Genomic DNA, 68735 nt, shown 5'->3' on the forward strand with positions numbered 1-68735 from the left:
GATTCCTCCGTCCATTGAACACATACTTAGGTATGCCTACTGTGCCCGGCCGTGTTCCAAGCACTGGGGCCGCAAGGGTGACCGTCGGGGACTAATGGGGGAGGCCGACGCAAACATAAAATCAAAGCGTGCAACGAAGTTACAAGCGGAGCCGCAGCTCAGCTTGCTTCCCTCACTGAGACCCGAGGGGAGCGGACCGAGGTGTCCATCGGCCCGAGCAGCGCCGGCCCGCTGGCCCGGGTCACACCCCCGCCCGCAAGCTGCCGACATCCGGTTCCATAGCTCATTTCCATTCTTAGGCTCGAGGGGTGGGGTTAGGGGCGCGGCGCCGCAGGGGGAGGGTGTGTATGACGCCACATCCGGCGCGCGGCGGAACTGGTCCCCCTTTGCTTCCGCGGCGGGGCCGGAAGTAGAAGCGGCGGTGGCGGCGGCCCAAAGCGTAGGGAAGGAGGAAGGCAGGGAGCTCGGGAGCGGTAGCCGGAGTCTCGGCGGCGGTAATAGTCTGAGACCCCTCTAGGCCACCGTCCCGAGCGCGGGACCGCGGGGTTCGACGGGAGTTAGCGGGGAGCGGCCAGGGCCGTGGGACTCTGGGGGTCCCGGGGCCGATGTGACGGGAGGCGAGGGTGGGGGGGCCGGGCCAGCTCCAGGATGGAGTTGCCTCCCTACGTCCACCCCCGGCGCCCCCTACGGACAGTGTGATCCACGGGCTCGTCTTCGCCTTTCTCAGGAGACCCCTGTGCGGTGCGGAGGGGGCGACGGCCCCGGCTCTGACCCGCGCCGGGGGGGTGGGCCATGGCGGAGATCAGCGACCTGGACCGGCAGATCGAGCAACTGCGGCGCTGCGAGCTCATCAAAGAGAGCGAAGTCAAGGCCCTGTGCGCTAAGGCCAGGTGAGCCGGGTGGCCCCGCTGCCCAGGGGTTCCGACCTGGGGCAGACCCCGCTGAGAACTTGGGGCCTGGCTTATCCTGGAATCTTTCCCAGAGGGAAGCAGACTAGGGCCACTTCCCTCGAGGAGCAACCAGCCTGTTGGGAGAAGACAGACCTGGAGAAAGATACTTAGAAGTATTAGGTGATGTGTTTTCAGTGGCGTTAGAGAGTTATAAAAAGTACTTAGGAAGCTCAGGGAGACCACCCTGCTTGTCGGCGGAACAGAGGTTTCTTGGAGGAACTGAACTTTGGGGATAGGCCTTGAAGAATAAGATGATAAAAGGGAGTGTCCACAGAAGTTCAAGGCAGAAAAGCTAAAGACTCTGTAGTTTATGCAATTCTTTTTAATTCTAAGAACAACCCCTAAAGGCGGGTGGTGGTGTCCCCATTTTGCAGGTGAGGACTCTTATGTTCAGAGTCAACCAGCAAGTAAGGGTTGGAGTCTGAAGCGAGCGCTCCATGTCCTGTCTCTTTTCAGGCCTTAATGCAAGATGGTGGAGTTGGATCACCTCGTGTTCAGTGTGAAATGGTAGCAAATAAGCCAGGGTAGAATTAAATCTGACTGAAGGGAGGCCCGTGGGTAGTAGGATGATGTGGTGGTTAAGAGCTCAGGCTTTGGAATGTGATGATTCGAGGTTGGAATGTGAGCCCTGCCACTCACTGGCTGTGTTGGTGATCTGGAGGTCTCTGCACGGTGTCTTCATTTGTAAAGTGGGAATAATAGTTTTTAAGAAGATGGTGGTGAAGAACCAGTAAGTTGGTGCTCGGGATGAGCTTAGCATAGCGCCTTGGTACAACGTAAGTGCTCAGCAGTCTTTAGGTGTTACTGTTAGGACTGTGTAGGAAGAGGGCATTGCCGATAAGGACTGATGTCACCGGAGAAGGCTTCTAAGAGAAGGTGGCCTTGAAAGATGGAACTAACTTGGAGAGCTGATGGGAGCAGGGCCAGGGAGGAAGGACATTCCCAGTAGGATGAGAGCAGGAGTAGAGGCTCTGAGATGTGTGGGCACCGGTGAGGAGACCACTTACCTGCCTCCCCCGAGGTACTGTTTGCGGCTTGCACCACGCTGGAGATGATGAGGAAAGAGCCAACAGAACGACCATACATTTGCTGAACAACAGGCCCACTATTATACAACAGGCCTCGTCCTGACAAGCAACTTCTGTCTTCTCCACAGCAATCTTGTGAGGTTGGAACTATTTGCTCCCTTTAGCATGACTCCTAGAGGCCTCTTGAGTTGACTGAGGTCACCCGGAGAGAAAGTGGCAGAGCTGGGTTCTGAACTTGTGGCTTTCAGCCTCTTGCTTGGCTTTACCTCAGACAGACCCACAGCGGCCAGACCAGGCCTGTTTGACGAACAGGCAAGGCCTCGTTTTAAATGCGTGTCTGTGACTCTGTGTTTTGCCAGCTAAAGAAAATTTCCCTGACTGGACCAGCCCCAAGGTGTTTTTAGTCATCCCTGTTCTCTCGGTTTTGAGTGGCATTTTTAGGAACTTAAACCAATTGTTGCTTGGCACCGTTTTTTTTCCTGTAAGACTCATCCTGCCCCGAGGGCCTGAATTGATTTGGTGGTGATGGTAGCTAATGCTTGCATCTAGAGAGCTGGTCGCCGCTCTCTCTATATATATCAGTATAGTAAGAGAACAGAGGGTTTGTTTTTTGTTTTTTTTTTTAAAAGATTTTATTTATTTATTTGAGAGAGTGAAACAGAACACGAGCAGGGGGAGAGGGAGAAGCAGACTCCCCGCTGAGCAGGGAGCCCGATGCGGGGCTCGATCCCAGGACCCTGAGATCATGACTTGAGCTGAAGGCACACGCTTAACCAACTGAGCCACCCAGGCACCTCAGAGCGGGGGGTTTGAATCAGGTGGTCTTCACTATGAATTCTATCTTTGTCACCTATAAACAATGTAACCCTGGTCAAGTCACTTTACCTCTCCAAGACTTTGATGTCATTATGGAGCTCAAATGGGATTCTGCATATGTAGGGACAGGGACTGGGACTTTGGCAGGCACTTCCTAAAGGTGGCATTTGTTGGCGGAAGTAAAGGTGGGCAGGTGTGAGCCCTGAGAGTGCGGATGATGTGCTGGGAGTGACAGAGCTGGGGTCGGAGGCTGGCCCTTGTTCCCAGACCCTGCTGGGCCCTGCCAGCACTGGGTGGGGAGCGTTAGACCCGGAATCTGTGGGTGAGGCCGGCACGAATTCTTAGGGGATTGGGCTCCTGAGTTCCACTTCTTTCACTCTCCAGCTTTGTGACCTTGATCCTGCCCTTTTTTTCTCTAAGCTTCGGTTTCTCTGTCAGATGAGGATGAAAAGAACCTCCCTGGGTCAGCTGGGAAGGTCGTCACAAGCAGTTGATGTGGAAGGATGTTGGACACAAGAGGCAGTCCCTATGGGAGGGCCTGGTTGCCGGTGGTCCCTCAGACCCCGCCAGGGCCTCTTCCCATTCCCACAAAGCCAAGCAAGCACACTTCCCTCCAGCCTTTGTCAGAGAGAGTACTCTAAGGGACATAGGTAAAACCACGAGTTCTCTGAGCTCAGGGAGCTCCTAGTCTCCAAGCAGGAGGCTGGCAGAAAAAGGTAGGCGAGTGCCCAGGGCCCTCCCACACCAGAGCAGCTTGATAAAGGCGCCAGACCCCGGAGCCAGGCCTCCCGGTTCAAGTCCCCCCGGTAGGACTGCGGCCAGTTTATTCATCTGAGCAGTGGGCGGCGTCACAGTGGCTGCCTTTGGGGTTGGCTCTTCAGTTGTGTCATCGATGCAAAGCTCTTACTACGGTCCCGGGGCACGGCGTGAACTGGAGTGGTCACTGCTGCTGTCATCAAGGTCGAAATCTGGAAGCGTGGCACCTCTTCCATTGACTGTAATTGACCAAGTGGTTTTATGTCACGTACCCTCAAGTAGTAATAGACTCCGCTGCAGGGAGAAATGAAAGAACAAAGTTGTCACTCCCTCTAAATAAGGAAAAAGCACAGTGCATCACTTTGACGGTGTGTCTGATGACTGGGTGCCTTTGGACGGTCTGGGCGAGGCCTCCGTGATGGGCAGAGGGACTGTAAGCTCAACGGGGGACACAGTCTCAGAGCGCTCCAGGCCGAGGGAGCAGCATGAGCCAAGGGCTCTGTGTGGAGAGGAGGTCTGTTTTCTGGAATGAGCCCTGGATGTGTGACAGAGGGCAGCAGGGAGGGTCAAGGCTTGGAAGGCCACTGCCTCCTTGGAAGGGCTTTGAATGCAGTTAGAGTTGGGGCTCTGGCCTGTTGGCCTTGGGGAAGCCCCGTCAGCCCATCCTGGGGATCTTGCACACCTCACTCTTGCCCCCTAGAGGTTCAAGGGCTACCTCATATCCTCCCCTCAAAAAGATGTGGAATTGGGCTGGGCTGGCCTGGCTGTGGTGACCCTGGTCTTCTCCTGTCTCCAGAGAGATCTTGGTAGAGGAGAGCAACGTACAGAGAGTGGACTCGCCGGTCACAGTGAGTACTGTGTGTCCTTTCAGAGCCTAGCTTGGGCTTTTAGGCACGTGGGCATTCCCCTTAATCTTGGGGGCTGCCAAGGTCTCCCCCTCATCCCTGAGAGCCCAGAAAGCCCCGTGTATCTGCTCCCTCTCCCAGCTTCAAGGGAGCCTTGCTATATGAAATGGATGTTATGGGAAGGCTCTTTTGATTTGTTGGGGGGATGCTCTTGGCCAGAGCAGAAGGCCTCTTAATATGGTGAGTGATTCTACTCCACATGTTCCTGTGTATTCTGTTATTAGTAGCTTTCTTCTGGGTTCTTTGAGGGGAACAGGGAGAGGAGGGGCCAGGTCCTCCAGAAGCTACAGGTCTAGCTGGAAAGACCTGGCTCTAGCTCACCCCCCCCCAGAATAGTTGGCACTCTGTGTGGGATGGGGTGTGATTCCAGACCAGGCGAAGTCGGGGTAGGAGAGTAGATTTTTGGCCCTGAGAAGTAGAGACTCAGCCAGGAGTGGTAAGGAGCTCCTGAAGCAGTGGGTGTTGTGAAGGCTGGTCCCTGGGAGCAGAGCTCTCAGACTGCGTGAGTTCCGACCCACCTCTCCTCACTTCCCAGGTGTGCGGCGATATCCATGGGCAATTCTATGATCTCAAGGAGCTGTTCAGAGTAAGTGTGCGGAGACTCGGGGACAGGGGACCTGGGGGCCGACTGGAAGGCCCCTCTCATTGAGAATGGGAGCTTTGAACTTGGTGCGTGGAGTGTGGGTGAGAGGCCCGTAGTTAGGCGGGCCCTCCGAAAGAAGGGCCGCCACTTGACTGGCAAACGGGCTGCCATGGTAAGGGACATTTTGGGACCAAGCAGAATCTTCTTCCCCTGCCGCAGGTGGGTGGCGACGTCCCTGAGACCAACTACCTCTTCATGGGGGACTTTGTGGATCGCGGTTTCTACAGCGTCGAAACGTTCCTTCTGCTGCTGGCACTTAAGGTGGGAACCCGGCTCCGGGTGCCCACAGCTGGGCCATCAGACCTGACCTGTCTGTGTCCTTTCTGCCCGCTCTCCTGCCCCATCCGTCTCCAGCTCCGAACTGTGCGGCTGGGGTGCAACTTGTCAGGGGGCAGGCAGAGCCGCTCTCCTCGGCTCAGGGGCGTCTGATGGGCCCCCTGTGCGTTGGAGGGGAGGGAAGAAAGCCCCCCGCCCCATGTTCAGAAAGTGGCAGGGCATTGAGTTCGCCTAGGTCCAGTATCCATTGGTGGGCGAGATGACAAGGCGCCTGGGGGTCTGGGGAAGGACTTGGTGGTGAAAGAGGAGTCAGTAAGTTTGTGGTTGATGGAGAGGGGTCAGCCTCAAATCCCCCGGAGGAGGGGCTTGGTCCCGCGCGCTGGATGCAGCAGGATTCGGGGCGGGGGTGGGGCTGACACCTGTGAGGAGGTCTGGGAGGGGTGGGTGAGGTGACGAGAGAGGGACAGAGCGCAGAGCCCAGCCCCGCGTGGGGGGCTGCCCGCAGGTCCGCTATCCTGACCGCATCACCCTGATTCGGGGCAACCACGAGAGCCGCCAGATCACCCAGGTCTACGGCTTCTATGACGAGTGTCTGCGCAAGTATGGCTCGGTGACTGTGTGGCGTTACTGCACTGAGATCTTTGACTACCTCAGCCTGTCGGCCATCATCGATGGCAAGGTAGGCCAGCCGCCGGGCCCGCGGGGACGGGACGCGTGGCAGAGGCGCGGCGCCCAGCTTGCCTTTGCTCCTTTCTCGTCTCCCTGTAGATCTTCTGCGTGCACGGGGGCCTCTCCCCCTCTATCCAGACCCTGGACCAGATCCGGACGATTGACCGAAAGCAAGAGGTGCCCCATGATGGGCCCATGTGTGACCTGCTCTGGTCTGACCCCGAAGGTGAGGGCGGGAGGGCGGGCAGGGGCAGGCGGGCTCTCCCCTTCATTTGGCAGGACACTGAGGGGCTTCTGTGGTAAAAGGGACAGTTAAAGGTTAAAGTGTGGAAGGGACAGTCGGGCCAGGCGGTGGGGAAGAGCAGAGCGGGGCTGGTCTCCGCCGGCACCCTCGGTGAGGAGGTGCTTTGAGCTCGGAGAGGGGTTGGGCGTGTGTATCATCGCTCAGAGGCTTGTTTGGGACGAAACCATCTGTGCCCTCAATGTGAAGGGCCTTCTGCAGAGGGTAGACTCCCAGAATGCTGGCCCCATGAGGATCCCTCCTTTTGTGGGGTTCCCCAGCTCGTCTGGAGCAGAGCCGGGATTGAAAGCCAAGTCTCCCAAATACCCGTCCAGAGCTCCTTCCGTGATAACACAGCCTCTGCTCGGTCACTGCCCTGCCCGGCTGCCTGGCCGCCCCTCCCAGGGTGGCCGGGACAGCCCTCTTCACACCTGCTGGACCCACGGGGTCATGATCAGCGCCTCCTTTCGCTTTCGGGTACACCTGTTTGGCCAGTAAATCACATGGTCACTCTGATGACGAGGCAGCTCCAGCTCTCAGAAAATGCTTCCTCCCTTGGAGCTTCTCTGCTCCAGCATCTGTTGTCCTGTCTCCAGGATCCCCCAGAACACACTCAGGCCCTGGGCTCTTGCCCCATGTTCTTCCCTTCCCTCCCCGATCCCTACCTTCCTTTGCCTCAGACACAACAGGCTGGGGCGTGAGCCCCCGCGGGGCTGGCTACCTGTTCGGCAGTGACGTGGTGGCCCAGTTCAATGCGGCCAACGACATTGACATGATCTGCCGCGCCCACCAGCTGGTGATGGAAGGTTACAAGTGGCACTTCAATGAGACTGTGCTCACTGTGTGGTCGGCACCCAACTATTGCTACCGGTGAGCTGCCCGGGCCAGGAGGTCGAGGTGGGGGCGGGGAGCCCTGCTGACCCACTCCTCTGACGCTGCCGCCCTCCCGCTCGCAGCTGTGGGAACGTGGCAGCCATCTTGGAGCTGGATGAGCATCTCCAGAAAGATTTCATCATCTTCGAGGCTGCTCCCCAGGAGACCCGGGGCATCCCCTCCAAGAAGCCCGTGGCCGATTACTTCCTGTGATCCCTCCAGCCCCTGCCCCTCCAGCCTCTCTGGCCCTCGGACCACTGTGACTCTGCTCTCGTCTCCCTGCGGAGGCTGGGCATCCGGGGTGGGGGGCTGTCTCGGCTCTGCTCTCCCCCCAGAGACGGCACTGCGAGGGTGAGGACTTTCTCTGGAGAGGCTCGGAGCGTCAGCTCCATGCTCCTCTCCTTTCTCCCCACTTGAACCATGGAGTTTCCAGTAATTTTTTGGTTTTCTTTTTTCCTTTTTTTTTTTTTTTGTTTGTTTTTAGATAAAAAATTTTGAGAGAAAAAAAAAATTCTAATAAAAGGAGAAAAATGGTCTTTGGGTTTGTGTCAGACTTGATTGGTAACGAGCAGCGACGCTGGCCTGGCACGTGGGGGTGCGCAGAGCGCCTTGACTGCCCTGGAGCCTCCCGGTCTATATCCGGTGACAGTGACTTCCCAGAAGGCTTGCCACAGGCTAGCTAGAGGGCTGGGTTCTCAGAAGCAGCCTTATTTAATTCTCAAAACAAGTGAGTGTCAGGACATTCGGATTTCCCCATTTCCCTGAAAAGGAAGTAGCCCCAGAGCCGTTAGATTTACCTGCACGAGGTCAAGCAGTTGGAAAGTGGCAAGTCGAAATCAGGGCCCAGGTCTCCCCACAAAACCTTCGCTGGCCCAGCCCCGCCCAGGGCTAAGCAGCATTAACCGACGTTTCTAGAGGACTGAGATCTTTTTGAGTTTTATTAACAAAAATACTCTGGTCCTGAGAACAGACTGGTGTGGCCTGCACTGGGGCGAGGGGGTAGAACTTGCGGAGCCGGAGGGTGAGGCCCAGGAGGTGGGAGTGCTGGGCAGTGGCCCCATTTGGCCAGGCAGAGCCTCCCTGCATTCACACGGAGGTGAGAGCCTGGAAGGGGAAGCTGGCCCCAGCGGGACTCCCAGCAGCTTAGCCAGGGCTTTGAAGCCAGGGTGGGTGGGAGTGAAATCAAAGTGTGAAGTGGGGTGGTGGGGGAGGCCCCAGGCAGCCATTTGGTGTGGGGGATGGGGCCAGTGGAAGTGATGGGGCCGCAGGCCTGGGGGAAGGGCAGCGGAGGCCTGTGATGGAAGCCAGGGGGGGAGGCAGAGGGGCCCAGTGAGAGCTCAGTACATTGGTTTGGAGCCCACATCCAGGTAAGCCCCAGGGCCGGGGTAGGCAAGGGGGAAGGGGCCCCCCTGGAGGAAGTGCGAGGCGAAGGGTGCTGCGGGTGCAGCTGCTGGGTATCCTGAGCCCCCCGGCCCAGGCTGCAGCTCCAGGAATGCAGCCGAGTAGGGGGCTGGACGCCCCGAGTCTGGAGCCTCAGGGAAGCTGGGGTTCCTGAAGTAGAGAGAGGTGTCAGAACAGGGGAGAGGGACCCCCAACCTTGAACAGCCCAGCTCTGTGCCTTTGTCCCACTCGCCTGGTTGGAAGGTGACTGGGGGCCCCATGAAAAGCCGCCGGGTGCAGAAGGTAGGCTTGGGCGCTGGAGCCACCACATGGAGGAGCTGGGGCTGGGGCAGCTTCGCGGGGGGCCGGGGCCTGCTCCGCATCCGGCTCGCGGACATCCCCACCCAGCGTGGAATCGCAGGGACCGCCTGGCGCATCTGGGGAGACGGAGGGGACGGGCTGGGCTAAGGAGGACTGGCACCTGAGGACTGGCCCCCGTCACTACTGAGACTACGCTCACCTCCACTCCCATAGGCCTCTGCGGCTACTGGCTCTGGGCCCCGCAGTTTCCTCTTCACACGGGCATCTCGCTCCCTGGAGAACAGTGACAATGATGATGATGGTGACGGTGATGATGATGGTGATGATGATGGTAATAATAGCACTTGCCAGCTGCCAGGCATTTCACCCTCCCAGGGACCCTGTCGGGTAGGTGCCATTATTATACCCATTTTACAGAAGAAGGAACTGAAGGCCAGAGAATTAAGTGACTAGAAAGCAGCGGAGTTGGGCTCAATTTCCCCCTTAAAACTTTCCAGTGCTTTCCTATTGCATGTATTGCATTTGGGAAAGTGCTTCCCACGCTAGAAGGCCAGGGCATGCTCTGCACCCAGCTCACCCCACCTGGCTTGCCGAGCCATCATCAGCCACCTTGCCGCCGGACTCAGGAATCCTCTTCTGTCTGCCCCTGCTCCCCTGTTTAGCTCATCCTCGTCTCAGTTCCCATTCTTGTCTCACTTCCTCAAGGAAGTCCTCCCGACCTCCCACAGCACGACACAACCTCCCTCATGACATCTGTCCACAGTTTACATTTGTTCGGGTGACCCTTTGATTAATGGCTGCCTGGCTGTACACACCTTGAGGGAGCCGGAGTCCCCAATAAACCTTTACTGTCCAACATGACGTGGCTTCCTTTCGCCTCTGACTTGCCCAAGCTTGCCCTCCAGGCACACCACAGGCGCCATCCTCCCTCAGGGCCCTCGCATAGGCTGTTCCGGCTTCTTTGCCCCGCTTTTCCTCAGATACCCACTATACGTCCTTCAGGACTTGTCCAGGCCTCTAATCTAATACATACCTCACTCCGATCCTTCCTATCGTCCTTCCTTCCTTTATTTCTTTTCTCTTCAGAACTTATCCCTAACATACTATATTTTACTTATTTCTCTCTGTCTACTTGCCTACTCTGTCCCCTTGACTATCAGTCCCGTCAGGGCAGGGGCTTTGGTTTTGTTCACTGATGGATCTCCGGCGCCTAGAACTGGGCCTGGCACCCAGCAGTGCCAAAGAGGAAGGAGCGAGTGAATAAATGTCTTTACTTACCACTGTGTTCCTGGCACACCGTGGTCAGCTCACAAACATTTGCTGAATGAACGAGGGAATGAATGAACAATGCCCACCTCTTACAGTTTCTGCCATTCTCCCGGAAGCCCTTGGCAAAGGGATTGGCTGCGATCTTCAATTGTGTGATCTGGGGACACACACATCCAGGGTCAAAGCTCCCGTGGCCCCGGGGGCAGGGCCCACCGCCGCCCCCAAGCGGGGTCACTTACCCGCGGGTTCTGGTAGGCTGTCACGGAGATGAATGTGGTCTCAGGGAAGCGGAAGGAGGCGACGCCGCCCCAGTGCTGGCTGCAGAGCTGGGCTGCCCGCACCAGGTGTATGCGGGGCTGGTACTTGTGCATGGAGTGCAAGATCAGCTGGGAGAGAAGGATGGAGCTGACTCCCTGCCTGGGGCCCCACCCCCACCCCTCAGCCTGTCCTCCCTGCCGGCCGGGGCCTCACATGGCCGTGGGGGTCCAGGGTGCTGTTGGTGAGCTTGACACGGTGGAAAGACACAGGCTGCCGCATCCAGTGGGCGCCCGTGGCGGGAGAGTCGGGGTGAATGTAGACGCGGTCAGGCAGGCGGGGCTCCGCCTTGCCGCTGGGCTCCCAGCGCCGGCCCTGCCAACGGTAGCGAGCCCCATCCACTGGGACCACATCCAGAAGAAACAGGTAGCGGGCCTCGGGGTCCAGGCCAGTGACTGATACTCGACAAGCAGGGAACATGCGCCTGGACAGGGGAGGGGATGGGAGAGGCCTGGCGCTACCCACTGGCCAGGAGCGGGCACAGCGCCGGCAGGGGCCACGGCCACCGCGGGCTCACCCAGCTTTGTCAGAGAAACATCCAGGGAGGTGGAATTAGAATTCAGAGGGCAGGGTCTTCGAGCTGGAGGCTTGTCTCATCCCATTTTACACACGGGAAACAGGACAGACAGGAGATCTGACCAGGGTCACACAGCAGATTAGGAGCAGAGCCCGGACCCCTGACTCCTCAGCCCCTCCAACCCCACCGCAGAATCGGTGGCGACACACTTCTGTCCCTAAAATCTTGCCAGGAGTCTGCTGCTCCCCACTCTGGTCTCCTCACCTAATCTCGAGCACCAGAGTCTACACCGCTGGTGAAACCTGCTTCGGGAAAAAAATGTCCTGCCTGCAGTGAGGCAGAGGACTTAGCGTGCTCGGGCCCGAGCTCCCGGCCTAGAAAGACACGGGCCACACACTGGCCGCATCCCTGCCTCCAGCGTGACTCCAGACCTAGTCACATACTGACCCTGATCCCGGCCAGATTTCCCTGAATGCTGGTCACTGGCTGGCCCTTGACCCTAGGCATAGTCTGAACGCTGGCTCCAGCCGCAGGCTGACCCCCGGTCTGGGCCACAAATGAACCTATAACCCAGCCAGACTTTCTGACCCAGACCCAGAATGACCTAGGACCCTTGCTATAGGTTGGTCCTTAAACCAGCCACAGATTCCACAGACTGACCCTTGGCCCTTGCCACCGAATGGCCCCTGATCCAGCCTTAGAGTAGCCCTTGACCCAGGCCACACTCGCACCCTGAACTTAGGCAGAGCTCTAGACCCTCTAGCTACCCCCAAACCTAGCCCCATCACCAGGAACTCTGCCTTTCCCAAAAGACCCCCACCAGGAACACACTGGGCCCTTTGACCCTGGCCCAGCCCCTCACCTCCCAGCTTTGGTGATGATCATCTCTGTTCCCACAGAGTTGAACTCTTTCCACAGCTCCCGGTTCTCCAGGCTCAGGCTGACTCCGGGGAGCGAGTGAAGGGCCTCTGGGGCTGGGGGGGGCCGGCTCAGTGCCCAGGGCTGGGGGCAGCGGGGGCAGGGGTGGGGGAGCGGCCAGGGTGCAGGGAGCAGCCTCAATCCCGGAGAGGAAGCAATCCAACTTGGGAGTGTCCAGATCTGAAGATGGGGGCAGAATGAGGAGCCAGCAGAGGGCCACAGCCCCCCACGGTCCCTACACAGGAGCTGGTCCCCATGCTCACCAGGGTAGCGGTAGCCCTCTGCCAGGGCAGGCGGGAAGCTGGAATCTGTCCCCGGCTGGGGGGGCCCAAGGCGGTAGCCTGTCCCCAGGGAGGAGTACAACTCTCGTGGATGGTACATGGATGGAGTAGTCCTGTCTGGCCTCAGGTCACGCTGCCTAGAGTCAGTCCCCCGGTGCTGAGAGATGCCCCCTTTATAGCTCACAGCTCAGCCCCTTCCAGACCCAGGATCACAGCCCCTCCCCTATTTGGGGCCCTGGAGTTGGGCTGGGGTGGAGACCCCTGGGGCCTGGAAGGGGTCCAAGAGGGGGCCGGATACCTGGGTACCCTCCCCTTCTCTCCCCCCCCCCCCCCCCGCCTTCTTTAGCCCCGCCCCCCTGCCCCCCCATTACATAATTAACTCCTCGGCCTGATTGATCCCCGGGGGCTCGACAGGGACGCAGTTTGGCGCTTCCGGCCAGCTGGTCCCCGTTCCCACGGGGGGAGCCCCGGCTAGGGATAAGCTACTCAGGGGCGGGGCCTAGACCCTGGGATGGAGCCTAGAGTTCTGGGGCAGACCTTGGCGCCCCAGACTTTTCTAGCAGGTACCCCCACCCCCCCTTCACTTGGAGGCCAGGGCTTGGAGGGATGAAGCATGACTGGAGGGAAAGAGCAGGGCTGGAGGGACTCGGCCTGAGCTTATTGTTACGCGGGGCACTGGGGACCTCGAGGAGTCCGCAGCCGAGGCCCGAACCCTGAAGTCCTTCCTTCCTGCTTCCCATTCTGCAAAACCTCCACCCTCCGCAGAGTCTCCAAAGTGCAGAAGCACGCACAGTTCAGACAAGTCTCTGACGGCCGGCGCCGGAGTTTCCCAGAAGGTCCCGCGCTGGGGAACCCTCGGAACTACATTTCCCAGCAGGCCCAGCGCCGAGACTCGGGGTGAAGGAGACTGACAGCTGCCGCTGGGGCCGCTGGAAATTGTAGTCGCGACGAGAGGGGCGGTGAAACCGGCGGCGCGGAGAGCTTGCCTCTAGGCGGCGGCAAAACGCTAAAGCTGAGACGGCGCAGATCAGCGGAGGTCAAGGCCTAGGCGGGCAGAGTGGGGTCGGGAAGCTCCATGGGCAGTGAGATCGGTCCTGGGTCTCAGGGCTGAGCCCCCGGCGCGCAGACTCCCGGCTTTGACCGCAGTGCCTACCCCATGCCCTGTGGGGCCCAGAAAAGAACAGGTCTACAGAGGCAGGAATCTGCATTTGAGTCCCCCTTTCCCGGATTCCACGTGAGCCTGGGGCTGTCTCCACTCCATTGTTTTATTATGTACAAACGCTACAGAACGAGGGGAGCAGACACGCGTGGGGTAAGAGGGGCCCGGTGGGAGGAGTTCACAGGGCAGACGGTGCACCGGGGCCAGGGGAGCAGCACACGGGCCATATCTATAGGGCAGGCGGGGCAGGAAGGGGTTAAAAACGAGATCCAAGCCAGCCAGATCGCAGGGAGGTGCGGGGGTGTCGTCCACCTTCTGATCTCCCCCCAAGGTCACAGTGCATGCAATAAAATATATGTACAGGAGCTGGATCCTTCCTCTGCAGGGGCCCTGAGGGTCCAGAGCTCCCTTCTCGTGGAGGGAAGCCAGTGGCGCCCCCTGGCGGCCAGGCCGGGCTCGAGCCACATGCGGCAGGAGCAGGGGTCAGTCCCAGCCGTTGTCTTTGATCATGTGGTTGAGTTCAATGATGTACTTCCCCTCTTTGTACTTCTGGCTGCTCTCGAAGGCCTGTTCCTGAAAAGAGGGGAGAAGACATCATCCCTGGAGCAAAGGCTTTACCAAAAGGGATCGGGGTTGGGGAGCAGGTATGACTGGCCCCCTTTTACATATAACGAAACTGGGCAGAGAAGCCCGACCACCTGGCCACAAGACACAGAGCTGGTAAATGACAGAGCCAAGTTTCTCACTAATGGGACAGACCGAACTCTCTGAATTACTGGTACTTTTTAAGTACTAATGTTGGCTCCAACAGAGAGGGTATGGAAGTTTCTAAAAGATCCAGGGATTACAGACTGGTAGCTAAAGACCAGCTTTGACCTATGCAATGTGTTTTGTTTGGCCAGCAGAGAGTTTAGTAAAAATAACTTTAAAATACCAAAATATAGGTGGGCCAGGCTCATTCCAGTTTGCCACAGACTGCCCCCTCCCTCCCCAGGGCTATGTTGCCCCTTTTGCAGACCCACAGGATCTTGGCCCTGCAAGCACTTGAGTTTTTGACCTCTGGATCAGGCCATCTCTTTATTTGACAGAGGTCCAGAGAGGTTGAGCCACCCATCTGCGGACACAGAGCAAATCTGTGGCAAGGCCAAGGGTGAACTCGGGTTAGGGCAGCCTGCCTGGGGCATCCACCCCACAGAGGCACCACAGTTCCAAGTGATGCCCGAGGAGTCCTGGCCCTTGCCGTTTCCCAAGAGCATCTCCTCTTGTCGCATCTAATCTGATCCCTGTAACAATTCTGGGTGCTGGGTGGTGGCTTTCTCCTCCACTGCCTGATAAGGAAATGAGACTCAGGGTAGTGAAATCAGACCCTGGACAGCAGCTGTGGCAATGAGGGCAGTGAAAAGGAGGCTCATGGACCCAAGCTCCATGTTGCTGTGGGGTCTTTGGCAACTTCTCTGAACCTCTGAATGGCAGTGGAAGCTGGCCGTCAAGGATGTGGAGTTAAAAACAAACAAAACACACAACCAGGATTCTGGTCCCTATGCTGTTCCTTACAGTTGTGTGACCTTGGGAAAGCTACCTAACATCTCTGGGCCTTCTTTTCTTTTGTGAAGTGGAGTTAATAATAGATTCTACCCACAGGATTGTTGTAACGACGGAATGAGATAATGTGTGCCAAGCACACACAACAGTGCGTGGCCCATAAGCCCTCAATAAATGGTCATTCTGATGGTGGCCTCATCTCTAAGATGGGGATGCATGTGTCTGTGAGGAGAGCGATGGGTGGAGAGAAAAGTTCTGGAAGCCCTTGCAGGATGTGACAGAAGACAGCATGGCCAGGGGATGAAAAGACAGTCTGACTTGTGGGAGCTGGGCCTGTGCACTCTGAAAGATGACCACATGACTCCTTGTGAGGAGGAGGTGATGTGAGGTTGGGTCAAAGGGTAGCCTGGGTCAGAGGTCACAGACTCACATATTTCCAGCCCAAAGTCGTCTTGCAGTTCTCGCAGTGGATGTCAGCGACAGCATGGAGGCCTGTCAGCAGCACCCGCTCCTCGGCTGGCCCGCAGCCCACGTTCACCCTGCGGGGACATGGGGGCAGTCCCAGGGAGGGTCCTGCCATCACAAAGCCCCCCTCTAGCTTGTATCCAACTGTGTCTGTCCTTAGCATCCAAGAGAAGGGCCATCACATCTTCCAACGTGAATCAGGGGACTCTGGGAGTCTCATCATGAAGCCAGGGGTCACAGGTCACCACGGAGGTCAGGGAAAGAAAGAAGGGGGACCGAATACTCACACAGAGTTGAAGAGGTAGGCACGCCCCTGACTGCCCTGGAAGGACTAAAGGGTGGAAGGGACAAAGGAAGGGAGTCAGGGCTGTTGGTGGAGAGTTGCCAGGCAGCCCTTCCAGCCTCTCATTCCAGCCCCACCATGACCTGGTTACCTTGGAGATGAGGTCGTCGTGGTTGGCCAGGTGAGCGCGGCAGTGGGCACAGCTGTACCTCCGGTGACAGTCATCCAAGTAGGCCTGGAACGTCTTGGGCTTTGAAATCCGCACCATGGCGGGGGCCGGGGGCAGTGGCCCCACGCGGGGAGCAGCCCACGGGGAGCAGAGGGAGCCCAGTGCCTGCCAGGGAGGGAGGGAGTGGGCTGTCAGGCCCCGGGCCACATACATGCGGGCACACCCAGGGCCATGGGGACTCGGTCACACTTGGCTGCTGTCTCTTCTCCCCAGAGCCAGCAGCTTCTCCAGGGGCCAAAGCCAGCTCAGTTTTGACTCACTGAGGAGGCCTCAAGTTGCATCATGGGGAAACTGAGGCTTGGAGGAGCCTGAGGTGAGTCACCCATCCACTTCCGGCCTCACCCCTGCTGACCTGGCTCCTGAAGCTGGAGGAAGGGGTTTTAGAGTGGTTGAGCTGTCAGTTCTGGTTTAGGGGGAAGTATGGAGGGATTGGGAACTGGATGGTCCTCAGGTCCTTAGGACCTCACCTGAACTGCCAAGGGCGGGGGTGGGGGGAACGCGGCTCCACTTGAGGTACAGGGAGTTCACCTGGGGAGAGGGTTCCTCACCTGGAGAAGGCAGAGGCCCTCATGCCTCTGGTCACCTAGGAGGGGAGGGGCTCTTACCTGGGGGGGCGCCGAGGCCTTGTCTGTGCAGAGGGGCTCTTACCTGCATCGCGGAGCCTTACCTGAGACCCCGGGGCTCACCTGGGGCGCGGGGGTGGGGGGCGGGCGCCGGGGGAAGGGGGCAGTCCTCGCTGGCGGGGCGGGGGCGCGGGGCGACGCGCAGCCCTGACGATGCGGGCCTCACCTCGCCTGGGCGCGCGGGGGCCCGGTCCGCCGGGGTGGCCTGGCCTGGGAGTGGGGGGCGCTCCTGGTGGGCGCCGTCCCCCCCGGCCCGCGTTCGCAGCCGCCGCGACTTGTTTACACCGAGACCAGCTGCTGCCGCCGCTGCGGCGGGAGGGGGAGGGGGCCGGCCTCCGGTCCCGGCGGTCGCCGTGGCCAATCGGCGCGCCGCATGCAAATGAGGGGGCGCGTCACACAGCGGCCAGCGCAGGCCCGGGCTGCCCTTCCCCCTGCTCCCCGCTCCGGCCGGCCCGGAAATGCGGCTGCGGCCGCAACCCAGCCCGCCGGCCCCGCGGGCCCGGGGCCCGTCGCGCGTCTGGCCTCCCGCCGTCCCCGAAGGGGCCCGGCTCCGCGGTGCCAGAGCTGGCGCGGGGTTAGGAGGGGGATGGTGTCTGGACGCACGCTCCCGGGGAAATAAGAGTCATGATTATCGCGTTCAACCGCCGCCCGTGCCCCACTCTTAATCCCCCCGCAGCAATCCTATGAGGCGGCTTTTGCTATTGTTCCCATTTTACGGGGGAGCAGAGGTCAAAGAGGTCCAGCAGCTCTCCCGAGGTTATCCAGCTGGGAAGAGGCAAAGTCGGGATTCCCTTTGGTCGGGTTCCACGGTCTTTGCACCGGCAAAAGGCACCAGGGAAAGGCTCTTGGCACAGAAGAGCTAACGGTACCCATCCGCGTTAGGCCTCTGGGAGCCGAAGCCTCGAACAAGCTGGTTCCTACTGTTGAGCATCACTTCAAAGGCAGCCTCCTTTGATGCCCTTGCCTCTGCAGGCACGGTTGGTTTACACCGGCTTCTACCCTGCTAGGCTCGTCTTATTGTCTGCAGTGCCCGCAGGATGCAGCCTGGCCTAGAGTGGTCAGCAAATGTTGGTGAAATGCGATTTGGTCAGCGAGTAAGGTACTAGGTCTGGAGAGGGCTGAGGAGTTTGGGGGAGCTTCTGGCTTAGATCTGGGGCAGCAGATGGGCACCGAGGACTCAGCCTCTGCAGCCCACGGGGCCAGATGAAGTCCCTTGCTGTGTGCCTGGCGCTCTTCATGGCCTCAGGAGAATGGAACCTGTGGCTCTGAAGGGGCAGGAGGCCTTGCTCCTTGCTGCAAGGGACATTCCTGAGGAGAGTGGAGGCCAGGATGGCATGGGGTGTGGCACTACTCTGGGTCTGGAATGTAGTGGAACCAGTGGGTCAGGCTGCTTAGGGCCCCAAACTCTGGCCCCAGGCTGGCCTCTTCTGCCCTCAGTTGCCATCTTTGCAGTAGGCTAGGATCTCCTCCCACCCGTGTCCCCCAGACACCAAGATGTGACTCAAAAGAAGATATTTATTGGGGAAGAGACATAGAGGAGAGGGTGAGGGCCTCTGGGCTTTCAGAAGACCCGAGCAGCTCCTCCGCGGTTGTCCAGGTAGCGCCTCAGGATTGTAGGGTAATCAGTTATGACGCCGGTGGCCCCCAGGCCGTAGGCTGCTTCAAAATCCGACTCTTCGTTGAGGCACCAAAAGATCACCTGAGTGGGGACGGAGGGGCTCATAGTTTCACACAATTTACCTGGGACTGCCCCTTGCATCTCGATGGTGGGAGCTCTCCTCCCCTGTGGAGACCTCCCAGCAGTGGGATGCTGGGGCGGATCGTCAGGAATTTTGCGAGCTGGTTATTAAACACAGCCATTATGAAATACTAAATTATATAAACTTGTAATTCAGTAAATGATCTTAAAAACAACGGTAATAAATACTCAAAACTCTTTCTGTTCCTCATTATTTTACTACCTGTTACTATTACCCACGCTCTGGAGGTTAGTCACATCTGTTGAATGTGTCAGGTGGAAATACTACCCAAACTCTGTGCTCAATGACTTCGAGTTAGCTGCCTGAAATCGGACAAGGTGAGAGTACATACACCAGGGAAATCATCTGCTGCTCAGACCCAAGCCCCTTTTGCTCTCCTCTGCAAAGCTGGCTGAGGAGCATCTCCCAGCCTGCCCGAGTCTGCTGCTTCTCTGGGTCTTCCCTGTTGCTGGAGCCTCTCTTGTGGGCATGGCGGTGGGGAGAGATGGTATTGGTACCCTGGGCAAGTCACCGGACCTCCCGGTTTCTTAATGTGACAAATGGGAATGATGGTCCAAAGCTGAGTGGTGGTGAAGACCCTCGGAGTCGGGGGGCTAATCTGAAGGAGGCGTGTCATCCGCGTGCCTCACTCACCCCCACGTCCAGGCCGTGGAGTCCCAGCCTGTCCGCTAACTCCTCCACCCATCCCCCTGCTTGCCCCCTACGCCCGACACCTGGCAGTGACAGCACATGGTGGCCAGAGTGACCCTTAATGAGGTCACCCAACTGGATCAGGCCTCTCCCCTGCTTCAGAACCTCGAAAGCTTCCCTTCCTCTAGGCTGAAGTCCGGGCTCCTTGCTGACACTCACAGGCTGCCTGCCTCAGCCTCCGCTGCCTTCTCCAGTGCCAGCCCCCCCAGCCACTTCCTCCACACTGCAGCCTGCTGGAACCCCGCTCAGTGCCTCCGCTCAGGGCCTGCCCTGGCCTCTGGCTCCTCCCGGCCCTCCCACACGCTGAGCCTCCTGCCGGAGATGCTCTCCCTTTCCTCTCCTCACTTCTTCCAGAAGGCCTCCTCTGACCCTGCAGACCACGGCGCTGTTTCCTTTCTGTCCACTGGGTGCCCCGTGATTGTCTGCCTCACTTCCTGCCTCTGCCCCTGATTTGATAGTAAGCTCCCTGGTACCGCGGGGCCTGCAACGCAGTGTGTTCTCAACAAAGCTCTGCGAACTAAATGACCTGGTCAAAGTGGGTGTCCAGGGGAGGGCCGGGGAGTAGACTGGGCTGGTTTTTCCCTCCGCTGGTCCTTCCCCAGCCTCGTTAACCCTCTCATCAGGAAATAAGTAGGTTCAATACATCATCATCATAACGGCTAGGACTCATCAAACCGTTAGGAAGTACTAGTCAAATATACCATTACCCCCACTTCACAGATCGAGAGACTGAGACTCTCAGGTGATCTGCCAGGTGACCCGGTTAGCTGGTGGCAGAGCTGTGACCGGGACGCTGTGCTAGGCCCGCACTGCGAACCACCACTTGCTGAGGGGGTGGCGGTCAAGCCTCACCTGCACTCCTCGCTGTTCCAGGTGTTGGATCAGACTCTTCCTCATGATTAACCTGGTGCGGAGGGGGTTGGCAGAGGCCATGATGAGAGGGGAGGAAGCAGGGCAGTGGGAAGTCTCCATGGGGACACGCCACCCAGCAATCTTGCCCGCTCACCATTTAGAAACCACAGCTGCCAGCTTGTTCAGCCCAGAGCAGGAAAATGGGAAGTAGGTCCTGCAGAGAGGTGGTGGCATGGTCAGTCCCCTGCGTCTCACTCTGTCGCAGGGGTGGGGTGGTAGTGACTCCTGATCAGTGTCATCCTGGCCCCTCTAGAAGAATCTTTGCAGTTGCCCAGATGAACAAGTCCCCTGTCTTTCCGTGAGAGTCTACTCCCACATCCGTGCCTCCATACTCGGAGTGGGGCCCCCCCCCGCCATTTTACAGAAGAGGAAACTCAGTTTGGGAGAGCCGAAGTGACCTGCCCAAGGTGTCACAGCACATCTGTGGTGGGGCCAGGGCCGAGATCAGAACCCAGCTTGATTGTCAAGCTGGACGCACAATCTGAAGGTCCCGTGGTTGGGCCCGACCGGCCTCCTGCGGCCGGACAAGGCTCAACGGGTCTGCTACTTGCCCTGATTGGCCCACTTCAGGGATGGCTTTGGAGGCCCTTTATAATGTCCCAGCGCAGGCTCTGGAGTCAGACCCAGGCAAACTTGGGCCTGCACTTCTAGCTGTGTGGCCTGGGGCAAATTCCAGGGCCTCTCTGAGCCTCAGATTCTCCATGGGTACTGTGGGGGTCACGATTCCTGTAACTTCTGGGTTGCTGCAAGGTAAAGCCCTAATCAACTAAAGGATGTGAAGACACTTTGCAAACCCTGTATAAAAAGTTATGTACAGGGGCGCCTGGGTGGCTCAGACGGTTAGGCGTCTGCCTTCGGCTCAGGTCATGATCCTGGGGTCCTGGGATCGAGCCACGCATCGGGCTCCCTGCTCAGCGGGGAGTCTGCTTCTCCCTCTCCCTCTGCCTGCCACTCCCCCTGCTTGTACTCACTCTCTCTCTAATTAAAAAAAAGAAAAAGTTATGTATGCAAAGTTCTGTAGTCTAATGATATCTTTGTAGCAAGGGATTGTGGGGGCTGGCTGGGAGCCTCCCTCGGGACAACAGGGGGGGAGAAGAAAGCGCTGGAGCTGCCACAGAGTTCTCAGAAAGCGAAGGGAGGGGCCGGGCTTAAGAGCTGGCGAAGTATCCAGATTCCTGATACTTTACCCAGCTGTTACTTTGTTAATCCTGGTCTCCCAGCAGGAGAAAGCTTGCTTTTCCTTTTGAGAATCAGAGAATGATACTATAATTGATTAATATTTGTCTCCCAGCCAGACTGTGAACTCACGGGGGCCTTACCCCACCCACATCTTATTTACTAGTGTAACTGCACCTGGAACAGAGTAGTCACTCAATAAATGTTTGTTGGATGAATGGATGAATAAATGAATAAAATGAATACTTTGTCCTAAAACTCATCCACCTCAACACACATCTGCATAGAGTTTCAAGGGGTTTGTGGCCCCCCCATGGTATTCATGAATGCTCGCTGAGAACCAGTGTCTTCAGAGGACCCTGGGGGTTGTCCTTGAGGATGGCCAGGGAGCTGGGGACCCTGCATCATGGGGCTTGAGGTGGGGTGGGGTCTTTATCTGAGGACAGAAGCATCTGGGGGACTGGGGGAGGATGCAGAAGGGAAACAGGGACGCTGTGAGTACCTATTGATGGTGGTGGGCAGGAAGCAGATGAAAAACCTCTCGGGGATGTGGACGAAGGGCAGCAACCCCACATAATAGAGCAGCACCAACCACAATCCTCGGCTTATCGTGAAGGCGAACGGCATCTCGGGGTTCTGGGAGGCAAGGGGAAGTGAGAAGGGGGTCAGTCTGCTTCTGGGAAAGCAGAGAGGAGCCTCAGGCTGCAGGGGGAATAGTGCTGGACATAGAGGAAGCGCTACCACCGCAGGATCAGAGCTGTGATCTTGGCCCAGTGTTTAGGCCTAACTGCACCCCCTTCCCCGCCGCCCAGTTCCCACCAGCACGCCTTTGCTCACACTTTCCCCGGTTCCCATCAGCACACCTTTGCTCACACTTTCCCCAGCACCTCTCCTCTCCAAATCCTCCCCTTTGAGACCCTGCTCGGGGCCAGTTCCTCCACGACCCCCCAGACCTGTCCAGCCTCGGCCCCTAGAGCCTCCAGCTCCTGGGAGGAGGGGCCGCTGGACCAGGGAAGGCACCCGGACTCACGGCAGCCCTGCACTTCTTCATGATTGAGCTCTTCTCTGAGGCCCAGATGGTGATTTCATTGCGGTCAAAGTGCCTCACCAGGCCTGCTACCTGGAGGAGGAGGAGGGGGAGGAGATGAAGGGGGGCGTCAGGCCTCTCTCCAGCCCCAGGCCCCCGGCCACCCCTGCCCGTAGTCCCACCTTGTTAATGAGCTCTTCGTTTACTGATTTGACCTCCACACTCACGGGCATCCGAGGGAACCTCCGGAACACGTCCTCCAGGCTCACCATGCGCCGGTCTGTCCCGTGTGCAAAGTGGCCTGGGTGGGTTGTGCAAGAGGGATCAGAGGGGTATGGATGGGGTGGGGTGGGAACCCAGCGGGGGGAGGGGGGAACAGAGTCCCAGAGGAGAAGAGAGGGCAGGAGGCTGAGGCCATGACCCCACTCGGTGAGGTCACGCTCTCACCTGGTGAGAAGTAAACCTCCAGCTCCTCTTTGCAGAGGGGCAGCTCCTGGGGAGAAAGGGGGCACGTCACCAGGAGGCACGCGTGGAGGCACGGTGGCTCTCTGGGTACGGTGGGGGGCCCAGGGCAAGGCCCACCTCAAAGTCCAGGCTGCTCACGTCCCTGTTCACGCCTGACAGGCGAGACAGGTTCTCGTCGTGGGACACCACCACCACGCCATCCCGGGTCAGCCGGCAGTCGAGCTCCAGGAAGTCGGATCGCTGGGCCACGGAGCTATGGGAGTGAAGGTCAGTGCGGGGTCGGGGGGGGGGGGGGGGAAAGGGGCAGGCCAGACCACAGGGCGGGGGGGGGGTTGAGGGGGGCGTGGGGCAGAATTCACGGTAGGATGTGCAGGCTCTGCGTTGCACACCTCCAGGAGGCCCCAGGCACTCGAACTAGGAAGGGAGTGGCACCCCCTGGTGTCACCCAGTGCACCACTGGAACGACCTCAAGCGGCCAGCCTGGGGTGGCAGGTGCACGCACTCACTTCTCCATGGCCTCCATGGTGTGTTCCAGCCGCTCCCCGGATCCTGTGCGGGGCAGCTGGGTGGGTCCCAGGGGCCTGGCCTCCCCCTTCGCTCCTCACCCCCTGCCTCTTCTTCCCCCTTCCACATCCCGCCCTGCCACCCTGCTCTCCTCCTCCCTCGGGCTCTGCCCTCGAACGGCCTGCCGCCTGGACCTCTCCTGCTGCCGTCCGCCCTGGTACCTTGCGCCCCGACTCCACCCTCCGTAGCCGCCATCACCATCCTCCCTTTCGGGCGCCCAGCTCACCTGCCCGGTGCGCCCCCAGGCGCGGCAGGAAGGCTGGCGCCCAGGGCGTGTGCAGCAGGCGAGGCCGGCGCAGGAAGAAGACGGAGAGCATGACATAGCTGCCCAGGGCGGGCAGGGCATAATACAGCACGGGGCTCATGGCCACGCTGCCTCTCCGGGGCTCCTGCTGCGTGAGCCCCGACGTTCCTGAGGGACTGTGCGGCCTCTGCTGACGGCCTGGCCGGTGTAGGCTGGTTCTGCCACTGGTCGCCACCACACCCCTGGGACCTGCTGAGCCTGCTCCTGGCCTGGGGCCAGGCTGCAGGGCTCAGCTGGGGATGGGGGAGAGGCAGGAGGAGAGGCTTCCGGCAGCCCTGGCTCTCCCACCTCTGCACCCTTCCCAGACCCCAGCACCCCTGCTCCCCTTGGCCACACTGCGGGAAACAAGCCTGCCACCACCCCCGGGTCGGCTACAACCTCCCCTTCCTCCCGCAGGTGCTTGTGGCTGGGGTATACAACACGCCACCCTGAGCCATTTCCAGAGAATCCGGGGGTGTGGAGGATGCCCCTGAGTCACCCCCGAATCACCCCCAGCCAGTTCGACGGGAAGCCATTAGGGAGGGGAGAGGACAGTGACTAAGGGGAAAATTGACCCCACTGTGTCCAGGAGTCTGGCGCTCCTGACAATCCCATCTTCAGCCTTGGCCAGCTGGGGAGCCAGAGGTCACCAGGACTGGGTAAAGCCACACAGCTGGGAAGTGGCTGGGCGGGATGCATCGGTCCTCAAAGCCACGGTTAGGGTGGGGGCGTCGGCGGACACAGACAGAGGCAGGGCCATCATATACACATCTCTATATTTATATATTAGATACAGGCACAGGGTGGGCGGGGGCACCAGGCTCTCCTCGTGCCCCCCACTCCACTTCTGTTCACCCACATACAGAGGCAGCAGGGGTGTTAGACGTGGCAGCTTTGGGGGAGGGGGCTTAGGCCTGGGCCCTGCTCCTCAGGGGTACTAGCCCTTGGGCCTTAGGAAAATTCCTTTCAGGGAAAATGGGGTGGGGTTTTAATGGGTCAGGGCTTGCCCCGAGTCCCTACTCAGGATCCCGCATCCCCCCACTGCCCTTCAGTAGGTCCCAGGGCAGCCAGGGCCCTTCCATTCCAGAACTACCAGAGACTGGGATAGCTGGGGTAGACGAAGGCAAGCAGCAGAGGGCAATTTGCTTTGGGGCCACCCAAGCCCCTCGGGTCCTGGGAGGGGAGGCGGGGCGGAGGGAGCCTTGGCCTGCTGGATCAGGAGGCCAGAGCGAAGCCGGGGAGGGTGGCCAGGCGCGCCCTCTGCCCTGCCGGGGGCCGCCGGGGGGGTTCTGGGCGGGGCGCAGTGTCCATTTCCTAACAGTCCGGCAGGGGAGGGGCAGGCAGGAGGCAGGGCCTAAACAAAAGGGCAGGCGGAAAGGCACCATTAGCACCCACCAGAGGACCTGCCAGAGCCCTGACCTCCATCTCCCTCATCTCATCCTCACGGCTGCCGGGGATGGGCCTTGTCCTCCCTAACTGTACGTGTGGGGAGCCCCAGTGCCTATCTCAGGGTCCAGCTGGAGGGCGGAATGAGTTAATGCACATGAAGCCCTAAGAACAGTGCTTAGGGCTCTGTGTTTGCTCTCGTCCTCAGGGCTCTCCCCGGGAAACTGAGGCACAGAGAGCTGAGGGGTCTTGCACAATGTCGCACGGCTCTTACTAAGTGTCAGGGCTGGAGCTGGAGCGCAGGTGTGTCTGCCTTCCTTCCGTTGGGCTGCAGCTGGCCGGGAGGACGGAAAAGAGACTCAAGGAAGGACAGCTGTGCGGGCGGGTGTGAACCACTGACCCGGGCACCGGGTGGGAGGGGACTTGGCATCTGGGTCAGGCTGGGGACTGCTGGCTCCTCCCAAAGCAATTACTGCCCCACCTGCCTCTCTGCCCACATCGGGGAACCAAAACCTGGCTCTGGTCCTCAGATCAGGGAGAGGGGCCCTCAGGGCCCTCTGGCCACGGGGACCGGAGGGTGCAGGGGTGCAGGGTGTTGCCAGGTGGGAGACCTTCAGGGCTGGGGGAGAGGAAGCGGATGTGAAGGACTGGTGGCCCACAGGTCCATGGCCTGGGCAGGCTCCAGCCTTTCTGTTGCCACCATGCAGCTGCCTCGTGGGCGTGAACAGGCCTGTGATTGTATGGAGGTGTGCTAGGCACACTGGTATCGGGGTGAATCTGTGTGTAGGCAGTGGGGAGCACTCACCAGGCCCCAAGGAACAGAGGTGTCTGTCCAGATTAGGGGGCCTCCAGTGCCCCAGGCTGGAAGCGGGCTGTCTCCTGGAAGATGAGCTCCTTCAGCCGTTCCTTGGGTAGATCATCCAGCTCCATGTCGAAGGTGAAAGGCTCCTCAGCCACTGGCTGGGGTGGCAAAGAAATCAGGCTCAGGCCAGGTACAAGGGACACCTACCCGTCACCTACCCGCCAGCCCCGCTGCTGGTGGCTGGCCCACCTCATCTGTTGGGTCGTAGTACTGCTCCAAGTAGGGGTGAGCCAGTGCTTCTTCCACTGTGATCCGTTTGTTGGGGTTAAAGGTCAACATCCGGTCTAGCAGGTCAAGGGCTAGGTAAGGGCAGGAGTAAGGGGTCAAAGAGAAGGCTGGAGGAGCTCCCAGAAGCATCGCTTTGCTTCTCGTGCCCAGGGTCCTGTCTATTCAGGCAGCTGCTTGGCTCATGTACCCTCCTCTGCACCGAGTTTTTATCCGGTATCGGCCCCCATGTCTCTCTCACCTTTGGAGTCTGACTTGGGAAAAAGCTTGGCCCAGGCCACCTTGGTCTTGGAGGGCAGAGACTGCAGGTAGTTTCGGGCCTTCATATTGATGATACAATTCAAGTCCTCCTGGGATGGAGAGCCCAGGATACCTGTGGGTAAGGCAGGTGCCTTGGTGAGAGTTCTCCTCTCCCTTCTGGGAACAGAAGGAACCCAAAACAAGAGTCCCCACCAATGAGCTCCAAGCCCTGACAGTTATCTACCAGCCAATACTATGGTGATGACGGGCAAGGGATCTAGATGTGGGCAGCCACAGGTTCAAATCCTGATGTGAGCACTTCCCAAGTGTGGGGTGTAGCCTTGGCTTCTCCCATCTCTCGAGTGGAGACTGTGTCTATATCTCATTGAAATACCATGAGACGCTGCAGGGACTCCACACATGGTGGTACCCTGGCTATAAAGAAACCTCACCTCCCACTAGTCTCCCTCCCACTTAGCTGGCCAGGCCCCCTCACCCAGAATGTGGTTGAGCTGGTCCAGGTAGTGCTTGCCAGGGAAGATGGGCCGGTTGGAGAGCATCTCAGCCAGAATGCAGCCCACAGACCAGATGTCGATGGACTTGGTGTAGCCCTGGGGAGGCGGAGAAAGCAGTGGGCTCCTGGGCCAGCCCCAACAGGGCCCTGCCGTCTGGGCCAAACCACGACTCCAATCTAGACTGGATACCAGCAGGGAGGGAGAGGGCAGAGGCCTGGAGGACCTAATGCTCAGCCTCCTCCCAGAGCCTAAAAACCGGAGTCATGTGACAAGGCCTGGAGGCAGACGTCCTGGATCATGGGGGTCATGCCTGGCTCAGAGGTGGCTCCAGGGCTTTCTGGGACTTGGCCCCTTCCCTTCAGGGGTGGGTGGCCCCCCTACCTTAGAGTTAAGCATGATTTCTGGAGCCCGGTACCAGCGTGTGGCCACATATTCTGTCAGGAAGCCAGTGTGGTCATGCTCAGGATCGGCAATGCGGGCCAGGCCAAAATCGCAGATCTGGAAGCCAACCCAGGCCGCTAAGCTCGCTGCTCCAGGCCCAATGCCCGAGCAGTCATATCGCCATGCCACTGCCCACACTGTTCCCTTTGCTTGTGAGGTTCTCCTCAAGGGGGCTACTGGTCACCTAGAAGCCCCAGACCCGTGGGAGGAGGGGATGGGCACCCAATCCTCTGACCTTAAGGTCGCAGGTGGTGTTGATGAGCAGGTTAGAGGGCTTTAAATCCCGGTGGAGCACGTTGGCTGAGTGGATATACTTGAGGCCCCGCAAGATCTGGTAGAGGAAGTAGCAAACATGGTCGTTGCTCAGCTGCTGGCTTTTCAGCAACTTGTAGAGGTCTGTCTCCATCAGGTCCTGCACGATGTAGCTGAGGATGGCACCGGAGACCCCCCGGGCGGGGGCGGCAGGGGGCACTTGGTTAAGAAGAACAGGCTGTGGTGGCCGGGCTTCCCGTCCCCTTCCAGCCAGTGCCCCTAAGACTCAGAACATCTGCCAACCCAGCTCATGAGCTGCACAAGGCCCAGACTCAGCAGGCAGGCTCAGGGCCTCTGCTGCATCTCAGCAGGCGGCCCTGAACAGAAGTACTTCAATTCTGTGGCCTCAGTTTCCCTACTGGGAAAGCAGGGATAATAAACTGCAGGAGGCAAGAGAGCTTCCCAGTGAAGAGCAATAGCTCTGGGGTTTAGTCTGCTGGTGTCTGAACCCCCTCCCCCACTCCACTGCTCATTGGCCTTATGACCTCAACCCGTCTGCACCTCCATTTCCTCCTGTGCAAAGTAGGGGAAAGAGTGGTTCTGTAGAGAGTAGTTACGAAGATTCAGTGAGATGACCCGCGTAAATCAGCCAGCCCAGCCCAGAGCTTGGCACGTTGTAAGTGCTCAGCAAACATGAATACTGTTGCTATTATAAATGCCTGAGCCACATGGCTGCTGAGAGGGTTAAATGAGATAGTGCGAACACCATCTGGTGTGCAATAAATGTTTGCTTAAAAATAAATGCCTGCCTTATGGGAATGGTTTGGGCAAGACAAATGAGGAGACGCTCCCAACAGCACGCTCCTCCTCAAAGAGTGCTTGGCCATAGATCAGAAGATAGAGTAAATGTCCTTTTGTATTTTAAGAGAAAACAAATATTAAACATACGTTAAGTAAGTAAGTAAGTAAATAAATAAATAAATAAATGCCATTTGGTGGGTCTCTGAAAGAATAAGTCAGGACTGTCTTTTAGGAATCAGCCTCAAAAGGGCCTTCTGAAGACATCTGGACCAATCCTGCTGTTTTACAGGTGAGGAGGCCCACCCAGCAAGACGCAGTGACTTGCTTAAGGTCACACGGCGAGCTGGGGGCGAGTGTGGAGATTTCCTGCCCACAGCTTGTGGTGGGGGCTGCAGACAGTGCAGCACAAATCCCCACGTCTGGGTGGAGAACTGGGACTGCCTGGGGGAGGGTGGGGTGGGGAGAGGTGATGGGTGCTATAAGCCACTACCCACAGGGCCTGGCAGGAAGTGGACGGCAAGCTCGGGAAGCAATGCGGGGTGCCGGGGTAGGGGGAAGAGGGCAACAAAAGCAAGGCTGTCCCTCCCTGGGCAAAGTGCAAGTCCACAGGTGACTGGGGTGAGGCTCTGAGCAGGAAGTGCCAGAGAAGGGACATCTGGGGGAGGGTAGGAGGAGGTAGCAAGAGCCGCGTCTGATTTTAGGCTTTCTGAGCCTCAGTCTCCTCATCTTTGAAACGGAGCTGGGGAGACCCATCTCCTACAGCAGCTGGGAGGGAGAATAAGAAAGGCCAAAGCGCCCCGCCTCGGGCACCCTGCTGGGCGGGAAGCCTGCTTCTCCCTCTCCCATTCCCCCTGCTTGTGTTCCCTCTCTTGCTGTGTCTCTCTGTCAAATAAATAAATAAAATCTTTAAAAAAAAAAAAGGAAATGCCAAAGCACTTGGCATGCACTGCACCTCACTCATAGTAGGCCCTCAAAAATGGGCAGTTTTCTTCCTCTCTGCCTTCCTGCCAGTCTGGGGACCCAGAGAGGAAAGAATCATCATCTGTTAAACAAGAACTGACTGTGGGCAGAGGCTGGGTCATGTCACAGAACTGCAGATGTCAAAAGACAAAGCTCCCATAGAGCCCAACCCTCCCCCACCCCCCCAATGAGGCACAGCACGGAGAACAGACTCGCCCAAGGCCACACAGCCTGGCTGCAGCAGGCCAGGATTCACCTCAGGCCTCCCAGCCTTCTTACACCCTGTGGTCTCTTTTCTGCTGGAAAGTTTCATTTACTGGGTTTGTTTTGGAGTGTGGCAGGGAAGAAGGAAACAGAAAGCAAGCCAGCGTTCTCCCAGCCCAGCTCTGAGGCCGGGCCTGGCCAGCCATCTGGCCAAGGTGAAGGATACACATCCCTCATGGCTTCCAGGGTGGGTGCCCGCAGAATGTCCCGAATGCCAATGACGTTCTCATGGCGGAAGCGCAGCAAGATCTGGATCTCGCGCAGTGTGCGCTGGCAGTAGGTCTGATGCTCGAAGGGGCTGATTTTCTTGATGGCCACGCGAATCTTGCGCACGTGGTCGTAAGCTGAGCTGAGAGGGCCAGAGAGGTATTTGTTGGTGTGGCCTTACAGAGGGGGAGTCCAGGCCTGGTGGCCCCACCCAGGCCTGAGCAGGGAGGGGAGAGAGCAGGAGAGGACTCTGGCCAAGTCATAAACAATGCTGGTTCCTTCCTGCTGTGAAGGCCTGGGATCTCCAGGGAGAAAGCTGGGGACCGGCCAGGCAGCCCTTCAGTGACTTCACAAACAGAGGAAGAGACTGACCGCTCACTGACTTCCCCTCTCCTCAACCCTGTCCATTCTAGTTGCCCTGACCTCTCATCCTCCCCTCTCCAGGATGGGCTCCCTCAACCCAAGACAGGTCCAAGGAGTGGGCGGTGAGTGGAGGCCGGGCAGTGAGGCAGATACATTGAGGAGGGAGTCAGGAGGGACGGGAAAGAAGGGATGAGGAGGGCACTGGTGTTAGGGCGAGGCACCTGGGCAGGAGAGCTGCTCCCAGATGAACAAAGGCCCAGAGCACACAGTGGGGATGAGAGAGCTCACAGACCCCTCCTCAAAGTTGCAAGGACACACTCCCGGACCCCTCGTGGCTCACTGGGCCCCTGGCCCCAGGCCCAAAGCCCTGCCCCACCCTGTCCAGCCCTGAGCTCTGCTCTTCTCTCCCAAACTCCTTGGCAGGCCTCGCTGGGAAAATCCAAGGCATCCTCTCCCCAGAGGAGGGTCCTTCACTCGGTCCTCACTAAGGATATCACCTCCCTAAGAATACTTAGTGTCTCCGCCTCATCCCGTGTCCCTAGGGTCCCCAAGGGCCCCACAGCTCCCCCGCATACACTCAGATGTCCCTCCCCTCATTACGGAATGGTCGCTTCTAGGGCCTCCAAGCCCCCTCCCCTTAGAACGTACGAGGAGGCGCCGCTCCCCGAGAAAGCACCCCAAGGCCCCCTCCGTGGGACGCCCCCCTGCCTCGTGAAGCCCCCGCCTCCTCAGGACACTGGGAGTCTCCCCGGCCCAGAAGGCACTCATCGTCCCTCCCGGACCCCCACCCCCACGAGCCCCCTCCCCCGGAACGCCCCCTCACCTGACCATGCCGTACGCGCCCTCGCCGATGTAATGCAGCTCCGTGTAGCGGGGGCCCACGTCGAACGGCTGCCCCTTCACTACCTCCACCTCCCCCGAGACCCCCGGGCCGACCCCATCAGCTCCCCGGGGCTCCCCGCCCCCGCCCCCCTGAGCCGCCGCCGCCGCCATCTCCACTCCTCCCCTCCGGCCCGCCCGCCCGCCTCCCCCCGGCGGCCCCGCCCGAGGCCCCGCCCCTTCCCGCCCGCCCCGCCACCAGCGGAGCGGTGCGCGCCAGGCCCCGCCCCCGCGCGCCCCCGCGCGCCCCCGCGCCCCGCCACGTGACCTGCGCCCGCGCGCGCCCGGTTCACGCTCTGCTGCTGCCGCCGTGGTCCCCGGCCCCCGCCCGCTCCGTTTGCTCCAGGCAGCCTAGGGGCTCCTGGGGCGATCGGGAGACGGTCCACACCCTCCCGTCGAATGCAGAGCAGCCGGCGGGGCCGCCCGGTGACCTTCCCCAGAGCCACCCAGCAAGTGTGTGCGGGAGCTGGAACCGGGACAGAGTCGCTTGGCCTCCCCAGCCCCCAGCTCTGCTGCAGCCCGAGTTGTGGCCCGGGGCTCGAGATGGAACCCCAAGGGAACCCTCACCAGCCCTCTGGCGTGTGGCCTCCCTGAGCCAGGCCCGGCCCGATGATAAAGCGGTCCCATCCGTATTTCCCAGTAGCGTGGGAGATGGCTTCTTCACAGATGTGGCCTGCCTTTCACAGATGAGGCCACTGAATGAAGCCTGAGCCGGGGCTGGTGACTTAGAGCTGGAGAACCCACAGGTGCAGACTCCCAGCCTAATGGCTTTCTGACAGAGACCTGCAAGACTGGGCTAGGGACTTGGCCTCTGCCAGCAACCCTACAGTGCCCGAAGTGAGGACAGGTAACCTCAGCCCACTTTCCGTGGAACTGCAGCAGAAAGGCCGGGAAGCTGCCTGCAGTGTTGATTAGGTTTGGCTAAAATACACTATCAGGCTTTTCTCAAAAACAGCAAAATAGGTAATGTTTTTGTCGTCGCGGACTTGGCAAAACTGGAATCCTGGCAAGATCATCATCTTTTGATTGGGTACTAGACTTTGTAGTTTACACCATACTTGGACCAGCTGAGTTTCTTCCCTAGGACAACCCCACATTATAGGTGTCATCTGATTTTCTTAGCAGGATGAGCAGGGGCCACATCTGTCTTACTGTATCTTCCCCCCCACCCCACCCCCACCCCACCCCTCGGGGCCTGGCACTCAGACATTCAAAGATTTTTGACTGGATGAATCAAATTTTACAGACGGGGAATCTGAGTTGGGGAGTTGAGACTCAAAATGGTATCTTCTGACACAGAGGCAGAGGCTCTTTTTAATTCCATTCAATCTCCCAGAATCATAGACTGTTAACACCGAGGAAAGGGCCCTCAGAGGCCATCCAGTCCATCCCCCTCACTTCACAGAGAAGTTGTGAGCTGGAAGCTTCACAAAACACATCTCCTAGGCTTCAGTAAGTAATCACGTTGTTGGTTTTTTGTTGTTTTGTTTTGTTTTTTAAATCCCTTAGAAGCTGGGAGTAGATCCTTATATGCATTACAGACCAGGAGACCAAATGGAACAGTAATTATGATTCTGAAATTGCTCATAATTAGATCTACAGTCAGGCACTCTAATTTAGATTAATGAGACCAAGTTGCTGGTTCCCAATAGCCTACAAGTCAGTGAAGGTTTAAAAAGATGCTAATTAGATAAATGTTTCGGGTTTTTTGTTTTGTTTTCATTTTGTTTTTAGTTATTCATTTGATAGGCTATTGAGTAGCACTGTGTGCAAAGCTCTGAGCTAGGCACTGTGGCTGATGAAAGACTACTATATGGTTGTGAATTAGTGGTTAAGGGCAAGAACTCTCTGGATTTCCTGGGTTAGAATCCCATCTTTACCACGTACTCGCTCTGTTACCCTGGACAGATTACCCTCTGGTCTCTCTACCCATGGAGTTTCTAATCTATTGAAGAGAAAAGGTGCACATACATAAATCAAGATAATACAAGATAGATGGATGTCATATGTGGTGTGTGAGCTCAGGGCTGGTGAGATCACTCTTTTTTAGAGAAGCGAGGAGGGAGTTAAGGAGGAGATAGCATTTGCATGATGGAAAAAGAAGTAGGGTTTGGGAAGGTCAGCATAGAGGGAAGGTATCAAGAAGGAGGAGCAGCGTGAGTCCCTGGCATGGAGGCAGAGCCTGATTTGTCCAGTATAAAGGATTAAAGGGAGTTCAGGCTGGAGAGGCAGCTTGGGGCTTTGATTCAGGCAGGGAGTTTGCAAGTTACACAGTAAGCAGTAAAAGCCTTTGAGGGACTTTCGCCAGATCATTTTGCAACTGTGGGAGAATATAATGACTCAGAGAAAGCACCATGGAGTTCAGCATGGAGCCGGCTTTTCTGAGCAGACCGGGTTCCCTGGCAAAGGAAAGGCCGGTGCATCAGGAGTGGTGGCTGCCCCATCAAGCTGCTGCTGTCTGTTTCAGAGGAGTGTGACTCAGACCCCCCTCTAGTGGCTGAGGCTGGTACTTCCTTGGGATTTTTTAGTCTATTTCAGAGACTGATACTCAACTAATAAAAGCTGAACAGCTATTCTGCACCAGGTACTTTTATGTACTTTGTCTTCCGTCATCCTCACAGCAGCCATATGGAGTAAATACTATGAACGTTTAACAGAAAAAAAAACCCAGAAGCTTACTGAACTACTGAGTTGGAAGGAGCTGTCGGAATCATTTTCTCCATCGGACAGTACATTTCCTCACAGCTCACTGCACTGTTAAGAGTTTTTCTAACAGCTGCCACTGGCTTAGTTCTAGCCTCTGGATCTACCCAGACTAAGGCTTAACCCAGTTCTTATCTTTGATGTCAAGGTCACAAGAGAGGCCAGTGGGTAGTTTGCCCAGGGTAACAAGTGAGTAACATCTGAAGAGCACAAGTCAGCATTCCCATTTCAACCACCTCAACCTGTCAGCACAACCTGAGAAGGCAGCAAATGGGTAGGAACAAGGGTCAGAACGCATTTATAATTTATGGGGTGCCTGGGTGGCTCAGTCGGTTAAGCGTCTGCCTTCGGCTCAGGTCATGATCCCGGGGTCCTGGGATCGAGCCCTGCATTGGGCTCCCTACTTAGTGGGGAGTCTGCTTCTCCCTCTGCCCCTCCCCCTGCTTGTACTCTCTCTCTCTTAAAAATAAAATCTTTTAAAAAATAATTTATGAAGATTTAAGAACTGACCATTTTTTTAAACCCAAAAAACCTCTGATACAGTTTTTGTTTTGCTTTGTTTTCATCACTTCTTCCTATCTTAGAGATGAGCTCTACCCAAACATCTCTCCTCTGGCATAACCATTCTGCAGATGACCCCTTCTCTGAAATATTTTATTTATTTTTTTAAAGATTTTATTTATTTATTTGAGAGAGAGAGAAGGAGAGACAGCGAGAGAGTACAAGTGGGGAGGAGAGGGACAAGTGGGCTCCCTGCAGAGCAAGGAGCCCGATGCAGGGCTCGGTCCCAGGACCTTGGGATCATGACCTGAGCCGAAGGCAGACGCTTAACCGACTGAGCCACCCAGGTGCCCCTATTTTATTTCATTTCATTTTATTTTACTTTATTTTATTTTATTTATTTGAGAGAGAGAACCTGTGCTCAAGGGGGTGGGGGAGTAGGCTAGATCTCACAACCCTGAGATCATGACCCTGAGATCGTGACCTGAGCCAAAACCAAGAGTTGGGCACTCAACCGACTGAGCCACCCGGGTGTGGTCAGCACTGCCTGCCCGGCTGGACTCCTTTCTCTACAGCGTCACCCTTGGTTATGTCGTACCCCAGTGGTAACAACTGTTTCCTTTATGTAAATCTCTGCCCTTAGTTATTGCCTTTCTCCTTGGTTCCACTTGCAAGGTTTCAGTGTTTTCTGGACAACTTCACCTGGAGGCTCGCAGATGCTTTCACATCCAGTGAAATTTGTCCTTTTTACTTCAAACCTGTTTGTCTTCCAGGCTCCACTTGCTGCACTTCTGCCACCAGTCTCAGCGTCGGACCCTGTCATGCCTCGTTTGTCTAGCCAACTCCTTGCCATTTTATTTTATTTTATTTTATTTTTATTTTTTATTTTTTTAAAAAGATTTTATTTATTTGTCAGAGAGAGAGAGAGCACAAGCAGAGGGAGTGGGAGAGGGAGAAGCAGGCTTCCCGCAGAGCAGGGAGCCCGATGCGGGGCTCGATCCCAGGACCCTGGGATCATGACCTGAGCCGAAGGCAGACGCTTAACTGACTGAGCCACCCAGGTGTCCCACTCCTTGCCATTTTATTGTCATCATAGTTCCTGAGGCCATCATTGCTACCACGGCTCAAACCCTAATTGCATATTTTTATTTTTTTTCCTTTTTAACTTTTTTAGGTAATTTCATAATCGATGATAAGTTACCAAAAAGCTCCAAAAATATTTCAAAGAATTTCTGGATACCCCTTCATCAACATTCCCTAAATGTTAATGTTTTGAATAAACAGTGCAATTATTAAAATCAAGACATTAGCATCAGTAGAGTTCACCTATAGATTTTTTTTTTTTTTTTCCAAATTTTGCCAATTGTCCCACGAATCTGGTTCAGGATCCAATTCAGGATCACATGTTGTGTTCAGTTGTTATGATTCCTTCATCTCCTTTAATCTGGAAAATTTCCTTAGTCTTTTTTTCTTTTTTTTTTGGGGGGGTCTTTCATGACCTTGACACTTTGGAAGACTACAAGCCAGTTATTTTATAGACTGTCTCTCAGTTTGGGTTTGTCTTATGTTTCCTTGTGATTCCTCATTTCACTTGGCCTTCACCATTGTGTTGTCCCATATACCGTTGTACTGACGAGTCTCCTTTCTTCAGCCCTTATGAGGTTTGTATTAAGCAGGAATCTTTCAGTAGCAAGAGGTCAAAGCCCCAGCTCAAACCGACTTAAACAAGAGGGGAAATTCATTGGCTTCCTGAAAAGTTTAGAGGTAGATTTTAAGGTGCAGTTGGCTCCAGGGACTCAATAGCATTAGGATTTTGGTCCCAGCCCTAAGCTCTGCCTTCTTCTGAACTGGTTCCATTTTCAGCTGGTTCCTCTCATGGTATCAAGAGTACCAGCAGTTCCAGATTTATGTCTGATTTTTTTCCCCAGTAACTCCAGGAGAGGGAAAAGCTTACCTCTGTCTGTCTCTGTGTCCTTGTCACTAAAACCCCAGATTTGACTCCCATGGGTTCTGGTTTTGTTTGGAGCCTCTATGAATCCCTAAACCCATCAATGTGGAATTGGGGGTTTAGTCATCTCTACCTGTGTGACATGAACTAGACAGGGAAAGGGATGGTTTCCCACGGAAAATCAGGGTGCTAGCCCCAAAAAAGCACTGACCAGGCAAAACAGCAGTGTCCATTACAATGTTTCTGATTAGAAATTCATTCATTCATTCATTTATGTATTTATTTATTTTAAATTTAAATTCAATGTAGTATACCTTGGCTAATTAGAAATTCTTTTTTTTTTTTTAAGACTTTATTTATTTGAGAGAGAGGCACAGCGAGAGAGGGAACACAAGCAGGGGGAGAGGGAGAGGGAGAAGCAGGCTTCCCGCCGAGCAGGGAGCCCGATGCGGGGCCCGATCCCAGGACCCTGGGATCATGACCTGAGCCGAAGGCAGACGCTTAACGACTGAGCCACCCAGGCGCCCCTGATTAGAAATTCTTAATTCCTCCCATTAACTACCAAATAAAGTCCAAATGCCTTGACCAACTTCCAAGGTTCTACTCAGTTTGATCCCAATCTATCTTTTTGGACTCATTTTCTAGCTGAACCTTTTGCTCTAGCCAAACTGGACTGGGACCTGGCCTGCGTACCGTACACATTCCTGCTTCGGCACCTCTGCTCACTCTCTTTCCGCTCTATGGATGCTCCTTCCTTGACATGGGTTTTTCAGTAAAAGGAATTCTTTCCCGTTCCAGAATTAGCTCAAATACTACCCTCTTATGAGGTGTTTCCTGGTATCCGCCACTTGCATACTTCTCATGTCTTTGAGCAGATGTCAGATTTGTCTTATATTTATTTATGTCCTCGTCCTGCCCTCCCTACTAAGTCATAAACCGTCCTGAAGCCCACGCAGCTGGCGTCTTCACTTTTAAATCCTCTCCAGTGTCGTGGCGCCTGGGTGGCTCAGTCGTTAAGCGTCTGCCCTCGGCTCAGGTCATGATCCCAGGGTCCTGGGATCGAGCCCCACATCGGGCTCCCTGCTCAGTGGGAAGCCTGTTTCTCCCTCTCCCTCTCCCACTCCCCCTGCTTGTGTTCCCTCTCTCACTGTGTCCCTCTGTCAAATAAATAAATAAAATCTTAAAAAAAAAAATCCTCTTCAGTGTCAAGTAGTGTTTTGCTCTCAATCGATATTTGTTGAAATGAGGGACCTGAACGGTGTCCATAGCCTTCATCAGCTGGGATAGCGCCTTTCTAGATGAGCTCAGGGTTGACTGTGTTCCCGTTAAAATGCAGCATCCGAAATAGAATGCCGTTTTCTATATGCAGCTTAACCAGTGGGAGTGCAGTGGGAGTATTGCCTCCCTTGTATTGGGCCAATATTTTATTTTCTTCCACACAGAGCCTTTCCCTGAACCCCCAGTCTGAAATATCAGCTCTTCATAGGCCTCCCTCGCGGTGTTCTTTTCTCGCGTGGAACTTGCCGCAATTTGTCATTGCAGGTTCATTTGTGAGGGGATGGAGTGCAGTGATGGGCCGGGTGGGGGCTATAAGGGTCCCTTCTCTTTCTGCTTCTGTGAATTTACTTCCCAGAACTGTGGAGAGATGAGGCATACTCCTATTACCTGTAGAAGCTTGGATTATGTGATTTCAACACGCATTTACTGACTTCGTTTGTGCTGGGGCGGTGGAGGGGGGGCGATGGCTAAATTGGAGGGGGGAACCGAGTGCCTCCCAAGGGCTAGTTTTGTTTGGGAGGTACATGATCATATTTGATTTTCACACTTGCCTTGTGACGTAGATGTTGGCCTTTTGCTCCACACCATACACAGGATGAGTGTCAGGCCTGGGACTCAAACCCCACGTCTCTTTGGCTCCAGGCTGGAGGATGCAAACAGGTGGCCCAAGGCCGTATGCAGCCTGCCAATGAAGAGTGCCGGGCCCACAGCGTGTTGCGTTCCTTTAATTTGAAACCCAGAGCAAACAAAAGCACACGTTCTGGAATCCAACTGCCCAAGTTTGAATCCTGTCGCCACTTAACCTGTTTAACTTCGTCCTCAGTTTTTGTCATCTGGAAAAGAGGATCTAGTACTTTTTTTTCATAGGAATGCCGAGATTTTAAATGCTTTTATGTACGAACCCGGGTGAGTGACACAACTTTCCAAAACTTTAGTTTTATCAAATGCCAATTTGGGATGACAAACTGATGCTGTCGACTTTACCAGGTTGGGGGGTATAGTCATGTTTTGGACATATTTGAATAGGCAGGCCTCCAAATGGCAGAGGGTATACCAATGTTACATGTCTCTTATCAGTAGAGATGCCTCCCTAAGTTGATATCAAATTTTTATCGTTTTTAAAATTAAGATATTAGGGGCGCCTGGGTGGCTCAGTTGTTAAGCGTCTGCCTTCGGCTCAGGTCATGAATCCAGGGTCCTGGGATCGAGCCCCGCATCGGGCTCCCTGGTCCCTGAGCCGAAGGCAGACACCCAACCACTGAGCTACCCAGGCGCCCCTGTGTTTAACTTTTTGAGGAACTGCCAAAGTGTTTTCCGTGGGGACTGTACCCTTTTATATTATCACCTGCAGTGTTTGAGGGCTTCAGTTTCTCTTCTCACCTCTTATTATTTGTCTTTTTTATTATACCCATCCTAGTAGGTGTGACGTGGTGGTTTGTGGTTTTTATTTGCATTTTCCTAATGGCTATGTGCTCATTGGCCATTTATATGTCTTGTTTGGAGAAATGTTTCTTCAAGTCCTTTGCCCATTTAATTTAATTTAATTTAATTAATTTATTTATTTTAAAGATTTTATTTATTTATTTGACAGAGAAAGACACAGCGAGAGAGGGAACACAAGCAGGGGGAGTGGGAGAGGGAGAAGCAGGCTTCCCGTGGAGCAGGGAGCCCGATGTGGGGCTCGATCCCAGGACCCTGGGATCATGACCTGAGAGAAAGGCAGACGCTTAACGACTGAGCCACCCAGGCGCCCCCCTTTGCCCATTTTAAAACTGGGATGTTAGGGCACCTGGGTGGCTTAGTCGGTTAAGCATCTGTCTGTCTTTGGCTCAGGTTGTGATCTCAGGGTCATGGGATCGAGCCCCGTGGCGGGCTCCCTACTCAGCGGGGAGTCTGCTTGTCCTTCTCCCTCTGCTCCTCCCTCGCTCGTGCTCTCTCTCTCTCTCAAATAAATAAATGGAATCTTAAAAAAAAAATTGGGATGTCAGTCTTCTTGTTGTTGAGTTGCTAAAGTTCTTTATATGTTCTGGTAGTAGATTGTATCAGGTATATGATTTTCAAATATTTTCTCCCATTTAGTAGATTGCCTTTTTCATTTACTTAAAGTACAAAGTGTTTTAATTTTGATGAAGTCCAATTTATTATTTTTTCTTCTATTCCTTGTGCTTAGGTTTCATATCTAAGAAACTGTTGCTTACTCCAAGGTCGTGAAGATTTATGTCTGTGTTTTCTTCTAAGAGTTTTATGGGTTTAGTTCTTATATTTAGGTCTTTGATCCACTTTTAGATATTTTGCATATTGTGTGAAGTGGGGGTCCAACCTCATTCTTCTGCATGTGGATATCCAGTTATCCCAGCACCATTTGTTGAAAAGACTATTGTTTCCCCATTGCACTGTCTTGGCACCCTTGTTGAAAACCAACTCACCATAGATACATGGGTTTATCTTTGGACTTTCAATTCTGTTCCATCAGTCTAATTATTGTTTCTTTCTTTCCGCTTGCTTTGGGTTTAGCTTGTGCTTCTTTTTCCAGTGTCTTATGGTGGATAATTAGGTTGTTGTTTAGAGATCTTTCCTCTTTTCTAATATGGGCATTTCTTATATAGGTTCAAATGTATAGCTGTTCCCCTTTAAGCACACTCAGATGCACACCATAAGTATTTATATGTTGTATCTTCATTTTCATTCACCTCAAAGTATTTTTTTTTGTTCCAAGTATTTTCTAATTTCCCTTGTGATTTCTTTTTTGACTCATTGATAATTTAAATAGCGTGTTGATTCCCACAGATTTGTGAATTTCCCAAATTTCTTTTTTTTTTTAAAGATTTTATTTGTTTATTTGACAGAGAGAGACACAGCGAGATAGGGAACACAAGCAGGGGGAGGGGGAGAGGGAGAAGCAGGCTTCCTGCGGAGAAGGGAGCCTGATGCGGGGCTCGATCCCAGGACCCTGAGATCATGACCCAAGCTGAAGGCAGACGCTTAACGACTGAGCGACCCAGGCATCCCCCAAATTTCTTTTTTTAAAAAGATACACAATAGCAGAGTTTCTAAGAGATTGGGCTTCTTCTTTTTTTTTTTAAAGGAATGCCTAACATGGGGCTCAAACTCATCACCCTGAGATCAAGAGTTGCAAACTCTACCGACTGAGCCAGCCAGATGCCCCCCCAAATTTCTTTTTGTTATTAATTTCCCATTTCGTTGTGATCAGAGAACATATTTTGTATTACTTCAATCCTTTTAAATTTATGGAGGCTTGTTCTATGGCCTAGCATATGGTCTATCCCAGAATGTTCCATGTGCCCTTGAGAAGATATGTACATACTGCTATTCTATAGACGCCTGTTAGGTCTGTTTGGTGTTTGGTGTTGTTTGGGTCTTCATTATTTCACTACTGCCCAGTTATTCTATTCATTAGCAAAAGTGCAGTATTGGCATCTGCAATCATTATTGCTGAATTTATATTTCCCCCCTTAATTTTGCCTGCTTTTGCTTCATATATTTCTTTGTTAGGTAGGCATATGCTTATAATTGCTACATCTTCCTGATGGGTTGACCTTTTAATTATAAAATGTCCCTCTTTATCTGTAGTACCTTTTTTTTTTTTTTTTTTTTTGTATTAAAGTCTATTTTGGGGGCACCTGGGTGGCTCAGTCAGTTGAGCCTCCAACTCTTGGTTTCGGCTCAAGTCATGATCTCAGGGTCCTGTGATTGAGCCCCATGTTGGGCTCCATGCTCAGTGGGGAGTCTGCTTGAAAATTCTCTCCCTCTGCTCCTCCCCCTACTCTCTCTCTCTAATAAATAAATCTTTTTAAAAAGTCTATTTTGTCTGATATTAGGGTAGCCATTCCAACTTCTTTTTTTTAAGATTTTATTCATTTATTTGACAGAGAGAGAGACAGTGAGAGAGGGAACACAAGCAGGGAGAGTGGGAGAGGGAGAAGCAGGCTCCCCGCTGAGCAGGGAGCCCAATGTGGGGCTTGATTCCAGGACCCTGGGATCATGACCTGAGCCGAAGGCAGATGCTTAACAACTGAGCCACCCAGGCTCCCCCATTCCAACTTTCTTAGGGTCGCTTTTTGCATGATTTATCTTTTTCCATTCAGTTATTTTCAACCTACTTGTATCTTTCAAACTAAATTTCCTTTATTGCTTTCTTTTGCATTGAGTACATATTTTCATGTGCCATTTTTTTCTATTAATTTTTTAATTGTATTTTTTACTTATTTTCTTAATGGTTGCTCTAGGGCTTACCATATACATATTAACTAATCAGAATCTACATCAAATTTATGCTACTTTAGTTCCATTGAGAGATACAGTGTTACTCCTATGTCACTCTATTCCTCCTTCCCCCTTTTCATGCTATTATTGTTATACATATTACTACATGTTTCAAACCTGACAATACATTGTTATAAGCTTATATAATTTTATGTCACTAAGGAAGTTGAGAAGAGGAAGAAAGGCAAGTGTATATTTAGAGTTTCTTGTATTTATTCCACCATTTCTAGTTCTCTTCGTTTGTTTCTGTGGGTTCAGGTTACCATCTGGTGTAATTTACTTACACCACTACAACTTTGGTCCCACCCACCTTTGAGCTGTTGTTGTCAAATATATTAGATTCTTATATATTATAGACCCAACAATACAATTATATGTGTATTGTTTTTTATACAATTGCTTCTAAAATCATCTAAGAGAAGAAAAGAAAAATATGCATTCATACTGACATAATAACATAATTACCTTAATTGGTACTTTTGTTTTTCTGTGTGTGGATTTGAATTTCCATCTGGGTTTACTTGCATTCAGCTTGACACATTTCTTGGTATTTCTTGTAAGGCAGGTCTGCTAACAGCACATTTTCTTAGTTTTGTTTATCTGAGAATATTTTTATTTTGCCTCTATTTGTGAAAGGTAGTTTTGCTGGATATAAGATTTATTAGTTGATTTTTTTTCTTTCAGTGCTCTGATCTTTATCATTCACAGATTCTATATTTGCAAATTTGCTTACTTGCTAAATTTTATTTGTAACCACAGACTGAGTACTCATGGTGCTTTCATGGTCATTTGTGGGCATGTGCTGAACAGCAAAAAATTTAGATTGCCAGATGTGCATATTCCAAGCTGAGGTTGAACAAAGTGATGCTCTGCCTTCTTTTTTTTTTAATTTTTAAAAATTTTATTTTGCTTAAATTCAATTAGTTAACATATAGTGTATTATTAGTTTCAGAGGTAGAGTTCAGTGATTGATTAGTTGCACTTAACACCCAGTGCTCATTACATCACGTGCCCTCCTTAATGGCCATCACTGAATTACCCCATCCTCCTACCCACCTCCGCTCCAGCAACCCTCAGTTTGTTTCCTGGAGTTAAGAGTCCCTTATGGTTTGTCTCCTTCTCTGATTTTGTCTTATTTTACTTTTCCCTCCTTTCCCCTATGATTCTCTGTTTTGTTGCTTAAATTCCACACATGAGTGAAATCATATGATAATTATCTTTCTCTGATTGACTTATTTCATTTAGCATAATACCCTCTAGTTCCATCCACATCATTGCAAATGGTAAGATTTCATTTTTTTTTTGATGGCTGAGTAATATTCCATGGTATATATATATACATACCACATCTTCTTTATCCATTCATCTGTCGATGGACATCTGGGCTCGTTCCATAGTTTGGCTATTGTGGACATTGCTGCTATAAACATTGGGGTGTAGGTGCCCCTTCTTTTTTTTTTTTTTTTAAGATTTTATTTATTTGACAGAGAGAGACACAGCGAGAGAGGGAACACAAGCAGGGGGAGTGGGAGAGGGAGAAGCAGGCTTCCTGTGGAGCAGGGAGCCCGATGCAGGGCTCGATCCCAGGACCCTGGGATCATGACCTGAGCCGAAGGCAGACACTTAACGACTGAGCCACCCAGGCGCCCCTCCTTCTTTTTTTTTTTTTTAAAGATTTTATTTATTTATTTGCCAGAGAGAGAGAGCACAAGCAGGGGAGCAGCAGGCAGAGGGAGAGGGAGAAGCAGGCTCCCCACTGAGCAAGGAGCCTGATGTGGGACTTAATCCCAGGACCCTGGGATCATGACCTGAGCCAAAGGCAGACACTTAACCGATTAAGCCACCCAGGCATCCCGATTTTAGCCATTCTGACTGGTTTGAGGTGGTATCTCATTGTGGTTTTGATCTGTATTTCCCTGATGCTGAGTGATGTTGAGCATTTTTTCATGTGTCTGTTGGCCATTTGTATGTCTTCTTTGGAGAAATGTCTGTTCATGTCTTCTGCCCATTTCTTGACTGGATTATTTGTTTTTTGGGTATTGAGTTTGAGAAGTTCTTTATAGATCTTGGATACTAGCCCTTTATCTGATAAGACATTTGCAAATATCTTCTCCCATTCTGTAGGCTGTCTTTTGGTTTTGTTGACTATTTCCTTTGCTGTGCAAAAGCTTTTTATCTTGATGAAGTCCTAATAGTTCCATTTTTGCTTTTGTTTCCCTTGCCTTTGGAAACGCATCTTGCAAGAAGCTGCTGTGACCAAGGTCAAAGTGGTTGCTGCCTGTGTTCTCCTCTAGGATTTTGTTGGGTTCCTGTCTCACATTAAGTCTTCCATCCATTTTGAGTTTATTTTTGTGTATGGTGTAAGAAAATGGTCCAGTTTTGAGAGAGAGCGCAAGAGAACATGAGCGGTGGGGAGAAGCAGACTCCCTGCTGAGCAGGGAGTCTGACGTGGGGCTCAATCCCAGGACCCTGAGATCATGACCTGAGCTGAAGGCAGATGCTTAACTGACTGAGCCCCTCACCCCAGTTTCATTCTACATGTGGCTGTCCAATTTTCCCAATACCATTTGTTGAAGAGACTGTCTTTTTTCCATTGGATGTTCTTTCCTGCTTTGTTGAAGACTAGTCGACCATAGAGTTGAGGGTCCATTTCTGGGTTCTCTCTTCTGTTCCATTTATCAATGTGTCTGTTTTTGTGCCAGTACCATACTGTCTTGATGATTACAGCTTTGTAATATAGCTGAAGTCAGGCATTGTGATGTCCCCCAGCTTTGGTTTTCTTTTTCAGCTTTCCTCTGACTATTCAGGGTCTTTTCTGGTTCCATACAAATTTTAGGATTATTTGTTCCAGTTCCGTGAAAAGAGTTGATGGTATTTTGATAGGGTTTGCGTTGAATGTATAGATTGTTCTATGTAGCATAGACATTTTGACAAAATTTTTCTTCCAATCCATGAGCATGGAACATTTTCCCATTTCTTTGTGTCTTCCTCAATTTCTTTCATGAGTGTTCTATAATTTTCTGAGTATAGATCCTTTGCCTCTTTGGTTAGGTTTATTCCTAGGTATCTTATGGTTTTGGGTGCAACTGTAAATGGGATTGATTCCTTAATTTCTCTTTCTTCTGTCTCCTTGTTAGTGTATAGAAATGCAACTGATTTCTGTGCATTGATTTTATATCCTGCCACATTGCTGAATTCTTGTATGAGTTCTAGCAATTTTTGGGTGGAGTCTTTTGGGTTTTCCACATAGACTATGATGTCATCTGTAAAGAGTGAGAGTTTGACTTCTTTGCAGATTTGGATGCCTTTTATTTCTTTTTTTTTTTTGTCTGATTGCTGAGGCTAGGACTTCTAGTACTATGTTGAACAGCGGTGGTGATAGTGGACATCCCTGCCATGTTCCTGACCTTAGGGGAAAAGTTCTCAGTTTTCCCCCAGTCCTTTTAATGTACTGTTGGATTCTTTTGGCTAGTATCTTGGTGAGTATTTCGGCATCCATGTTCATCGGGGATATTGGTCTCTAATTCTCGTTTTTGGTGGAGTTTTTGTTTGGTTTTGGGATCAAGGTAATGCTGGCCTCATAGAGTTTGGAAGTTTTTCTTCCATTTCTATTTTTTGAAACAGCTTCAGAAGAATAGGTATTAATTCTTCTTTAAATGTTTGGTAGAGGGCGCCTGGGTGGCTCAGTTGGTTAAGCGACTGCCTTCGGCTCAGGTCATGATCCTGGAGTCCCAGGATCGAGTCCCGCATCGGGCTCCCTGCTCGGCAGGGAGTCTGCTTCTCCCTCTGACCTTCCTCCCTCTCATTCTCTCTCTCTCAAATAAATAAATAAAATCTTTAAAAAAAAATAATAAATAAATGTTTGGTAGAATTCCCCTGGGAAGCCATCTGGTCCTGGACTCTTGTTTGTTGGGAGATTTTTTATTACTGCTTTAATTTCTTTGCTGGTTATGGGTCTGATCAGGTTTCCCATTTCTTCCTGTTTCAGTTTTGGTAGTTTATATGTTTCTAGGAATGCATCCATTTCTTCCAGATTGCCTAATTTGTTGGCATGTAGTTGCTCATAAAATGTTCTTATAATTGTTTGTATTTCTTCAGTGTTGGTTGTGATCTCTCCTCTTTCATTTATGATTTTATTTATTTGGGTCCTTTCTCTTTTCTTTTTGATAAGTCTGGCAAGGGGTTTATTGATCTTATTAGTTCTTTCAAAGAATCAGCTCCTAGTTTCATTGATCTGTTCTACTGTTCTTTTGGCTTCTATTTCATTGATTTCTGCTCTAATCTTTATTCTTTCTCTTCTCCTGCTGGATTTAGGCTTTATTTGCTGTTCTTTCTCCAGCTCCTTTAGGTGTAGTGTTAGGTTGTGTATTTGAGACTTTTCTTGTTTCTTGAGATGGGCTTGTGTTGCTATATACTTCCCTCTTAGGACCGCCTTTGCTGCATCTCAAAGGTTCTGAACTGTTGTATTTTCATTTTCATTTGCTTCCATGAATTTTAAAAATTCTTCTTTAATTTCCTGGTTGACCCATTCATTCTTTAGTAGGATGCTCTTTAACCTCCATGTATTTGTGTTCCTTCCAAATTTTCTTTTGTGATTGAGTTCAAGTTTTAAAGCATTATGGTCTGAGAATATGCAGGGAATAATCCCAATCTTTTGGTATGGTTCAGATCTGATTTGTGACCCAATATATGATCTGTTCTGGAGAATGTTCCATGTGCACTCAAGAAGAATGTATATTCTGTTGCTTAATGCTCTGAATATATCCGTGAAGTCCATCTGGTCCAGTGTATCATTCAAAGCCCTTGTTTCCTTGTTGATGTTCTGCTTCAATGATCTGTCCATTGCAGTGAGTGGGGTGTTAAAGTCCCCTAGAATTATTGTATTATTATCAATGTATTTCTTTAGATGCTCTGCCTTCTTATTTCAGCTTTTATACTATAAACAAGTGTCCTTTCATGGTCTATTTAGTACCATGGTCTTGCATTTTTGTGCATTTTGGTGGTGTGTTTGCTGTTTAAATAGCTTCCAAAAGTAGTCCTGAAGTGCTGTCTGGTGTTCCTAAGTACAAGAATGCCAGGATATGCCTTAGGAGAAAAATACATGTGCTAGAGAAGGTTCATTCAGGCGTTAATCATAGTGCTATTGGTCATGAATTCAATGTTAGTGAATCAATAATATATATTAAATAAGGTATCTTTAAGCAAAAACACATAAAACAAGGTTATACAAACTTTGAACAACACGGGTTTGAATGGCATGAGTCCATTTTTAAAAATTAAATTTAATTTTTTGAAGATTTATTTATTTGAGAGAACATGTGAGAGAGAGCACGTGTGCACGCAAGAGAGTATGGGTCGGGGTGAGGGGGAAAGGGCAGAGGGAGAGGGAGAAGCAGACTACCCGCTGATCAGGCAGTCTGATGAGGAGCTCGATCCTAGGACCCTGGGATCACATCCTGAGCCAAAAGCAGATGCTTTATTGACTTAGCCACCCAGGCGCCCCATGAGTCCATTTATACATGGAATTTTTTTCAATAAATACATTAGAAAATTTTTTAGAGATTGCAATTCACAATTTAAAAAACTCACAGACAAACCATGTACCTTGAAATACCAAAAAATTTAAGAAAAGCTAGGTATTATTGTAAGAATATAGTATCTAGAATATAGAATAGTGTATAGTATATAGAATATAGTACATATAGTGTATAAAATATGTGTTGTTTAGGTTATTGGTAAGGCTTCTGGTCAACAGTAGGCTATTAGTAGTTAAGTTTTGGGGGAGTCAAAAGTTATGCATGAATTTTTGACTATGTGGGGGGTTTGGCATCCTAACTCCCCTGTTGTCCAAGGGTCAACCTTATATTGATCAGATGACAAAAATATTGTGACCAGAGGCTGGCAGGAACTTAACCCGGTATTTCCTCCTAGGAGCAAGGGTTCAATATTTGCTAATTCAGTGTTTGCAGTGACTTTATAGAATATAACTACCATGAAGAATGAGACTCGACTGTGCCTTGAATATGTCACCTCACTGCCCTCCGGCCCCCATTGTTTTGGACAAGAAGTCAGGTGTTAATCTTATAGTAGCTGCTTTGCATGTGATGACTCCTTTTTCCTGTTAATGCTTTCAAGGCTTTGTCTTTCAATACTTTTACTGTAATGTTTCTGGGTGTGGAACTCTTTGTACTTATCCTACTTAGAGTTCATATTTTATTTATTTATTTATTTTTAAAGATTTTATTTATTTATTTGACAGAGAGAAACACAGCAAGAGAGGGAACACAAGCAGGTGGGAGTGGGAGAGGGAGAAGCAGGCTTCCCGCCGAGCAGGGAGCCCGATGTGGGGCTCGATCCCAGGACCCTGGGATCATGACCTGAGCTGAAGGCAGTCGCTCAACCACTGAGCCACCCAGGCACCCCTAGAGTTCATATTTTAGCAAATCTTAGCAAATTTGGAAAGTGCTTAGCCAAGTTTTCTTCAACTTTTTTTTTTTTTTTCTATTCCTTTCTCCTGTCCTCTGGTACTCTTATTACATAGTATGTTGGTATTCTTAAAAGTATCCCACGTTTCTCTGAGGCTCTGTTCATTTTTCTTTTTAAAAAGATTTTGTTTATTTATTTGTCAGAGAGAGAGAGAGAGAGAGCACAAGCAGAGGGAGCAGCAGGCAGAGGGAGAAGCAGGCTACCTGCTGACCAAGGAGCCTGATGCAGGAGTCGATCCCAGGACCTTGGTATCATGACCTGAGCTGAAGGCAGGTGCTTAACTGATGGAGCCACCCAGGCATCCCTGATTAGTATACTTTTCAATGCCAGAATTTTTATTAATTAAAAAATAATTTCTACCTCTTTATTGATATTCTCTATTTGATGAGATATTTTCACCATACCTTCCTTTGTTTCTTTAAGCATGGCTTTTTTAGTTCTTTGAACATTTTTATAAGGGCTACATTGAAGTCTGTTATTTTTTTTTAAAGATTTTATTTATTTATTTGAGAGACAGTGAGAGCGAGAGAGAGAGCATGAGTGGGGTGAAGGGCAGAGGGAGAAGCAGACTCCCTGCTGAGCAGGGAGCCCAATGCAGGCCTTGATCCTGGGACTCTGGGATCATGACCCAAGCCAAAGGCAGATGCCCAACCGACTGAGCCACCCAGGCGTGCATGAAGTCTGTTAAATCTGATATCGAGGGGTACCTGGGTGACTCAGTCAGTTAAGCAGCCAACTCTTGATTTTGGCTCAGGTCATGATCTCAGAGTCCTGGGATTGAGCCCAGTGTTGGGCTCCTTGCTCAGCGGGGAGTCTGCTTGAGGATTTTCTCTCCCTCTTCCTCTCCCTCTGCCCCTTCCCCCTGTTCTTGCTGTCTGTCTCTGTCTCTCTCTTTCTCTAAAATAAATAAATAAATCTTAAAAAAGAATCTGACATCCAGTTCCTCTCACAGGTGGTTTCTGTTACCTGATCTTTTGCTTGTGTGGGGGTCACACTTTTCTCTTTCTTTGCATGTCTCATAATTTCTGTTGAAAACTGGACATTTTAGGTAATATCTTGTAGCAGCTCTGGATACAGATTCCCTTCTCCCTCCCTGGGGGTGGTTTTTGTTTGTTTATTTTCTGACTTGACTAAGCTATTTTAGTTATGTCTATTTCCTTTCAGCGTGAAACCTTTGGTGTTGCTCCTCAGAGGACACAGCCTTGGGCATGTGCACAGTCACTTTGGGATGACATTGTTGTAGCAGGTTCTCTTTGATTGTCTCTTTCCCTGACATCTCTGTTAAGCTGTCTGCTTTATTTGGTATTATACACTCATTGTTAGGCTCTGCTAATTACTGACTGGTTGCTCAATTGTTTGTGCCCTGGGGCATATGGCAGGGGTAAGTTGTGATGCTGGTCTTTGAGGTTTGTTTTGACCTTAGGAGGGCTTTTCTGTGCTGTCTCTTTCCCAGGTTCTCTGAATTGAATGGCCTATGGTTTAGCCTTGTGGTTCTTTTTTTTTTTTTTAATATGTTATTTATTTATTTGAGAGAGAGAGAGAGAGCATGATGTGGGGGAGGGACAGAGGGAGAACAGACTCCCCACTGAGCAGGGAGCCCAACGTGGGGCTTGATCCCAGGACCCTGAGGTCATGATCTGAGCCAAAGGCAGATGCTTAACTGACTGAGCTACCCCTGTGCCCCAAGCCTTATGGTTCTTAACCAAGGGGAGCTATTGGTTTTGTTTTGTTTTAGAGAGTGTCCTTAGGCTTGAACTTTCACACACTGTGTCTCAAATAAATTTAGTTCCTTTGGAGAGAGCCTCAAGTGTCTTTTTCTTTTCTTTTTTTTCCCCCAAGTGTCTTTTCTTATGGACTGCCTCTCCCCTGGGCAACATCTCTGAGGCACTACTCTGGGCACTGGGTAGGGCCTCTGGTCTTCTTGGCTTGCCTCTCCCAGCATGGGATCTCTGCTCTATGAGCAAGCGGGGATGAGGGCAAGTAGAACCCGGTATTCTTGTGCTGTCACACCTGGGACAGAACCTCCATCCTATGAATAGGGTCTGGGTGGGAGAACTTTAACCTCCTCACGTTGGAGTTGGAGGGGATGAGAAATGCTGGCAGCTTGCTCCTCCTGGTGAGATATGGTACAGCTTGACTGGGAGCTGAGGGGAGAGGGAACCCTGTCTTTTTTTTTTTTTTTAAGATTTTATTTTTAAGTAATCTAGAACCCAGTGGAGGACTTGAACTTACAACCCCAAGATGAAGAGTTGCGTGCTCCACCGACTGAGCCGACCAGGCACCCCGGAAACCCTGTCTTTTTTACCACACCTGCTCAGAGTGGAATTTCCCTCCAGCTGAGTTGAGGGGAGAGAGAGTAAGAGGGAGGATGGAATTGGTTGTGGCTCACATGTTGCAGACTCTCCCTATTCCTATCAAGTTGTAGTAGGTTTTCTTAAATAAATGTGTCTTTGTTGGCTATATGTAATTAGGACAGTTTCCAAAGACTTTGTTTCTTTTTAAAAATAATTTTCACCGGCTTTGTTTTTTTGGAGGGATTGGGTATATAGAGTCCCTCACATTGTCATCTCAGAGCTTCGATCTTCCCCAGCTTTAAAAATTTTTGGTCAGTCTGTTGTTCACCCTACCAGTTGTCCACTGCCTCCAGCACCTGCAAAGTTAAAACACTTTCCTGTAAATGTTTTTAGCAAATTACTCCTGGGGAGAAGCTTTTTCACTCTGGGCAAGCTCCAACTGAAGTCAAATACAGACAGCCCTGTAAGTGTGGTCTTCTACACAAGACAGTGCCAATAACGACAATTCTTTGGGAGTAAGAATTCAAAGAGCTCTAGCTCTGTGCTGTTTTCTTCATTGGCTGTCAGGTTGCACTGGGGATGTGGGCTATTTTCCAAGGTTGCAACAGGGCTGGAGAGTGGGGGACAGGACTAGGGCAAGTTAAAATATCACAAATATCACAAAATATCACAAATCTTACCAAGATTCAGCCATGTTTCTTGAATGAGCATTCCTCAAGTTGCTATAAGCCTTTGGTTACTTTCCAGAGTTTTGAAAAAAGTTGATCCTGGCCATTTTTGTGGGGTTTTTCATTGCTTTTGTGTAGGAGTAAATTTGCATAGGTCCTTTTTTTTTTTTTTGCTATTTTTAAGGACATCACCAAAATCAACATTTCATTAATATTAATGTTCAGGAGTGCCTGGGTAGCTCAGTTGTGAAGCATCTGCCTTCGGCTCAGGTCATGATCCCAGGGTCCTGGGATCGAGCCCCGCATCGGGCTCCCTGCTCCGCGGAAAGCCTGCTTCTCCCTCTCCCACTCCCCCCTGCTTGTGTTCCCTCTCTCGCTGTGTCTCTCTCTGTCAAATAAATAAATAAAATCTTAAAAAAATATATTAATGTTCAAACTACTATACATCCACTAAATTCCTGTACTTGTGCTCAGGTTTCTTTATAGGATCTGCAATGATGTCCTAAAAGACTGTGTTTCTTCCTTGAAATCAAGACAGAAAGCAAGTGAAGTCGTGGACGTTCCCCTGTCTAACAGTGTTGTAACCCTATTGTAACACCATGAAAAAGGGAAATGAGGTTTATTTAGCATGAATAGTTCTCACTGCTCCTGCCACTTGGTGCTCACAAATGATCTGAAGAATATAGTATCTAGAACCTTGCCAGGGCAACTAATACCAAAGTCATTGGTGAATGATTTTATAAATTACTTTTTAAAATTTCTTGAAAGTCAGACTATTTGCCTATCCCCAGTCCTTTTCCTCTTTTCTAAAATTTCTCAAAGGGGCGCCTGGGTGGCTCAGTCAGTTAAGCGGCTGCCTTCGGCTCAGGTCATGATCCCAGGGTCCTGGGATCGAGCCCCACATCAGGCTCCCTGCTCCGCGGGAAGCCTGCTTCTCCCTCTGCCACTCCCCCTGCTGTGTTCCCTCTCTCGCTGTGTCTCTCTCTGTCAAATAAATAAAAAAAAAATCTACAAAAAAAAAAAAAAAAAAAAAAAAAAAAAAAAAAAATAAAATTTCTCAGAGTTTGTCTGCAATGTTTCCAAAACTGTATCTTTCAGCATCTTGGGGGATGGACTGCATCCAAATCTGAGGTCTTGAACATTGCAGTTGAGTTAATGTTCTCTTACCGTTCTTCACTTCTTTGGGATGTCATTTGCCTCCTAACTACAACCTTCGACAATTTTAATCTTGTGCATCATTCTTCTTATAGAAGACAAACCAAATGAAAGTTGAGAGGTTCTGCTTTCTCTTGGTCATCTGTTAATATTACACCATCAACCCTAAGCAATGGGCCCAATTCTTCCTTTTTCTTGCTCCAAATATAGCTATAAAAGCCCTTTTTGTTGTCTATAGTATGTTTCACAAGCTCAGCTCATTCTGAGTTATAGCCAGAGCTGATACTAGTCCTACAGGTTTATACTAGTCTTTTGTGTTTATCCCTGAGTAGGTGGCTCTTCTTCTAGCCTCTGTCATAGAGTCTTCTATGCAGCCACTCTTGTCCCTTTAAATGCTCCCCCATTGCTTCTTCATCGAGATCTAAAAGGGATGAAGGAGATGGGGGAGATGGATTCTTGAAATGGTCATTAAAATCGCAAATATTGGGGTGCCTGGGTGGCTCAGTTGGTTAAGCATCCAGCTCTTGATTTTGGCTCAGGTCATGATCTTAGGGTCATGGGATGGAGCCCCATGTTGGGCTCCATGCTTAGTGGGGAGTCAGCTTGAGATTCTCTCTGCCTCTTCCTCTGCCCCTCCCATGCTCTCTGTCTCAAATAAATAAATAAATCTTTAAGAAAATCTCACATATTAATTTAGTATTGAAATATAAAAAGATTTAGTACACATAATGAGATAATTGTTCATTAATTTAGCATTCAATGTCTAATTTATGCATCATCAATTTAGCATCCAGTTATTAATTTAGCATTGCAATAGTCATAGGCATTGTCTTATTTATGCTGAGTACATCAATACATAATTACATGCTGCTTTTCCCCTTAGCTTTTTTTTTTTTTTTAAAGTAGACTCCATGCCCAATGTGGGGCTTAAACTCACCACCCTGAGATTAAGAGTCACATGCTCTACTGGCTGAGCCAGCCAGGCGCCCCTTCCCTTAGCTTTTGTTGCATTTATCTATTACTATATAACAAACCAGTGCAGTATTTAGTGGTATAGCATGACTTTTTTTTTTATTATTACTTATTGATTCTGTGGGTCAGGAATTTGGAAAAGGCGTATCAGGAAAAGCTATACTCTGTTTTACAATGTCCAGCCTCAGCTTGGATGACCTGACCAGCTGGGGGTAACTCTTTTTTTTTTTTAAGATTTTATTTATTTATTTGACAGAGAGACAGAGAGAACTAGTAGGCAGAGAGGCAGGCAGAGGGAGAGGGAGAAGCAGGCTCCCCGCTGAGCAGGGAGCCCGATGCAGGGCTCGATCCCAGGACTCTGGGATCATGACCTGAGCCGAAGGCAGATGCTTAACCGACTGAGCCACCCAGGCGCCCCTCTGGGGGTGACCTTACAGCTAGGGCTGGAACAGCTGTAGTGGAGGACCCATTTCCAACATGGCTTCTTCACTCATCTGACTGTCGCCTGGACTGGGATGGCTGGGGACAGGCTCAAATGGGACTGTCAATCATAGTGCCAATGGTTGTCCTAACTAGCGTGGTTATGGCAGGTTGTAGTTGGACTTCTTGCCTGAGCCACCCAGGCGTCCCTGGAAATATTTATTTTCAAGAAATTTCTTCTTTTGATCAACTAAAACATCTTTGTATAAAAAAATAAATCTATGCTTCTTATAAAAAAATGCAGATGTATGGCAAGTGAGAAAATTCTTCTCCATCTCAATTGAATTTTTTACTTCTTTATTTTCCAGAGTTACATATGCGCGTGTTTAGGAATTATGTGTGGCTTATTATGAAAAACCAGGGTCTTCCATCACTTGTTTCCTGTTCCCCAGAAGCACATATTCAACCTTGCTAGTGGATTCCTTTATAGTCTCCATATATCTAAATAGCATGTTCAGGGGGCACCTGGGTGGCTCAGTCATTGAGCGTCTGCCTTCGGCTCAGGTCATGATCCCAGGGTTCTGGGATCAGCCCTGCATCGGGCTCCCTGCTTGGCGGGAAGCCTGCTTCTCCCTCTTCCACTCCCCCTGCTTGTGTTCCCTCTCTCGCTATGTCTCTCTCTGTCAAATAAATAAATAAAATCTTAAAAAAAAAAAATAGCATGTTCAGGCGCCTGGGTGGCTCAGTCAGTTAAGCGTCTGCCTTTGGCTCAGGTCATCATCTCAGGGTCCTGGGATCTAGTCCTGCGAGGCTCCCTGCTCAGCGGGGCGTCTGCTTCTCCCTCACCCTCTGCCCTCCCCTTCCACCCCCCGCTGTCACACACTCTCTCTCTCAAATAAATAAATAAAATCTTTTTTAAAAAAATAGCATGCTCATATTGCTGCTTCTTGATTTTTTGGTTTTAGGTATTATCTGTGATCATCTGGGAAGCTGAGGCTTTAACTCTTTCATCTTTCCTACACTTCCTGTCTTCATTCCCCCCCACCATGTTACTGCATCACACACAGTTTTGGTTACATAGATATTCTGAGCATACGTCACTGTAACTATGTAAATGGGGCTCTCCACCGCTGAACCATGCAGTTACTTTTCTTTTCCCGTACTTTTTGTTCCTCCTTTCCCTGCCACTGAGTTAATAATTACGTCCTGTTCTTGTTTTGTTTGTTTGCTTTGTATGTACAACACTAATTCCATTTTTAAACTCTGCTTTGAGGTGTAAGTATCTCATTACATTCAAACACATTAGACTTTCTATTGGTTTTATTTTCTTAAGGACACCTCTCTGTAGCCTCCTGACCTGTTTCCAGCTGGAGTGGTTATTCTCCAGGCCTGCTGCATAGCTGTCTCCTTGAGAACTCTATTCACCACCTACTGGAGCTTCATGGTTTTCTTGAGTTGGATCCCTACTTTTCTGGATTCCGTATCTTCCTCTTTCTTGCTTTATCCCTTGTTTTGGTGGGCACGTCCTCTAGTACTTTGATAAGTAAGGGTGCGTTTTGGAGACTTTGTATGTCTAAAAATGTCTTTATTTTACCTTCACACTTAATAGTTTGGGTAGAGTATTCAAGATTTGAAATCATTTGTCCTCAGTATTTTGAATGCACAGCTGTGTCTTCTGGCTCCTGTTGTCAGCATTGAGAAATCCAGTTCCATTCTGGTTCATGACTATTAGAAAACTGTTTTGTTTCTCTGGAAGCATGCGGGGATCTTCCCCAGCATGCCAGTGTTCTAAACTTCTTGGTCCAGGATGCCTGGCTGGCTTAGTTGGTAGAGCATGCAACTAACTCTTGATCTCAGGGCCTTGAGACCCAGAGCCTAGAGATTACTTAAAAAAACAAAAACAAAAATAAAACTTCTTGGTCTGGATCTCTTTCCATTCACTGTGTTGGGCCCCATCCATCTGGAAATTCATTCCCTATGTATTTTTTCTTCTTTTACAGTAGAAATGTGTACTGAGAAAAACCTATCACCTAGATCAAGAAATAAAAGATTGCCAACATCTTGGTGAGGTGGGTCCCTCCCTTGGAGGCCCAGTGACCATCGTGACTGTTGTGATGACCACTTTCTTGCTTCTCTTGGTAGTTTTTCCTCCCACAAATAGATGTCTAAGCAATCAGTTTAGTTCTGCCTACCTGGGACTTTATAAGAGTAACATAAAATTTACCGCCTCAGCCATCTCCAAGCGTACAGCTCAGTGGTGTTAAGTACCTTCGCGTTGTTGGACAGCCCATTTCCAGAACTCCTTTCATCTTTCCCAACCCAAACTCTGTACCCATTAAACAGCAACTCTCCATTCCCTTGTCCCCCATCCCCGGCCCCTGGCAATCACATTCTACTTCCTGTCTCTGAATTTGACTGCTCCAGGTACCTCATATAAGTGAATCACATAGCATCTGCCTTTATGTGACTGGCTTATTTCCCTTAGTATAGGGTCCTCAAGCCTCCTCCATGTTGTAGGATGTGTCCGAATTTCCTTCCTTCTTTAGGCAGAATAATATTTCATTATTTGTGTGTGTGTATCATATTTTGTTTATCCACTCAAGCATTTGGCCTCTGTTTTTTATAGATTGGACGCTTTCCTCAAATGTCTGATGAATCCTGGGTGTCGGCTCATATGGAAGCACGGGATAGTTACAAACCAAGCCAAAGCTCTGCATGTGTGGGCAGCCTCCTCCTGTGGCCTTCACCGCAGGGATCCAGCTGGCCATGAGGGAGCTCCTGATGTCTCTGTCTTCAGGTCTTTCTTCTTGGTTTGGCCAGATTCCCTGCAGAAAGCTCTTCCAATTGCCTACCCGGAGGTGCCAAACTCTGTGTCCTTTGTGGCTTCTGCAAAGGGAATCTGTTGACTTATTTTTTCCACTGCCAGGATTCTAGATTCTAGATTCTGCTTTCTCGGTTCTAGTAAACCAGTTACCACATGTCCATCTATTAACTGGCTTTAAAAATTGTGTTCTACTGTCTTCTCTCCCATTCGTATTGTGCTTGTAGGTTTGTGGCATTAGAAAAATCTTCTTACTGCTACGTTATTATCTGGCAGGAACAGAGGTAAATACCAGTATTTAACATACCATTTTAATTTCAATCCAATTTTTAACAGCAAATCTTTTCTTGAAGTATAAGGTAGAGACATCCAATTTGTGGCTAAAGTGTCTGATTCTTGATATTTAGAAGTTCAGAAGAGAAATAGCTTTATGGAAAAATTGGGACCTCAGGGATATGGGCTGGGTTTGAATAGGTAGAAGGGAGTGATGAGAAAACCAAAAGCCAGAGACAGTGAATTTGCCTGAAGTGAAGGGGTCAAGAATAGGAGTTGTATGGAGAAGAACCCAAGGGGCAGATTATAAAGAAATCCCGAGGGCTAGGATAAGAAGCTTGGGTTTTCTGCCAGAAGAGAGTATTCTATCATGTTACTCAGCTTCAGAGTGTCGCAGGAAAACATTTACACATTTGAATGTTGATGAGGACATCTACAAAAATAGATAAAATGTGATAATTTGTACTGTTTCCTGATAACATCCCTGGTTGGTGTTAGTGATGTCATATGATTTGCACCAGGTATAGTGTGGGTGAAAAAGTAGAAGTCAGGATGTCAGGATTGTACCTGATGTTTGAGCACTGTGAATGGATGTGAAGGAAAAGGAAAATGTTTTTTTTTTTTTTTTTTTTTAGGAAAAGGAAAATGTTAACAAGGGCTCCGCAATGCTGGTGACACAAATATGAAACTCATTTACCAACACACACAGCCACCTCTAGGTTACAGGACAGATTGGAGACAGAGCTTATCCAGTGCTTGTTTATGGAAAAGGGGAGATCAGAGAGAAAGCGTAGAAAACAAAATGCTTGTCAGTTCAGGATTTATCATTCTCAACAATCTGTGGAAGCTAGTGGTGAACATTTTGAACATTTGCCTCTAAATGTGCATGCTATAACATGATAACACAATTTTAATTTCAAGTCAAAGCACAAAGTTTTCTCCACTTGTTCAACTTCTAAACCTTTATAGGAAAAACCAAGCTGTACCCGAGAAAAAGCATGTGCCAACTCTGCTTGAACCAACAGATGGAATTAGTGGTTTTGTGCGTGCATTTTAGCATTACTCAGCATCAGCATTATCTCTTAATCTTTGGTGTGTTTCCTGGGTTTGTGCTTGGTTTGGAGGTGTTTTACAAACGTTGTGAACCCTGCCATCCCTCATCAGGGTTAAAAGTACTAAGGAGAAAGTGTGCTGGTAGCAATAAATAATCATAAGTCCTAAGAAAATGGTGAAGAGTCATGTGTCTACAGGATGAATTTCTCCCCAGTAGAAGCCCATCCTGAAAAACAAAGATCCAATGATGCAACCTGCAGGAATGAGTCATTGACATTAATCATCAAGAGAAGAGGAAAAGCGATTACCAAATGCCTCCAAGGCCTATCCGCTTGATACCAGTTAGGAAAACTTAACAGGTTCGGCTTGGTGAAGGTTCTGTGTGGAAACTTTAGTCACCCAACTGGTAGGTTCATATGCCAAGGCCCCTCCGACAGAGACAGCATCCAGATGAATAACCAGGTGGCAACCGTGAATGGGTGTGGCTTCGAGCAGATACCTCTGACATCGAGATATAAAGGAAGGAGGTTTTCTTCTGCCACAGATGTCGACAGCAGAGTCCTGTAAAACATCTTTAAGGAGGATAAGAGGAGCTTGTTCTAACAAAACTCAGTCCCGTTTCATGGTTTCTCGGGGACGCAAGCCCAACTCCCGCTCGCTTCCTTACAAATGAACGGACATGTGAACAGCACTTCAGGATCTAACCTGTTTCTAGAATAATGAGCTGCTTTATTAGTTACCAAAATTTTTTCTTCCAAGTGGGACATGTACATAATATTTATTGAGCACCCACTGTGTAGCAGGGCCTTGGGGGAAGCAAAGATGAGTAAGACTTGATCCCACCCCGAAGGAAGTTACAGCCTAAGTGGAGAGGACATGCACACAAATAGTCCATTGTAATACTTTGGACGTGTAATTATAAACTGTCTTATTATTATTATCATACTGTATTATAATGATGGAACTATCCAGAGGGTGCTGCGGAACACAGATGGGAGAGTCTTCCTGGAAGAGGTGAGGCTTGAGCGTAGTCCGAAAGAACGAGAAAGGCGTATGAGGGAGCAGAAGGGAGAGGAGAGGTAGCAGAGTGCGTGCAGGTGGGTATGCAACCTCTGGCTAATGAGTGACTCAGGGGTCAGGTCACAGAGGGCCATCCGTGCTACATTAAGGAAATTAGACTCTATTTGGTTTTAGGCAATAAAGGTCATTAAAAGGTTTGAAATGGGAGCGCCTGGGTGGTTCAGTCGTTAAGTGGCTGCCTTCGGCTCAGGTCATGATCCCAGGGTCCTGAGATCGAGTCCTGCATCGGGCTCCCTGCTCCATGGGAGGCCTGCTTCTCCCTGTCCCACTCCCCCTGCTTGTGTTCCCTCTCTCACTTTGTCTCTCTCTGTCAAATAAATAAATAAAATCTTTTTTAAAAAAATAAAAGGTTTTAAATGGGGTCTGCCATCAGATTTATAGTTTAGGTATCCTATTACTTTTCTACTACTGCCCTAACAAGTCACTACAAACTTAGAGACTTAAAACAACGCGTATTTATTGTCTCACAAGTTCTGTAGTTCAGAAGTCAAGGTTGGCTCAACCGGTCTCTCTGCTCTGGGATTCACCAGGCTGAAATCAAGGCGGCTGCCGGCTGGACTCTGGAGGCTCTGTGGAGAATCTGCTTATTCAGGTTGTTGACGGCATCTAGGTCACTGTGGCTGTAGGTAGGACTGAGGCCCCCGTTTTCCTGGCTGCTCTCTGCTGGGGGTCCCCCTCAGCTCCTGGAGCCTCACTCCTACGCTTGCACACAGCCCTCTATCCCGGAACTGGCAGCAACGTGTCGAATCTCTGACTTCCTCTTCTGCCACATCTCTCTGGCTTCCAGCTGGGAAAGTTCTCTGCTATTACAGGTGTACGTGATTAGATTGGGCTCACCTGGATAATCCAGGCTACTCTCCCTATTTTAAGGTCTGTAGGCTTAGTTACATCTGCAAAGTCCTTTTACCTCTCTGTAAGATAGCGTATTCACAGGTTCCAGGGGTTGGGTGTGGACATCCCTGAAGGGGAATTATTCTGTAGCTTCCAAAGGGCAGAGTCCTTCTCTCATACCCATGCTGGTTTTCCTCCTATCTCCCTGGCTGCTTTAAAAAACAAATACAAAAAAAACACCCCAGCTTCATTGAGGTATAATTTACATTCACCCATTTCTGTGCTCAAATTATGACTTTGAGCAAATTCATGGAGTCATGCAACCATTACCTCAATCTGCTTTTAGAATAGTTCCATCACCTCAAAAAGATTTCCCACACCCTTACCAGTCCATTGGCTTTCTCTTTTTATTCTCTTGTTTAGGCTCATTTTTCCTTGGAGTGCTTATGTTGGCCAGGACCTTTTTTGGCTGTCTGGGAAATACCCACATTTAGGATATTCTTTACCAGGTGTGTACGAATACACATTAAGCTGCTGTCATCTCACTTGAAACTAACATCGTGTGTCAACTATACTAAAAACAACCAAAAAAAGGTTTTTTTTTTAAGAAAAAAAATTGTTCACACTGGTTACCCCAGGGCAATGAGAATACAGGGTTGGTGGTGAAATGATTAACTTTTTTTTAATGGATCTTTCAGGATTTAATATACAATGAGCAGGTATTGCTTTTTTTTTTATTTAAAAAAATTTTTTTAAAGGTTTTATTTATTTATTTGACAGAGAGAGGGAACACAAGCAGGGGGAATGGGAGAGGGAGAAGCAGGCTTCCCACTGAGCAGGGAGCCTGACGCAGGACTCGATCTCAGGACCCTGGGATCATGACCCGAGCCGAAGGCAGACACCTAACAACTGAGCCACCCAGGTGCCCCAAGATTTTTAAAATGTATTTGTTTGAGAGAGAGAGAGAGCACAGAATGAGAGGGAGAAGCAGACTTCCCGCTGAGCAGAGAGCTTGATATGGGGCTCGATCCCAGGACCCCAGGTTCATGACCTGAGCCAAAGGGAGAGGCTTAACCAACTGAGCCACCCAGGCGCCCCTGGTATTGCTTTTGAGATGAAAAGGTCTTCATTGTGAAAACATTGAAAAATTAATTCTTTCCTATTCTGTGATTGAACAATAAAAGGGATGCTTCAGGGGCACCTGGGTGGCTCAGTCAGTTAAGCGGCTGCCTTTGGCTCAGGTCATGGTCCCAGGGCCCTGGGATCAGGCCCGGCATCGGGCTCCCTGCTCAGCGAGGAGCCTGCTTCTCCCCCTGCTTCTCCCTCTGCCTGCTTGTGCACTCTATCTCTGTCAAATAAATAAATAAAATCTTTAAAAAAAAAGGGGATGCTTCAAATGCAAAGAAACAGGAGTACCAGGTGTTATGTAAAAGGCCCTTCAACTCAGATAGATGCCAAGTCCCCCCATTCTTATACCTCTCCGGTTGTCATCCTGACCCTGAGGGGGTGGTACCTGATGTTAGCACCACAGCCGGTCATGGCACCAGAAGGTCGAGGCCAGACTTGGGGCACATACTCTGTTTCTTCAGTTGAGTCTTTGAAATAGAAGCTTCAAGAGAAAACCAGTTTTAAGAATGTTAGCAAGGCCAATACAAAATTCTGCAATGGAGTAATTGTGAAATATTAACAAAGTTCCAAGATATGTTTAGATCTAGAAACTGCTGTAAGTACTGTTTCTGTTGTTTTAATTTAAGCTTGTTTTTTTAACTTCTGCAAAAGGAAGATAGAAAATTGTGTTGGCTGTCTCAAAAACTAAAAGCTGTACCAGCTTTTTACAGTTTGAAGGAATAAAAGAAATTTGGATGGGAAATCTCATAAATTTCATAGTAAATCAGGTTCATTTGAAATGATGAACAAGTAAAATGAACTGTCATTAAACTCCCACACCAGCCATGATTAATAATTTCTCATAATTACTAAAGTATAGTTCATAATTCTTATAAAAAGGGTTTATATTTTAAAATGATAACAAAATAAATTGACAGCAAAGAGCTCTTATGTCTTTTCATTGAATGGTAGGAAAACAAAGCATTTACTTCCTTAAAATTAAGAACAGAGTAAGGCCACATGTAATCTTAAACAGCACTCTAAATCTTTAATAAAACACAGTTTTATTAAAAGGTAATACATATTATATAAAGTTTATCTTTTTAAAGATTTTATTTATTTATTTGAGAAAGAGCGAGCACTAGAGAGAGAGAGAGAGCAAGCATGAGTGGGGGGCAGAGGGAGAGGGAGAAGCAGACTCTCCGCTGAGCAAGGAGCCAGACATGTGGCTCGATCCCAGGACCATGGGATCATGATCTGAGCTGAAGGCAGATGCTTAACCATCTGAGCCACCCAGGTGCCCCTAAAGTTTACCTTTTTTTTTTAAGATTTTATTTATTTATTTGACAGAGACACAGCGAGAGAGGGAACACAAGCAGGGGGAGTGGGAGAGGGAGAAGCAGGCTTCCCGCCAAGCAGGGAGCCCGATGCAGGGCTCGATCCCAGGACCCTGGGATCATGACCTGAGTTGAAGGCAGACACTTAATGACTGAGCCACCCAGGTGCCCCTAAAGTTTACCTTTTTAAAGTGTACAGTTCAGTGTTTCATTCTTCACTGTATTCACAAAGTTGTGTATCAATCACCACTATCTAATTCCAGAAGATTTTTATCACCCCAAGATCAAAACCCCACACTCATTAGCAGTCACTGCCTATCTCCTTCCTACACCCCTCATCCCTGGCAACCATGAACCTAATATTTGTCTCTATAGATTTGTCTATTCTGGACAAGCCACATGTGAAGTTTTTGCTAAACCTGATCACTAATTTCTGGAGTCTATTTTTACAGATAGCTTTTCTTATCAGCAAAATAAAAAAATGTTTATTTATTTATTTATTTGAGAGAGAGAGATAGAGAGGGAACACAAGCAGGGAGGAGGAGCAGAGGGAGAGGGAGAAGCAGACGCACCACTGAGCAGGGAGCCCCACGTGGGGCTTGATCCCAGGTCCCTGGGATCATGACCTGAGCTGAAGGCAGAAGCCCAGCCCACTGAGCCACCCAGGTGCCCCAATGAAAGAGATTTAAACATAGTACCTGACACCAAACAAGTTATTTGAGGCTCAATGGATTTATTGCTGCTTATATTTAATTAAAACCAATTTGTTATTAGACACCTTGGGAACATTTCTACCAACCTTACAGAAATAAATACTATGAACAACTGTATGCCAGTAATTTAGATAACTTAGATGGAATGGATGAAGTCCTAGAAAGACAAAAACTGCCAAATTTCAAGAAGAACTAGAAAATCTGAATGGGTCTATAGCAAGTAAAGAAATTGAATTAGTAACAAAAAAAAGCTTTCCACAAAAAGAATCCCAGGCCCAAATGGCTTCACTGGTGAATTTGACCAAACATTTAAAGAAGAATTATCACTATTTCTTTGTAAACTCTTCTAAGAAATAGAAGAGGGAACACTTGCCAACTTTAAAAAGCCAATATCAGCCTGATACCAAAACCAGACAAAGATACCACAATACAAACAAAACTATACATTAATGTTGTTTATGAATTTAGAGGAGAAAATACCAACAGATATTAGCAAACTAAATCCAGCAACTATAAAAAAAAATAACAGACTAAGACCAAATGAGGTTTATCTCAGGAATGCAAGGTTGGTTTAACATCTGAAAATAAATTTGAATGTCGTATATTATATTATTAGAACAAAGGAGAAAACTCCATATAATCAGCTTAATATATGCAGAAAAAGCCTTTGACAAAATCCAACACTTTCTCATGATAAAAACATGCAACAAACTAGAAATAGAAGGGAACTTCCTCTACCTGATAAACAGCATCTATGAAAATCCTACAGCCAACATCATACTTAATGGTGAAAGTTCAGGAACAAGACAAGGATATCCATTCTATCCACTTCTATTTGATATTATACTGGGTATTCTAGCCAGGAAAATTAGGCAAGAAATGAATTAAAGGCATCCAGATTGGAAAGGAGGAAGTAAAATTATCTCTATTTGCAGATGACATTATCTTGTATATAGAACATCCTAAGGTATCCATTAAAAAATGAGAACTACATCACTAATCATCAGGAAAATGCAAATCAAAACCACAGTGAGACATCATCTCATACCTATTAGGATGGTCATTATAAAAAACAAAATGAAACTGGAAATAATAAGTGTTGGTGAGGGTGAAGAAAAAACAGAACACTTGTGCACTGTTGGTGGGAATGTAAAATGGAGCAACCACTATGAAAACAGTATTGAAGTTCCAAAAAGAAAAAAAAAAAAAATAGAATGGCCAAATGATCTAGCAATCCAACTTCTGGGTATTTATCCAAAAAGAATTTAAATCAGGAACTTGAAGAGATATTTGCACACCCAAGTCTTGCAGCATTATTTGCAAGAGCCAAGATATGGAAACAACCTGAGTGTCCACTGATGGATGAAAGGAAAAAGAAAATGTGGTATATACATACGGTGGAATATTATTCAGCCATAAATAGACAATCCTGTCATATGCTACGACATGGGTATCTTCGAGGGCATTACCGTCAGTGAAGCAAACCAGTCACAAAAAGGCAAATACCACATGATTCCACCAAAGAAACAAAAATTAAAATGGTGGTTGCCAAGGGCTGAGGAGAGGAGAAAATGGGGAGTTGCTGTTCAATGGGTATAGAATTTCAGTCATGCAAGATGGAAAATTTGTTGTACAACACTATGCTTACAGTTGACAATATTGTACTATATACTTAAAAATTGTTGACAGTAGGTCTCATTATGTCTTTTTCACCATAATAAAAAAAAAAAAACCTGGAACTAATTGATGAGTTCAGCAAAGTTGTAGGATAGAAGGTCAATATGCAATCAATTATGGTATGGTCACTTGCAATGACTAATCCAAAAAGGAAATTAAGAAAACAATCAATTTATAATAGAACCAAAAAGAATAAAATAATTGAGAATAAATTTAACAAAAGAAATATAAAACACATGCTCTGAAAACTTCAAATGATTGTTGAAAGATATTAAAGAAGAACTAAATAAATGGAAAGACATTCTATGCTCATGGATCAAAGACATAATGTTGTTAAATTGATATACAGATTAAACACAAACCCTACCAGAACCCCAGTGGCTTTTTTTTTTTTAAAGATTTTATTTATTTATTTGAGAGAGAGTAAGAGAGAGAGAACGAGCATGGGGTGGGGGAGGTTCGAGGAGAAGCAGACTCCCCACTGAGCGGGGACCCCAATACCGGGCTCCATCCTGGGACTCTGGGATCATGACCTGAGCCAAAGGCAGTCGCTTTACCGACTGAGCCACTCAGGTGCACACACCCCCCCACCCCGCCCCCACAGTGGTTTTTTAAAATAGAAATTGGCAAGGGTATTCTAAAATTCATATAGGTACTCAGGGGTCCCAGAGTAGCCAAAATAATCTTGAAAAAGAACAAATTTTGAGAACTCACAATTTCAAGACTTACTACCAAGTTACAATAATCAAGACAGTGTAGTACTGGCATAAGGATAGGCATGTGGGCCAATGGAATAGAATCTAGAGTCCAGAAATAAACCCATCTATCTATAGTCAGTTGGCTTTTCACAAGGATGCCAAGAAAAATCAATGGAGGAAAAGTAGTCATTGAACAAATGGTCCTAGCATAACTCTATACACACATGCAAAGAATGAATTTGGACTTCCTACCTCACACCATATACAAAAATTAACTCAAAATCGATCAAAGACCTACATGTAAAAGCTAAAACTATAAAACTCTTGGGAAAAAACATAGGGATAAGTCTCCATGGACTTAAATTTGGCAGTGGTTTCTTAGATATGTCACCAAAAGCACAAGCAATAAAAGAAAAAAATAGATAAATATTTGATGAAGATAGACTTCATCAAAATTTAAAACTTCTGTTCTTCAAAGGACACCATCAAGAAAGTGCAAAAACAACCCACAGAATAGAAAATATTTGCAAATCATACATCTTATAAGGACTTATATCCAAAATATATTTAATAAAAACTTAAAATTTAGTATTGAAAAGACAACCCAGTTGAGAGTGGACAAAGGATCTGAATAGACATTGCTCCAAAAGAAAATGTACAGATGGCCAATAATTACATGAAAAGGTGCTCAACATCATTAGTCGTTAGGGAAATGCACATAAAAAGCCTAATGAGACTCCATTTCATACCTATTAAGGTGGCTATAATAAAAGAGTTAAATAATAACAAGTTTTGGAAGGAAGGGATCACCAGGGTATCTTTTTTGTGAGCAAGGAAACCTTTACATGAAGCCACCCCTAATGACTTCTTCTGGTCTCATGGGCCAGTTTGAGACAAATGATCATTTCTGAACCAATCACTAGCACAAGGAATAGGATTTCCATGATTGAATCAGACTAATCATTTGGAGCGAAATGGAGGTTTGGGTAGGCAATCATCATTGCATCACTACAGACTTCCAAAGGAAATTCTGGTTCCTATTACTAGAGTAGAGAATAGGTGATGATCAGGCAAAACCAACACATGTCTACTGCACCATCAGAAACAGCTAGGATGTGGTGAGAAAAATCATTAACTTGGATACTGGACTCTGCTACAACTTCTTGGTGATTTTATTTTTTGTTTTTTATTTTTTAAAGATTTTATTTATTTATTTGACACAGAGAGACACAGCAAGAGAGGGAACACAGCAGGGGGAGTGGGAGACAGAGAAGCAGGCTTCCCACGGAGCAGGGAGCCTGACGCGGGGCTCGATCCCAGGACCCTGGGATCATGACCTGAGCCGAAGGCAGACGCTTAACAACTGAGCCACCCAGGCGCCCCTCAACTTCTTGGTGATTTTAGAGATTACTTCATTCTTTAGTCCTCAGTTTTTTCAAACGGAATGATTCTTTCTAGCTTTTAAATAGTACTGCAATTGTGTGTGTGTGTGCATATATATCTGTGTGTGTGTATATATATGGCAGGTATAAAAGCAATAAAAAAAGTCACACATGCTTTTCTGCAACTCTGATAACGTAAGAACAACTTTTGTAACTACCATTCAAAATCTCATTACCCTGTTGTTTATGTACTATGAGACTCCTATATCACCAGAAATGTAGATGATTCAGTGACTATATCTACCTAAATCATGCAGTTTAGTGTGTGTTTTTGCCTGCTAAGCACTACTCTTTCTTCCACCCTGATTTTACTTTGTGGAAAATTTTGTTCAGACTCTGTCTAACTCACTGGTCTCTGGGTCTTGGTTTCATCACCCATAAAAAGAGGGAACTGGACGAAGGTCCCTTCTCATGTTAATGTCCCAAGATTTTATTGAAGAGCTCCCAAGAGAGGCAATAGGAGGGATTTGTATTACTTGGAGAGACCCTACCTGGGGCTGACAAGGCTTTGGGATAACATTCTCCCTGGAGCTCATGCATGGTGAATTTGGTTTTGTCAATTTCAAAATGGAAGTTGATCCATGGTGGGTCTGGTTCTTTGAAAATGCCGCATGTTGGAAATAAATCAAAATGGAGCTTTCTTTGCTGAGTGTCCTTTGTTTGATGTGCATATCACTTCTGCTTTTCAGATCAGTCAAACCAGGCCCCTGAGCCTAGCCAGCAGGCTACTTATCTCACCATGACTCTGAGAACTGGAAAGCCTGGAATGTATTTGTCTTCAGGCACAATCAGATCAAGGGGCTCAGCAAGGTCATCAAATCAATCTGTATCTTTTTCTTTCCCTACTCCTCACTCCCACTTGGTTTTCCTTTGTTGGCCTCATTCTCAGGAAGGCTCTCCTCACATAGTGGCAGAAATGATTCCGGAAAAAGACCCAAGGCTGACATTGATTGGTGCGACTTCCACTCCTGGACCAGTTATAATGGACAGGCACAAAACCTAGATCAACTAACCCAGTCCCTGGAGTGGATTCTATTCTGAAGAATAAAGAAAGGAATCTTGAAACGGGGGTTGACATGGTCAGATCTGTGCATTAGGGAGAAGGAGTCTGGCTAAGGGACAAGAATTGGGGGCAATGGAGGAGACTGGAATTGGGGGGACTTGCTAGCAGGCCCTTGGAATCATTCTGGGCAGAAGTGAGGAGGGGTTGAACTGGAGTGATGGCAGTGGGATGGAGGATGGACCGGCCAGGAAAGACAATGGTGAAGGTAGAGTGTATGTGAGTTGGTGGCTGATTAGCAGTGTTGGGAAAGAAAGAAGGATTTTTGTTTATTGAATGTTGGGCCCTGTGCTGGGGAAATAAAACTCAGTCTGGTGGAAGCGTCGGACCTGTAAACAATGGTTATCCAATATATGAATTACCATGATAGAGGAATGCACCAGGGGTCACTAGCACAGGGGAGAAAAGAAACCACTCTAGGAGTGGCTGTGGAGGGGAGGGGGTGTAAGGGAAGGCTTCACAGAGAAGGGAGTCTTGACCCGAGTCTTAAAGGATAAATAAGGTACAAAAGAGCTTTGGTAACAAACACAAATAAGAGATTGCAGGCCTATGCCAAGGGCAAAGAACAGAGTCCAAAAAATTGTTGGCCAGAAAAACCACATCCAAACCAAAGACATATTTAGTTTTGCTCATATAACATTTTTAGACACTTTTGAATTAGCTGCCAACATTGAAAGATCTGGAGCTTTCATATAAAAATCCGTATTTCTAACTTGTCTTGAAAAATCAGGCTTAGCTTCCCAGGGCCCCCATTCCTGAGTGGGGACAAAGGGCAAGTGTAGCCACAGCCCCTCCACGCCCTCTTGTAATTCACCTGGCCCACATCAACTATTCATATTACCTGTCCAGTCCTCTGCATCCCATTAGGATGGCTGCAAACTCTAACTCTCTGCATCAAAAGGAGTCAATTTCTCCTCCCCTGGAATTGGGTTGGTCATGTGACCGCTTAACCAGTAGAATGTGGTAGAAGGACCCTTGTCCATCACCTGGCTTACCATCTTGGAGCGCTCTCTCTTGGCACGCTCCCTCTCAAAATCCTAGAATAATGAGAGAGTCTGACACCCAACACACACTTAACACTAATAGCGTTAAGTCGCAAAGTTTTGGAGTAGTTTACTCCGCAACAGGTAATTGAACCAGCCACTTCCTCTCCTCCACTTGTAG

At 49.7% G+C, this 68735-nt stretch overlaps 5 protein-coding genes across 5 annotated transcripts; 1 reads left to right on the forward strand and 4 right to left on the reverse strand.

The window, feature by feature from the left end:
• Positions 1 to 395: 395 nt before the first annotated feature.
• Positions 396 to 7731, forward strand: PPP4C (protein phosphatase 4 catalytic subunit). Its single transcript, XM_032431148.1, has 9 exons — positions 396 to 494; positions 728 to 890; positions 4347 to 4398; positions 4991 to 5041; positions 5258 to 5359; positions 5880 to 6053; positions 6143 to 6269; positions 7004 to 7193; positions 7280 to 7731. The coding sequence occupies exons 2-9, from the start codon at positions 793 to 795 to the stop codon at positions 7407 to 7409; spliced, it is 924 nt and encodes a 307-aa protein (XP_032287039.1). The 5' UTR covers positions 396 to 494; positions 728 to 792; the 3' UTR covers positions 7410 to 7731.
• Positions 7732 to 8533: 802 nt separating this feature from the next.
• Positions 8534 to 12297, reverse strand: TBX6 (T-box transcription factor 6). The gene is given in 9 exon segments (XM_032431217.1): positions 8534 to 8747; positions 8830 to 9013; positions 9097 to 9170; positions 10253 to 10323; positions 10406 to 10552; positions 10638 to 10905; positions 11861 to 11979; positions 11981 to 12096; positions 12180 to 12297. Coding segments are annotated over 9 exon segments (1311 nt in total).
• A 1120-nt stretch (positions 12298 to 13417) lies between these two features.
• On the reverse strand, positions 13418 to 16043 carry YPEL3 (yippee like 3). The gene is made up of 4 exons (XM_032430773.1): positions 15798 to 16043; positions 15651 to 15694; positions 15329 to 15437; positions 13418 to 13929 (listed from the first exon to the last, which is right to left on the reverse strand). The coding sequence occupies exons 1-4, from the start codon at positions 16026 to 16028 to the stop codon at positions 13840 to 13842; spliced, it is 474 nt and encodes a 157-aa protein (XP_032286664.1). The 5' UTR covers positions 16029 to 16043; the 3' UTR covers positions 13418 to 13839.
• Positions 16044 to 17993: 1950 nt separating this feature from the next.
• On the reverse strand, positions 17994 to 24027 carry GDPD3 (glycerophosphodiester phosphodiesterase domain containing 3). The gene is made up of 10 exons (XM_032431128.1): positions 23319 to 24027; positions 23035 to 23077; positions 22646 to 22781; positions 22511 to 22556; positions 22246 to 22364; positions 22067 to 22156; positions 21539 to 21672; positions 19955 to 20014; positions 19801 to 19852; positions 17994 to 18197 (listed from the first exon to the last, which is right to left on the reverse strand). Exons 1-10 carry the CDS (start codon positions 23455 to 23457, stop codon positions 18060 to 18062), a joined length of 957 nt encoding a protein of 318 aa, XP_032287019.1. The 5' UTR covers positions 23458 to 24027; the 3' UTR covers positions 17994 to 18059.
• Positions 24028 to 24141: 114 nt separating this feature from the next.
• On the reverse strand, positions 24142 to 30892 carry MAPK3 (mitogen-activated protein kinase 3). Its single transcript, XM_032431127.1, has 9 exons — positions 30715 to 30892; positions 29488 to 29670; positions 27280 to 27469; positions 26985 to 27101; positions 26585 to 26699; positions 26090 to 26221; positions 25813 to 25922; positions 25567 to 25721; positions 24142 to 24729 (listed from the first exon to the last, which is right to left on the reverse strand). Exons 1-8 carry the CDS (start codon positions 30882 to 30884, stop codon positions 25599 to 25601), a joined length of 1140 nt encoding a protein of 379 aa, XP_032287018.1. The 5' UTR covers positions 30885 to 30892; the 3' UTR covers positions 24142 to 24729; positions 25567 to 25598.
• Between the last annotated feature and the right edge of the window lie 37843 nt (positions 30893 to 68735).

Source organism: Phoca vitulina, unplaced genomic scaffold, assembly GCF_004348235.1.
Source record: "Phoca vitulina isolate PV1807 unplaced genomic scaffold, GSC_HSeal_1.0 scaffold45, whole genome shotgun sequence".
NCBI classification, from domain to species: domain Eukaryota; kingdom Metazoa; phylum Chordata; class Mammalia; order Carnivora; family Phocidae; genus Phoca; species Phoca vitulina.

Coding starts and splice junctions, on each gene's coding strand:
- PPP4C (XM_032431148.1), top strand. CDS start 793: ATGGCGGAGATCAGCGACCTGGACCGGCAGATCGAGCAACTGCGGCGC. Junction 4,399..4,990: donor GAGTGGACTCGCCGGTCACA/GTGAGTACTGTG, acceptor CTCACTTCCCAG/GTGTGCGGCGATATCCATGG. Junction 5,360..5,879: donor TTCTGCTGCTGGCACTTAAG/GTGGGAACCCGG, acceptor GGCTGCCCGCAG/GTCCGCTATCCTGACCGCAT.
- YPEL3 (XM_032430773.1), bottom strand. CDS start 16,028: ATGTATGTGGCCCGGGGCCTGACAGCCCACTCCCTCCCTCCCTGGCAG. Junction 15,695..15,797: donor ACGACGACCTCATCTCCAAG/GTAACCAGGTCA, acceptor TCCACCCTTTAG/TCCTTCCAGGGCAGTCAGGG. Junction 13,930..15,328: donor CGACTTTGGGCTGGAAATAT/GTGAGTCTGTGA, acceptor CCCTCTTTTCAG/GAACAGGCCTTCGAGAGCAG.
- GDPD3 (XM_032431128.1), bottom strand. CDS start 23,457: ATGAGCCCCGTGCTGTATTATGCCCTGCCCGCCCTGGGCAGCTATGTC. Junction 22,557..22,645: donor TGAGCAGCCTGGACTTTGAG/GTGGGCCTTGCC, acceptor CTTTCTCCCCAG/GAGCTGCCCCTCTGCAAAGA. Junction 18,198..19,800: donor TGGAACAGCGAGGAGTGCAG/GTGAGGCTTGAC, acceptor GTCCCCACTCAG/GTGATCTTTTGGTGCCTCAA.
- MAPK3 (XM_032431127.1), bottom strand. CDS start 30,884: ATGGCGGCGGCGGCGGCTCAGGGGGGCGGGGGCGGGGAGCCCCGGGGA. Junction 29,671..30,714: donor GGCGCGTACGGCATGGTCAG/GTGAGGGGGCGT, acceptor TGGCCCTCTCAG/CTCAGCTTACGACCACGTGC. Junction 26,222..26,584: donor CCAGCTCAACCACATTCTGG/GTGAGGGGGCCT, acceptor CCTTACCCACAG/GTATCCTGGGCTCTCCATCC.